The sequence below is a fragment of the Danio rerio genome, chromosome 23 (assembly GCF_052040795.2).
Source record: "Danio rerio strain M-AB ecotype USA chromosome 23, GRCz13ab, whole genome shotgun sequence".
NCBI lineage: Eukaryota > Metazoa > Chordata > Actinopteri > Cypriniformes > Danionidae > Danio > Danio rerio.
In genome coordinates this window covers 3,537,684-3,606,700 of record NC_141043.1, presented here as the reverse complement: position 1 = coordinate 3,606,700, position 69,017 = coordinate 3,537,684, and the positions used below count along the sequence as shown (strand labels likewise).

Genomic DNA, 69,017 nt, shown 5'->3' with positions numbered 1-69,017 from the left:
TTCATCTAGAATTTAGGACCAAACATTTTCATGATTAGTTTTTAAAGTGCTATGAGGAGAATGCTTTAGACGTGAGAGCCGTATAAATAAATTGTGACTTGTGTGGTGGGATGAAATTGTAATGCTCACATAGATCTGACTGTATGTACGTCCAAAGAATTTGAAAGGCTGCTGCAAGGAAATGGCATCTGAGCTTCCATCGTTGGCAGTGGAGTTCACTGCTTGGCCATCGTCTGAAGGCAGGAAATTGCTTGGCACTGCAAAAAAGATTAGTGAGAATTTTGTTGTTGTTGTTGTGATGTAGAAACACAAGGTCACAAAGGTTAAGACTGAGCTACCGATTGCTCTGGCTTACCTTTTGTTGAGCCATCCACTGGGAAAGTGGAGCGACCATTCACATTGGTATTGCTGCTGGATGAGAGTTCTGAGGCGTTGCTTACTTTAATCGTGAAAGAATTGGCCGAGTCCACCGTGTCGTAACCAGCCTGTAGAAGTAAATGAATCATATTTAGCTCCCCAACTTTTTCTTGATAAAGCTATCTTTTGTTAGAATGGAAGTCATGAGTTGAGGCAAAAGGCAGTTCCTGGGCATTTCTCTCATTCCGAATAAGTGTATGAGAAGCGGTTTCCACTCACCAGCCAGGTTTGTCCCAACTTTGAGATGTTTCCATAATTCAGCAGGATGAAAGAGCGCTGGACACTGGAGGCTAAAACCACTTGGAAAGTAGCCACCTTCAAATTACCAACACATGGCATTAAAATCTTTCCATTCTTCACAGGACAGCAATAATTCACTTGATAAATAACGATCAGATCTTACCCCTCTACCATCATAGTATGGCACGTTGTCCCAGGTAGCTACAAAAGCTGATGAAGCAGTAAAATTTGCGTTAGGGGAGTTTTGTTTAATAGCTGCGTTGACTTGTGCCAGCACATCACTGCTTGTGTCCTCTCTACAGGAGATTGTTCCGCCCTGTCTGTTGTCAAAGTGTGTCCACAGGGGGGCAATGAGGTCTCTTCCAGAGTTCAGAAAGGGGATGCAGTCGGACGGCGGCTTAGCAAACGTTAGAAGGCCATTGTTGTTCACCTAAAGTTCAGGACAAAATATTTATGAAGAAGTCAGTGTCTGAACGACGTAAAGCTACCAGTTTCGCTCATTTAAGGAGACTTGTCAACTGAGATGAACTTGGATTAAAAATGCCTCTTGATATGGAAAGTGACAAATGCAGTTCTTACAAAGGTCTGATTCAGAGTGCGTCCAAAATATTTGAAAGGCTGCTGCAGTATGATGGCTTCAGAGCTGCCGTTGTCCAAACGGGGTGTTACCATTTCTCCATTTCCAAATGGTATGAAATTGTCTGGCACTGGGGAACAGGTAAACGAGAGGGATTCCATGACAAGCTGCAGTGGCACAAGAGCTTATTGAACCCAGCCCCCCAAAGCCCACCCCAAGAGTGGCTTGCTGCAAAGAGTTTAAAAAATAACATGGGGTCTTACATTTTGGTGACCCATCCACCTGGAAAGCCCAGCAACCTGTCACCTTGATATTACTGCTTGATGAGAGCTCTGAGACACTGCGTGCTGGAACTAGGAAAGAGCTAGCAGAGTCCACGGTGCTATAGCCAGCCTGCGGAAGTGAATAAAAGATTGAATTTTGTTTTCTACTCAGAAATAGGAGAGAGTTGGATAGAAAGCGTTTCTTTTCCGTGCACAGGCATTTGCTTCTAAATTCTATCCTAAGACTCACTTTGCAATTGCCACAACGTACAAGAAACAGGTCTTCACTAACCTGCCATGGCTGTCCGGTCTCTGCAATATCTCCATAATAGATGAAGACAAAAGAGCGATGAACATTGTAGGCTAAAACCACTTGGAAATTGACCACCTTCAAAACAGCAACAGAGAGCAGTCAAAACCTTTTGAAACGAGCACGATCAACTGCTGATTGAAAATCAAAGATTCCAGCAGGTCTTACCCCTCCGCTATTATTGTAAGGCACACTTTTCCAGGTAGCGACAAACGCTGAAGCAGCTGCAAAAGGTATGTTGGGGAAGTATTGCTTGACCGCTGCAGTGACCTGTGCCAGAACATTACTGCTTGGCTTATTGATGTAAGAGATGCTTCCACCACGTCTACTGTCAAGTTGAGTCCAAAGAGGAGCAATGATATCTCTTTTAGGGTTCAGGGAGGAGTTGGAGGCAGGCAGCGGCTTAGTAAATGTTAGGTATCCATTGCTGTTCATCTAGAATTTAGGACCAAACATTTTCATGATTAGTTTTTAAAGTGCTATGAGGAGAATGCTTTAGACGTGAGAGCCGTATAAATAAATTGTGACTTGTGTGGTGGGATGAAATTGTAATGCTCACATAGATCTGACTGTATGTACGTCCAAAGAATTTGAAAGGCTGCTGCAAGGAAATGGCATCTGAGCTTCCATCGTTGGCAGTGGAGTTCACTGCTTGGCCATCGTCTGAAGGCAGGAAATTGCTTGGCACTGCAAAAAAGATTAGTGAGAATTTTGTTGTTGTTGTTGTGATGTAGAAACACAAGGTCACAAAGGTTAAGACTGAGCTACCGACTGCTCTGGCTTACCTTTTGTTGAGCCATCCACTGGGAAAGTGGAGCGACCATTGACATTGGTATTGCTGCTGGATGAGAGTTCTGAGGCGTTGCTTACTTTAATCGTGAAAGAATTGGCCGAGTCCACCGTGTCGTAACCAGCCTGTAGAAGTAAATGAATCATATTTAGCTCCCCAACTTTTTCTTGATATAGCTATCTTTTGTTAGAATGGAAGGCATGAGTTGAGGCAAAAGGCAGTTCCTGGGCATTTCTCTCATTCCGAATAAGTGTATGAGAAGCGGTTTCCACTCACCAGCCAGGTTTGTCCCAACTTTGAGATGTTTCCATAATTCAGCAGGATGAAAGAGCGCTGAACACTGGAGGCTAAAACCACTTGGAAAGTAGCCACCTTCAAAGTACCAACACATGGCATTAAAATCTTTCCATACTTCACAGGACAGCAATAACTCACTTGATAAATAACGATCAGATCTTACCCCTCTACCATCATAGTATGGCACGTTGTCCCAGGTAGCTACAAAAGCTGATGAAGCAGTAAAACTTGCGTTAGGGGAGTTTTGTTTAATAGCTGCGTTGACTTGTGCCAGCACATCACTGCTTGTGTCCTCTCTACAGGAGATTGTTCCGCCCTGTCTGTTGTCAAAGTGAGTCCACAGGGGGGCAATGAGGTCTCTTCCAGAGTTCAGAAAGGGGATGCAGTCGGACGGCGGCTTAGCAAACGTTAGAAGGCCATTGTTGTTCACCTAAAGTTCAGGACAAAACATTTATGAAGAAGTCAGTGTCTGAACGACGTAAAGCTACCAGTTTCGCTCATTTAAGGAGACTTGTCAACTGAGATGAACTTGGATTAAAAATGCCTCTTGATATGGAAAGTGACAAATGCAGTTCTTACAAAGGTCTGATTCAGAGTGCGTCCAAAATATTTGAAAGGCTGCTGCAGTATGATGGCTTCAGAGCTGCCGTTGTCCAAACGGGGTGTTACCATTTCTCCATTTCCAAATGGTATGAAATTGTCTGGCACTGGGGAACAGGTAAACGAGAGGGATTCCATGACAAGCTGCAGTGGCACAAGAGCTTATTGAACCCAGCCCCCCAAAGCCCACCCCAAGAGTGGCTTGCTGCAAAGAGTTTAAAAAATAACATGGGGTCTTACATTTTGGTGACCCATCCACCTGGAAAGCCCAGCAACCTGTCACCTTGATATTACTGCTTGATGAGAGCTCTGAGACACTGCGTGCTGGAACTAGGAAAGAGCTAGCAGAGTCCACGGTGCTATAGCCAGCCTGCGGAAGTGAATAAAAGATTGAATTTTGTTTTCTACTCAGAAATAGAAGAGTTGGATAGAAAGCGTTTCTTTTCCGTGCACAGGCATTTGCTTCTAAATTCTATCCTAGGACTCACTTTGCACAACGTACAAGAAACAGGTCTTCACTAACCTGCCATGGCTGTCCGGTCTCTGCAATATCTCCATAATAGATGAAGACAAAAGAGCGATGAACATTGTAGGCTAAAACCACTTGGAAATTGACCACCTTCAAAACAGCAACAGAGAGCAGTCAAAACCTTTTGAAACGAGCACGATCAACTGCTGATTGAAAATCAAAGATTCCAGCAGGTCTTACCCCTCCGCTATTATTGTAGGGCACACTTTTCCAGGTAGCGACAAATGCTGAAGCAGCTGCAAAAGGTATGTTGGGGAAGTATTGCTTGACCGCTGCAGTGACTTGTGCCAGAACATTACTGCTTGGCTTATTGATGTAAGAGATGCTTCCACCACGTCTACTGTCAAGTTGAGTCCAAAGAGGAGCAATGATATCTCTTTTAGGGTTCAGGGAGGAGTTGAAGGCAGGCAGCGGCTTAGTAAATGTTAGGTATCCATTGCTGTTCATCTAGAATTTAGGACCAAACATTTTCATGATTAGTTTTTAAAGTGCTATGAGGAGAATGCTTTAGACGTGAGAGCCGTATAAATTAATTGTGACTTGTGTGGTGGGATGAAATTGTAATGCTCACATAGATCTGACTGTATGTACGTCCAAAGAATTTGAAAGGCTGCTGCAAGGAAATGGCATCTGAGCTTCCATCGTTGGCAGTGGAGTTCACTGCTTGGCCATCGTCTGAAGGCAGGAAATTGCTTGGCACTGCAAAAAAGATTAGTGAGAATTTTGTTGTTGTTGTTGTGATGTAGAAACACAAGGTCACAAAGGTTAAGACTGAGCTACCGACTGCTCTGGCTTACCTTTTGTTGAGCCATCCACTGGGAAAGTGGAGCGACCATTGACATTGGTATTGCTGCTGGATGAGAGTTCTGAGGCGTTGCTTACTTTAATCGTGAAAGAATTGGCCGAGTCCACCGTGTCGTAACCAGCCTGTAGAAGTAAATGAATCATATTTAGCTCCCCAACTTTTTCTTGATATAGCTATCTTTTGTTAGAATGGAAGGCATGAGTTGAGGCAAAAGGCAGTTCCTGGGCATTTCTCTCATTCCGAATAAGTGTATGAGAAGCGGTTTCCACTCACCAGCCAGGTTTGTCCCAACTTTGAGATGTTTCCATAATTCAGCAGGATGAAAGAGCGCTGAACACTGGAGGCTAAAACCACTTGGAAAGTAGCCACCTTCAAAGTACCAACACATGGCATTAAAATCTTTCCATACTTCACAGGACAGCAATAACTCACTTGATAAATAACGATCAGATCTTACCCCTCTACCATCATAGTATGGCACGTTGTCCCAGGTAGCTACAAAAGCTGATGAAGCAGTAAAACTTGCGTTAGGGGAGTTTTGTTTAATAGCTGCGTTGACTTGTGCCAGCACATCACTGCTTGTGTCCTCTCTACAGGAGATTGTTCCGCCCTGTCTGTTGTCAAAGTGAGTCCACAGGGGGGCAATGAGGTCTCTTCCAGAGTTCAGAAAGGGGATGCAGTCGGACGGCGGCTTAGCAAACGTTAGAAGGCCATTGTTGTTCACCTAAAGTTCAGGACAAAACATTTATGAAGAAGTCAGTGTCTGAACGACGTAAAGCTACCAGTTTCGCTCATTTAAGGAGACTTGTCAACTGAGATGAACTTGGATTAAAAATGCCTCTTGATATGGAAAGTGACAAATGCAGTTCTTACAAAGGTCTGATTCAGAGTGCGTCCAAAATATTTGAAAGGCTGCTGCAGTATGATGGCTTCAGAGCTGCCGTTGTCCAAACGGGGTGTTACCATTTCTCCATTTCCAAATGGTATGAAATTGTCTGGCACTGGGGAACAGGTAAACGAGAGGGATTCCATGACAAGCTGCAGTGGCACAAGAGCTTATTGAACCCAGCCCCCCAAAGCCCACCCCAAGAGTGGCTTGCTGCAAAGAGTTTAAAAAATAACATGGGGTCTTACATTTTGGTGACCCATCCACCTGGAAAGCCCAGCAACCTGTCACCTTGATATTACTGCTTGATGAGAGCTCTGAGACACTGCGTGCTGGAACTAGGAAAGAGCTAGCAGAGTCCACGGTGCTATAGCCAGCCTGCGGAAGTGAATAAAAGATTGAATTTTGTTTTCTACTCAGAAATAGAAGAGAGTTGGATAGAAAGCGTTTCTTTTCCGTGCACAGGCATTTGCTTCTAAATTCTATCCTAGGACTCACTTTGCACAACGTACAAGAAACAGGTCTTCACTAACCTGCCATGGCTGTCCGGTCTCTGCAATATCTCCATAATAGATGAAGACAAAAGAGCGATGAACATTGTAGGCTAAAACCACTTGGAAATTGACCACCTTCAAAACAGCAACAGAGAGCAGTCAAAACCTTTTGAAACGAGCACGATCAACTGCTGATTGAAAATCAAAGATTCCAGCAGGTCTTACCCCTCCGCTATTATTGTAGGGCACACTTTTCCAGGTAGCGACAAATGCTGAAGCAGCTGCAAAAGGTATGTTGGGGAAGTATTGCTTGACCGCTGCAGTGACTTGTGCCAGAACATTACTGCTTGGCTTATTGATGTAAGAGATGCTTCCACCACGTCTACTGTCAAGTTGAGTCCAAAGAGGAGCAATGATATCTCTTTTAGGGTTCAGGGAGGAGTTGAAGGCAGGCAGCGGCTTAGTAAATGTTAGGTATCCATTGCTGTTCATCTAGAATTTAGGACCAAACATTTTCATGATTAGTTTTTAAAGTGCTATGAGGAGAATGCTTTAGACGTGAGAGCCGTATAAATTAATTGTGACTTGTGTGGTGGGATGAAATTGTAATGCTCACATAGATCTGACTGTATGTACGTCCAAAGAATTTGAAAGGCTGCTGCAAGGAAATGGCATCTGAGCTTCCATCGTTGGCAGTGGAGTTCACTGCTTGGCCATCGTCTGAAGGCAGGAAATTGCTTGGCACTGCAAAAAAGATTAGTGAGAATTTTGTTGTTGTTGTTGTGATGTAGAAACACAAGGTCACAAAGGTTAAGACTGAGCTACCGACTGCTCTGGCTTACCTTTTGTTGAGCCATCCACTGGGAAAGTGGAGCGACCATTCACATTGGTATTGCTGCTGGATGAGAGTTCTGAGGCGTTGCTTACTTTAATCGTGAAAGAATTGGCCGAGTCCACCGTGTCGTAACCAGCCTGTAGAAGTAAATGAATCATATTTAGCTACCCAACTTTTTCTTGATATAGCTATCTTTTGTTAGAATGGAAGGCAGAGTTGAGGCAAAAGGCAGTTCCTGGGCATTTCTCTCATTCCGAATAAGTGTATGAGGAGCGGTTTCCACTCACCAGCCAGGTTTGTCCCAACTGTGAGATGTTTCCATAATTCAGCAGGATGAAAGAGCGCTGAACACTGGAGGCTAAAACCACTTGGAAAGTAGCCACCTTCAAAGTACCAACACATGGCATTAAAATCTTTCCATACTTCACAGGACAGCAATAATTCACTTGATAAATAACGATCAGATCTTACCCCTCTACCATCATAGTATGGCACGTTGTCCCAGGTAGCTACAAAAGCTGATGAAGCAGTAAAATTTGCGTTAGGGGAGTTTTGTTTGATAGCTGCGTTGACTTGTGCCAGCACATCACTGCTTGTGTCCTCTCTACAGGAGATTGTTCCGCCCTGTCTGTTGTCAAAGTGAGTCCACAGGGGGGCAATGAGGTCTCTTCCAGAGTTCAGAAAGGGGATGCAGTCGGACGGCGGCTTAGCAAACGTTAGAAGGCCATTGTTGTTCACCTAAAGTTCAGGACAAAACATTTATGAAGAAGTCAGTGTCTGAACGACGTAAAGCTACCAGTTTCGCTCATTTAAGGAGACTTGTCAACTGAGATGAACTTGGATTAAAAATGCCTCTTGATATGGAAAGTGACAAATGCAGTTCTTACAAAGGTCTGATTCAGAGTGCGTCCAAAATATTTGAAAGGCTGCTGCAGTATGATGGCTTCAGAGCTGCCGTTGTCCAAACGGGGTGTTACCATTTCTCCATTTCCAAATGGTATGAAATTGTCTGGCACTGGGGAACAGGTAAACGAGAGGGATTCCATGACAAGCTGCAGTGGCACAAGAGCTTATTGAACCCAGCCCCCCAAAACCCACCCCAAGAGTGGCTTGCTGCAAAGAGTTTAAAAAATAACATGGGGTCTTACATTTTGGTGACCCATCCACCTGGAAAGCCCAGCAACCTGTCACCTTGATATTACTGCTTGATGAGAGCTCTGAGACACTGCGTGCTGGAACTAGGAAAGAGCTAGCAGAGTCCACGGTGCTATAGCCAGCCTGCGGAAGTGAATAAAAGATTGAATTTTGTTTTCTACTCAGAAATAGGAGAGAGTTGGATAGAAAGCGTTTCTTTTCCGTGCACAGGCATTTGCTTCTAAATTCTATCCTAAGACTCACTTTGCAATTGCCACAACGTACAAGAAACAGGTCTTCACTAACCTGCCATGGCTGTCCGGTCTCTGCAATATCTCCATAATAGATGAAGACAAAAGAGCGATGAACATTGTAGGCTAAAACCACTTGGAAATTGACCACCTTCAAAACAGCAACAGAGAGCAGTCAAAACCTTTTGAAACGAGCACGATCAACTGCTGATTGAAAATCAAAGATTCCAGCAGGTCTTACCCCTCCGCTATTATTGTAAGGAACACTTTTCCAGGTAGCGACAAACGCTGAAGCAGCTGCAAAAGGTATGTTGGGGAAGTATTGCTTGACCGCTGCAGTGACTTGTGCCAGAACATTACTGCTTGGCTTATTGATGTAAGAGATGCTTCCACCACGTCTACTGTCAAGTTGAGTCCAAAGAGGAGCAATGATATCTCTTTTAGGGTTCAGGGAGGAGTTGGAGGCAGGCAGCGGCTTAGTAAATGTTAGGTATCCATTGCTGTTCATCTAGAATTTAGGACCAAACATTTTCATGATTAGTTTTTAAAGTGCTATGAGGAGAATGCTTTAGACGTGAGAGCCGTATAAATAAATTGTGACTTGTGTGGTGGGATGAAATTGTAATGCTCACATAGATCTGACTGTATGTACGTCCAAAGAATTTGAAAGGCTGCTGCAAGGAAATGGCATCTGAGCTTCCATCGTTGGCAGTGGAGTTCACTGCTTGGCCATCGTCTGAAGGCAGGAAATTGCTTGGCACTGCAAAAAAGATTAGTGAGAATTTTGTTGTTGTTGTTGTGATGTTGAAACACAAGGTCACAAAGGTTAAGACTGAGCTACCGACTGCTCTGGCTTACCTTTTGTTGAGCCATCCACTGGGAAAGTGGAGCGACCATTCACATTGGTATTGCTGCTGGATGAGAGTTCTGAGGCGTTGCTTACTTTAATCGTGAAAGAATTGGCCGAGTCCACCGTGTCGTAACCAGCCTGTAGAAGTAAATGAATCATATTTAGCTCCCCAACTTTTTCTTGATATAGCTATCTTTTGTTAGAATGGAAGGCATGAGTTGAGGCAAAAGGCAGTTCCTGGGCATTTCTCTCATTCCGAATAAGTGTATGAGAAGCGGTTTCCACTCACCAGCCAGGTTTGTCCCAACTTTGAGATGTTTCCATAATTCAGCAGGATGAAAGAGCGCTGAACACTGGAGGCTAAAACCACTTGGAAAGTAGCCACCTTCAAAGTACCAACACATGGCATTAAAATCTTTCCATACTTCACAGGACAGCAATAACTCACTTGATAAATAACGATCAGATCTTACCCCTCTACCATCATAGTATGGCACGTTGTCCCAGGTAGCTACAAAAGCTGATGAAGCAGTAAAACTTGCGTTAGGGGAGTTTTGTTTAATAGCTGCGTTGACTTGTGCCAGCACATCACTGCTTGTGTCCTCTCTACAGGAGATTGTTCCGCCCTGTCTGTTGTCAAAGTGAGTCCACAGGGGGGCAATGAGGTCTCTTCCAGAGTTCAGAAAGGGGATGCAGTCGGACGGCGGCTTAGCAAACGTTAGAAGGCCATTGTTGTTCACCTAAAGTTCAGGACAAAACATTTATGAAGAAGTCAGTGTCTGAACGACGTAAAGCTACCAGTTTCGCTCATTTTAGGAGACTTGTCAACTGAGATGAACTTGGATTAAAAATGCCTCTTGATATGGAAAGTGACAAATGCAGTTCTTACAAAGGTCTGATTCAGAGTGCGTCCAAAATATTTGAAAGGCTGCTGCAGTATAATGGCTTCAGAGCTGCCGTTGTCCAAACGGGGTGTTACCATTTCTCCATTTCCAAATGGTATGAAATTGTCTGGCACTGGGGAACAGGTAAACGAGAGGGATTCCATGACAAGCTGCAGTGGCACAAGAGCTTATTGAACCCAGCCCCCCAAAGCCCACCCCAAGAGTGGCTTGCTGCAAAGAGTTTAAAAAATAACATGGGGTCTTACATTTTGGTGACCCATCCACCTGGAAAGCCCAGCAACCTGTCACCTTGATATTACTGCTTGATGAGAGCTCTGAGACACTGCGTGCTGGAACTAGGAAAGAGCTAGCAGAGTCCACGGTGCTATAGCCAGCCTGCGGAAGTGAATAAAAGATTGAATTTTGTTTTCTACTCAGAAATAGGAGAGAGTTGGATAGAAAGCGTTTCTTTTCCGTGCACAGGCATTTGCTTCTAAATTCTATCCTAAGACTCACTTTGCACAACGTACAAGAAACAGGTCTTCACTAACCTGCCATGACTGTCCGGTCTCTGCAATATCTCCATAATAGATGAAGACAAAAGAGCGATGAACATTGTAGGCTAAAACCACTTGGAAATTGACCACCTTCAAAACAGCAACAGAGAGCAGTCAAAACCTTTTGAAACGAGCACGATCAACTGCTGATTGAAAATCAAAGATTCCAGCAGGTCTTACCCCTCCGCTATTATTGTAGGGCACACTTTTCCAGGTAGCGACAAACGCTGAAGCAGCTGCAAAAGGTATGTTGGGGAAGTATTGCTTGACCGCTGCAGTGACTTGTGCCAGAACATTACTGCTTGGCTTATTGATGTAAGAGATGCTTCCACCACGTCTACTGTCAAGTTGAGTCCAAAGAGGAGCAATGATATCTCTTTTAGGGTTCAGGGAGGAGTTGGAGGCAGGCAGCGGCTTAGTAAATGTTAGGTATCCATTGCTGTTCATCTAGAATTTAGGACCAAACATTTTCATGATTAGTTTTTAAAGTGCTATGGGGAGAATGCTTTAGACGTGAGAGCCGTATAAATAAATTGTGACTTGTGTGGTGGGATGAAATTGTAATGCTCACATAGATCTGACTGTATGTACGTCCAAAGAATTTGAAAGGCTGCTGCAAGGAAATGGCATCTGAGCTTCCATCGTTGGCAGTGGAGTTCACTGCTTGGCCATCGTCTGAAGGCAGGAAATTGCTTGGCACTGCAAAAAAGATTAGTGAGAATTTTGTTGTTGTTGTTGTGATGTAGAAACACAAGGTCACAAAGGTTAAGACTGAGCTACCGACTGCTCTGGCTTACCTTTTGTTGAGCCATCCACTGGGAAAGTGGAGCGACCATTGACATTGGTATTGCTGCTGGATGAGAGTTCTGAGGCGTTGCTTACTTTAATCGTGAAAGAATTGGCCGAGTCCACCGTGTCGTAACCAGCCTGTAGAAGTAAATGAATCATATTTAGCTCCCCAACTTTTTCTTGATATAGCTATCTTTTGTTAGAATGGAAGGCATGAGTTGAGGCAAAAGGCAGTTCCTGGGCATTTCTCTCATTCCGAATAAGTGTATGAGAAGCGGTTTCCACTCACCAGCCAGGTTTGTCCCAACTTTGAGATGTTTCCATAATTCAGCAGGATGAAAGAGCGCTGAACACTGGAGGCTAAAACCACTTGGAAAGTAGCCACCTTCAAAGTACCAACACATGGCATTAAAATCTTTCCATACTTCACAGGACAGCAATAACTCACTTGATAAATAACGATCAGATCTTACCCCTCTACCATCATAGTATGGCACGTTGTCCCAGGTAGCTACAAAAGCTGATGAAGCAGTAAAACTTGCGTTAGGGGAGTTTTGTTTAATAGCTGCGTTGACTTGTGCCAGCACATCACTGCTTGTGTCCTCTCTACAGGAGATTGTTCCGCCCTGTCTGTTGTCAAAGTGAGTCCACAGGGGGGCAATGAGGTCTCTTCCAGAGTTCAGAAAGGGGATGCAGTCGGACGGCGGCTTAGCAAACGTTAGAAGGCCATTGTTGTTCACCTAAAGTTCAGGACAAAACATTTATGAAGAAGTCAGTGTCTGAACGACGTAAAGCTACCAGTTTCGCTCATTTAAGGAGACTTGTCAACTGAGATGAACTTGGATTAAAAATGCCTCTTGATATGGAAAGTGACAAATGCAGTTCTTACAAAGGTCTGATTCAGAGTGCGTCCAAAATATTTGAAAGGCTGCTGCAGTATGATGGCTTCAGAGCTGCCGTTGTCCAAACGGGGTGTTACCATTTCTCCATTTCCAAATGGTATGAAATTGTCTGGCACTGGGGAACAGGTAAACGAGAGGGATTCCATGACAAGCTGCAGTGGCACAAGAGCTTATTGAACCCAGCCCCCCAAAGCCCACCCCAAGAGTGGCTTGCTGCAAAGAGTTTAAAAAATAACATGGGGTCTTACATTTTGGTGACCCATCCACCTGGAAAGCCCAGCAACCTGTCACCTTGATATTACTGCTTGATGAGAGCTCTGAGACACTGCGTGCTGGAACTAGGAAAGAGCTAGCAGAGTCCACGGTGCTATAGCCAGCCTGCGGAAGTGAATAAAAGATTGAATTTTGTTTTCTACTCAGAAATAGAAGAGAGTTGGATAGAAAGCGTTTCTTTTCCGTGCACAGGCATTTGCTTCTAAATTCTATCCTAGGACTCACTTTGCACAACGTACAAGAAACAGGTCTTCACTAACCTGCCATGGCTGTCCGGTCTCTGCAATATCTCCATAATAGATGAAGACAAAAGAGCGATGAACATTGTAGGCTAAAACCACTTGGAAATTGACCACCTTCAAAACAGCAACAGAGAGCAGTCAAAACCTTTTGAAACGAGCACGATCAACTGCTGATTGAAAATCAAAGATTCCAGCAGGTCTTACCCCTCCGCTATTATTGTAGGGCACACTTTTCCAGGTAGCGACAAATGCTGAAGCAGCTGCAAAAGGTATGTTGGGGAAGTATTGCTTGACCGCTGCAGTGACTTGTGCCAGAACATTACTGCTTGGCTTATTGATGTAAGAGATGCTTCCACCACGTCTACTGTCAAGTTGAGTCCAAAGAGGAGCAATGATATCTCTTTTAGGGTTCAGGGAGGAGTTGAAGGCAGGCAGCGGCTTAGTAAATGTTAGGTATCCATTGCTGTTCATCTAGAATTTAGGACCAAACATTTTCATGATTAGTTTTTAAAGTGCTATGAGGAGAATGCTTTAGACGTGAGAGCCGTATAAATTAATTGTGACTTGTGTGGTGGGATGAAATTGTAATGCTCACATAGATCTGACTGTATGTACGTCCAAAGAATTTGAAAGGCTGCTGCAAGGAAATGGCATCTGAGCTTCCATCGTTGGCAGTGGAGTTCACTGCTTGGCCATCGTCTGAAGGCAGGAAATTGCTTGGCACTGCAAAAAAGATTAGTGAGAATTTTGTTGTTGTTGTTGTGATGTAGAAACACAAGGTCACAAAGGTTAAGACTGAGCTACCGACTGCTCTGGCTTACCTTTTGTTGAGCCATCCACTGGGAAAGTGGAGCGACCATTCACATTGGTATTGCTGCTGGATGAGAGTTCTGAGGCGTTGCTTACTTTAATCGTGAAAGAATTGGCCGAGTCCACCGTGTCGTAACCAGCCTGTAGAAGTAAATGAATCATATTTAGCTACCCAACTTTTTCTTGATATAGCTATCTTTTGTTAGAATGGAAGGCAGAGTTGAGGCAAAAGGCAGTTCCTGGGCATTTCTCTCATTCCGAATAAGTGTATGAGGAGCGGTTTCCACTCACCAGCCAGGTTTGTCCCAACTGTGAGATGTTTCCATAATTCAGCAGGATGAAAGAGCGCTGAACACTGGAGGCTAAAACCACTTGGAAAGTAGCCACCTTCAAAGTACCAACACATGGCATTAAAATCTTTCCATACTTCACAGGACAGCAATAATTCACTTGATAAATAACGATCAGATCTTACCCCTCTACCATCATAGTATGGCACGTTGTCCCAGGTAGCTACAAAAGCTGATGAAGCAGTAAAATTTGCGTTAGGGGAGTTTTGTTTGATAGCTGCGTTGACTTGTGCCAGCACATCACTGCTTGTGTCCTCTCTACAGGAGATTGTTCCGCCCTGTCTGTTGTCAAAGTGAGTCCACAGGGGGGCAATGAGGTCTCTTCCAGAGTTCAGAAAGGGGATGCAGTCGGACGGCGGCTTAGCAAACGTTAGAAGGCCATTGTTGTTCACCTAAAGTTCAGGACAAAACATTTATGAAGAAGTCAGTGTCTGAACGACGTAAAGCTACCAGTTTCGCTCATTTAAGGAGACTTGTCAACTGAGATGAACTTGGATTAAAAATGCCTCTTGATATGGAAAGTGACAAATGCAGTTCTTACAAAGGTCTGATTCAGAGTGCGTCCAAAATATTTGAAAGGCTGCTGCAGTATGATGGCTTCAGAGCTGCCGTTGTCCAAACGGGGTGTTACCATTTCTCCATTTCCAAATGGTATGAAATTGTCTGGCACTGGGGAACAGGTAAACGAGAGGGATTCCATGACAAGCTGCAGTGGCACAAGAGCTTATTGAACCCAGCCCCCCAAAACCCACCCCAAGAGTGGCTTGCTGCAAAGAGTTTAAAAAATAACATGGGGTCTTACATTTTGGTGACCCATCCACCTGGAAAGCCCAGCAACCTGTCACCTTGATATTACTGCTTGATGAGAGCTCTGAGACACTGCGTGCTGGAACTAGGAAAGAGCTAGCAGAGTCCACGGTGCTATAGCCAGCCTGCGGAAGTGAATAAAAGATTGAATTTTGTTTTCTACTCAGAAATAGGAGAGAGTTGGATAGAAAGCGTTTCTTTTCCGTGCACAGGCATTTGCTTCTAAATTCTATCCTAAGACTCACTTTGCAATTGCCACAACGTACAAGAAACAGGTCTTCACTAACCTGCCATGGCTGTCCGGTCTCTGCAATATCTCCATAATAGATGAAGACAAAAGAGCGATGAACATTGTAGGCTAAAACCACTTGGAAATTGACCACCTTCAAAACAGCAACAGAGAGCAGTCAAAACCTTTTGAAACGAGCACGATCAACTGCTGATTGAAAATCAAAGATTCCAGCAGGTCTTACCCCTCCGCTATTATTGTAAGGAACACTTTTCCAGGTAGCGACAAACGCTGAAGCAGCTGCAAAAGGTATGTTGGGGAAGTATTGCTTGACCGCTGCAGTGACTTGTGCCAGAACATTACTGCTTGGCTTATTGATGTAAGAGATGCTTCCACCACGTCTACTGTCAAGTTGAGTCCAAAGAGGAGCAATGATATCTCTTTTAGGGTTCAGGGAGGAGTTGGAGGCAGGCAGCGGCTTAGTAAATGTTAGGTATCCATTGCTGTTCATCTAGAATTTAGGACCAAACATTTTCATGATTAGTTTTTAAAGTGCTATGAGGAGAATGCTTTAGACGTGAGAGCCGTATAAATAAATTGTGACTTGTGTGGTGGGATGAAATTGTAATGCTCACATAGATCTGACTGTATGTACGTCCAAAGAATTTGAAAGGCTGCTGCAAGGAAATGGCATCTGAGCTTCCATCGTTGGCAGTGGAGTTCACTGCTTGGCCATCGTCTGAAGGCAGGAAATTGCTTGGCACTGCAAAAAAGATTAGTGAGAATTTTGTTGTTGTTGTTGTGATGTTGAAACACAAGGTCACAAAGGTTAAGACTGAGCTACCGACTGCTCTGGCTTACCTTTTGTTGAGCCATCCACTGGGAAAGTGGAGCGACCATTCACATTGGTATTGCTGCTGGATGAGAGTTCTGAGGCGTTGCTTACTTTAATCGTGAAAGAATTGGCCGAGTCCACCGTGTCGTAACCAGCCTGTAGAAGTAAATGAATCATATTTAGCTCCCCAACTTTTTCTTGATATAGCTATCTTTTGTTAGAATGGAAGGCATGAGTTGAGGCAAAAGGCAGTTCCTGGGCATTTCTCTCATTCCGAATAAGTGTATGAGAAGCGGTTTCCACTCACCAGCCAGGTTTGTCCCAACTTTGAGATGTTTCCATAATTCAGCAGGATGAAAGAGCGCTGAACACTGGAGGCTAAAACCACTTGGAAAGTAGCCACCTTCAAAGTACCAACACATGGCATTAAAATCTTTCCATACTTCACAGGACAGCAATAACTCACTTGATAAATAACGATCAGATCTTACCCCTCTACCATCATAGTATGGCACGTTGTCCCAGGTAGCTACAAAAGCTGATGAAGCAGTAAAACTTGCGTTAGGGGAGTTTTGTTTAATAGCTGCGTTGACTTGTGCCAGCACATCACTGCTTGTGTCCTCTCTACAGGAGATTGTTCCGCCCTGTCTGTTGTCAAAGTGAGTCCACAGGGGGGCAATGAGGTCTCTTCCAGAGTTCAGAAAGGGGATGCAGTCGGACGGCGGCTTAGCAAACGTTAGAAGGCCATTGTTGTTCACCTAAAGTTCAGGACAAAACATTTATGAAGAAGTCAGTGTCTGAACGACGTAAAGCTACCAGTTTCGCTCATTTTAGGAGACTTGTCAACTGAGATGAACTTGGATTAAAAATGCCTCTTGATATGGAAAGTGACAAATGCAGTTCTTACAAAGGTCTGATTCAGAGTGCGTCCAAAATATTTGAAAGGCTGCTGCAGTATAATGGCTTCAGAGCTGCCGTTGTCCAAACGGGGTGTTACCATTTCTCCATTTCCAAATGGTATGAAATTGTCTGGCACTGGGGAACAGGTAAACGAGAGGGATTCCATGACAAGCTGCAGTGGCACAAGAGCTTATTGAACCCAGCCCCCCAAAGCCCACCCCAAGAGTGGCTTGCTGCAAAGAGTTTAAAAAATAACATGGGGTCTTACATTTTGGTGACCCATCCACCTGGAAAGCCCAGCAACCTGTCACCTTGATATTACTGCTTGATGAGAGCTCTGAGACACTGCGTGCTGGAACTAGGAAAGAGCTAGCAGAGTCCACGGTGCTATAGCCAGCCTGCGGAAGTGAATAAAAGATTGAATTTTGTTTTCTACTCAGAAATAGGAGAGAGTTGGATAGAAAGCGTTTCTTTTCCGTGCACAGGCATTTGCTTCTAAATTCTATCCTAAGACTCACTTTGCACAACGTACAAGAAACAGGTCTTCACTAACCTGCCATGACTGTCCGGTCTCTGCAATATCTCCATAATAGATGAAGACAAAAGAGCGATGAACATTGTAGGCTAAAACCACTTGGAAATTGACCACCTTCAAAACAGCAACAGAGAGCAGTCAAAACCTTTTGAAACGAGCACGATCAACTGCTGATTGAAAATCAAAGATTCCAGCAGGTCTTACCCCTCCGCTATTATTGTAGGGCACACTTTTCCAGGTAGCGACAAACGCTGAAGCAGCTGCAAAAGGTATGTTGGGGAAGTATTGCTTGACCGCTGCAGTGACTTGTGCCAGAACATTACTGCTTGGCTTATTGATGTAAGAGATGCTTCCACCACGTCTACTGTCAAGTTGAGTCCAAAGAGGAGCAATGATATCTCTTTTAGGGTTCAGGGAGGAGTTGGAGGCAGGCAGCGGCTTAGTAAATGTTAGGTATCCATTGCTGTTCATCTAGAATTTAGGACCAAACATTTTCATGATTAGTTTTTAAAGTGCTATGGGGAGAATGCTTTAGACGTGAGAGCCGTATAAATAAATTGTGACTTGTGTGGTGGGATGAAATTGTAATGCTCACATAGATCTGACTGTATGTACGTCCAAAGAATTTGAAAGGCTGCTGCAAGGAAATGGCATCTGAGCTTCCATCGTTGGCAGTGGAGTTCACTGCTTGGCCATCGTCTGAAGGCAGGAAATTGCTTGGCACTGCAAAAAAGATTAGTGAGAATTTTGTTGTTGTTGTTGTGATGTAGAAACACAAGGTCACAAAGGTTAAGACTGAGCTACCGACTGCTCTGGCTTACCTTTTGTTGAGCCATCCACTGGGAAAGTGGAGCGACCATTCACATTGGTATTGCTGCTGGATGAGAGTTCTGAGGCGTTGCTTACTTTAATCGTGAAAGAATTGGCCGAGTCCACCGTGTCGTAACCAGCCTGTAGAAGTAAATGAATCATATTTAGCTCCCCAACTTTTTCTTGATATAGCTATCTTTTGTTAGAATGGAAGGCATGAGTTGAGGCAAAAGGCAGTTCCTGGGCATTTCTCTCATTCCGAATAAGTGTATGAGAAGCGGTTTCCACTCACCAGCCAGGTTTGTCCCAACTTTGAGATGTTTCCATAATTCAGCAGGATGAAAGAGCGCTGAACACTGGAGGCTAAAACCACTTGGAAAGTAGCCACCTTCAAAGTACCAACACATGGCATTAAAATCTTTCCATACTTCACAGGACAGCAATAACTCACTTGATAAATAACGATCAGATCTTACCCCTCTACCATCATAGTATGGCACGTTGTCCCAGGTAGCTACAAAAGCTGATGAAGCAGTAAAACTTGCGTTAGGGGAGTTTTGTTTAATAGCTGCGTTGACTTGTGCCAGCACATCACTGCTTGTGTCCTCTCTACAGGAGATTGTTCCGCCCTGTCTGTTGTCAAAGTGAGTCCACAGGGGGGCAATGAGGTCTCTTCCAGAGTTCAGAAAGGGGATGCAGTCGGACGGCGGCTTAGCAAACGTTAGAAGGCCATTGTTGTTCACCTAAAGTTCAGGACAAAACATTTATGAAGAAGTCAGTGTCTGAACGACGTAAAGCTACCAGTTTCGCTCATTTTAGGAGACTTGTCAACTGAGACGAACTTGGATTAAAAATGCCTCTTGATATGGAAAGTGACAAATGCAGTTCTTACAAAGGTCTGATACAGAGTGCGTCCAAAATATTTGAAAGGCTGCTGCAGTATAATGGCTTCAGAGCTGCCGTTGTCCAAACGGGGTGTTACCATTTCTCCATTTCCAAATGGTATGAAATTGTCTGGCACTGGGGAACAGGTAAACGAGAGGGATTCCATGACAAGCTGCAGTGGCACAAGAGCTTATTGAACCCAGCCCCCCAAAGCCCACCCCAAGAGTGGCTTGCTGCAAAGAGTTTAAAAAATAACATGGGGTCTTACATTTTGGTGACCCATCCACCTGGAAAGCCCAGCAACCTGTCACCTTGATATTACTGCTTGATGAGAGCTCTGAGACACTGCGTGCTGGAACTAGGAAAGAGCTAGCAGAGTCCACGGTGCTATAGCCAGCCTGCGGAAGTGAATAAAAGATTGAATTTTGTTTTCTACTCAGAAATAGGAGAGAGTTGGATAGAAAGCGTTTCTTTTCCGTGCACAGGCATTTGCTTCTAAATTCTATCCTAAGACTCACTTTGCACAACGTACAAGAAACAGGTCTTCACTAACCTGCCATGGCTGTCCGGTCTCTGCAATATCTCCATAATAGATGAAGACAAAAGAGCGATGAACATTGTAGGCTAAAACCACTTGGAAATTGACCACCTTCAAAACAGCAACAGAGAGCAGTCAAAACCTTTTAAAACGAGCACGATCAACTGCTGATTGAAAATCAAAGATTCCAGCAGGTCTTACCCCTCCGCTATTATTGTAGGGCACACTTTTCCAGGTAGCGACAAACGCTGAAGCAGCTGCAAAAGGTATGTTGGGGAAGTATTGCTTGACCGCTGCAGTGACTTGTGCCAGAACATTACTGCTTGGCTTATTGATGTAAGAGATGCTTCCACCACGTCTACTGTCAAGTTGAGTCCAAAGAGGAGCAATGATATCTCTTTTAGGGTTCAGTGAGGAGTTGGAGGCAGGCAGCGGCTTAGTAAATGTTAGGTATCCATTGCTGTTCATCTAGAATTTAGGACCAAACATTTTCATGATTAGTTTTTAAAGTGCTATGAGGAGAATGCTTTAGACGTGAGAGCCGTATAAATAAATTGTGACTTGTGTGGTGGGATGAAATTGTAATGCTCACATAGATCTGACTGTATGTACGTCCAAAGAATTTGAAAGGCTGCTGCAAGGAAATGGCATCTGAGCTTCCATCGTTGGCAGTGGAGTTCACTGCTTGGCCATCGTCTGAAGGCAGGAAATTGCTTGGCACTGCAAAAAAGATTAGTGAGAATTTTGTTGTTGTTGTTGTGATGTAGAAACACAAGGTCACAAAGGTTAAGACTGAGCTACCGATTGCTCTGGCTTACCTTTTGTTGAGCCATCCACTGGGAAAGTGGAGCGACCATTGACATTGGTATTGCTGCTGGATGAGAGTTCTGAGGCGTTGCTTACTTTAATCGTGAAAGAATTGGCCGAGTCCACCGTGTCGTAACCAGCCTGTAGAAGTAAATGAATCATATTTAGCTCCCCAACTTTTTCTTGATATAGCTATCTTTTGTTAGAATGGAAGGCATGAGTTGAGGCAAAAGGCAGTTCCTGAGCATTTCTCTCATTCCGAATAAGTGTATGAGGAGCGGTTTCCACTCACCAGCCAGGTTTGTCCCAACTGTGAGATGTTTCCATAATTCAGCAGGATGAAAGAGCGCTGAACACTGGAGGCTAAAACCACTTGGAAAGTAGCCACCTTCAAAGTACCAACACATGGCATTAAAATCTTTCCATACTTCACAGGACAGCAATAATTCACTTGATAAATAACGATCAGATCTTACCCCTCTACCATCATAGTATGGCACGTTGTCCCAGGTAGCTACAAAAGCTGATGAAGCAGTAAAATTTGCGTTAGGGGAGTTTTGTTTAATAGCTGCGTTGACTTGTGCCAGCACATCACTGCTTGTGTCCTCTCTACAGGAGATTGTTCCGCCCTGTCTGTTGTCAAAGTGAGTCCACAGGGGGGCAATGAGGTCTCTTCCAGAGTTCAGAAAGGGGATGCAGTCGGACGGCGGCTTAGCAAACGTTAGAAGGCCATTGTTGTTCACCTAAAGTTCAGGACAAAACATTTATGAAGAAGTCAGTGTCTGAACGACGTAAAGCTACCAGTTTCGCTCATTTTAGGAGACTTGTCAACTGAGACGAACTTGGATTAAAAATGCCTCTTGATATGGAAAGTGACAAATGCAGTTCTTACAAAGGTCTGATTCAGAGTGCGTCCAAAATATTTGAAAGGCTGCTGCAGTATAATGGCTTCAGAGCTGCCGTTGTCCAAACGGGGTGTTACCATTTCTCCATTTCCAAATGGTATGAAATTGTCTGGCACTGGGGAACAGGTAAACGAGAGGGATTCCATGACAAGCTGCAGTGGCACAAGAGCTTATTGAACCCAGCCCCCCAAAGCCCACCCCAAGAGTGGCTTGCTGCAAAGAGTTTAAAAAATAACATGGGGTCTTACATTTTGGTGACCCATCCACCTGGAAAGCCCAGCAACCTGTCACCTTGATATTACTGCTTGATGAGAGCTCTGAGACACTGCGTGCTGGAACTAGGAAAGAGCTAGCAGAGTCCAGGGTGCTATAGCCAGCCTGCGGAAGTGAATAAAAGATTGAATTTTGTTTTCTACTCAGAAATAGGAGAGAGTTGGATAGAAAGCGTTTCTTTTCCGTGCACAGGCATTTGCTTCTAAATTCTATCCTAAGACTCTGCACAACGTACAAGAAACAGGTCTTCACTAACCTGCCATGGCTGTCCGGTCTCTGCAATATCTCCATAATAGATGAAGACAAAAGAGCGATGAACATTGTAGGCTAAAACCACTTGGAAATTGACCACCTTCAAAACAGCAACAGAGAGCAGTCAAAACCTTTTGAAACGAGTACGATCAACTGCTGATTGAAAATCAAAGATTCCAGCAGGTCTTACCCCTCCGCTATTATTGTAGGGCACACTTTTCCAGGTAGCGACAAACGCTGAAGCAGCTGCAAAAGGTATGTTGGGGAAGTATTGCTTGACCGCTGCAGTGACCTGTGCCAGAACATTACTGCTTGGCTTATTGATGTAAGAGATGCTTCCACCACGTCTACTGTCAAGTTGAGTCCAAAGAGGAGCAATGATATCTCTTTTAGGGTTCAGGGAGGAGTTGGAGGCAGGCAGCGGCTTAGTAAATGTTAGGTATCCATTGCTGTTCATCTAGAATTTAGGATCAAGCATTTTCATGATTAGTTTTTAAAGTGCTATGAGGAGAATGCTTTAGACGTGAGAGCCGTATAAATAAATTGTGACTTGTGTGGTGGGATGAAATTGTAATGCTCACATAGATCTGACTGTATGTACGTCCAAAGAATTTGAAAGGCTGCTGCAAGGAAATGGCATCCGAGCTTCCATCGTTGGCAGTGGAGTTCACTGCTTGGCCATCGTCTGAAGGCAGGAAATTGCTTGGCACTGCAAAAAAGATTAGTGAGAATTTTGTTGTTGTTGTTGTGATGTAGAAACACAAGGTCACAAAGGTTAAGACTGAGCTACCGATTGCTCTGGCTTACCTTTTGTTGAGCCATCCACTGGGAAAGTGGAGCGACCATTCACATTGGTATTGCTGCTAGATGAGAGTTCTGAGGCGTTGCTTACTTTAATCGTGAAGGAATTGGCCGAGTCCACCGTGTCGTAACCAGCCTGTAGAAGTAAATGAATCATATTTAGCTCCCCAACTTTTTCTTGATATAGCTATCTTTTGTTAGAATGGAAGGCATGAGTTGAGGCAAAAGGCAGTTCCTGGGCATTTCTCTCATTCCGAATAAGTGTATGAGGAGCGGTTTCCACTCACCAGCCAGGTTTGTCCCAACTGTGAGATGTTTCCATAATTCAGCAGGATGAAAGAGCGCTGAACACTGGAGGCTAAAACCACTTGGAAAGTAGCCACCTTCAAAGTACCAACACATGGCATTAAAATCTTTCCATACTTCACAGGACAGCAATAATTCACTTGATAAATAACGATCAGATCTTACCCCTCTACCATCATAGTATGGCACGTTGTCCCAGGTAGCTACAAAAGCTGATGAAGCAGTAAAATTTGCGTTAGGGGAGTTTTGTTTAATAGCTGCGTTGACTTGTGCCAGCACATCACTGCTTGTGTCCTCTCTACAGGAGATTGTTCCGCCCTGTCTGTTGTCAAAGTGAGTCCACAGGGGGGCAATGAGGTCTCTTCCAGAGTTCAGAAAGGGGATGCAGTCGGACGGCGGCTTAGCAAACGTTAGAAGGCCATTGTTGTTCACCTAAAGTTCAGGACAAAACATTTATGAAGAAGTCAGTGTCTGAACGACGTAAAGCTACCAGTTTCGCTCATTTAAGGAGACTTGTCAACTGAGATGAACTTGGATTAAAAATGCCTCTTGATATGGAAAGTGACAAATGCAGTTCTTACAAAGGTCTGATTCAGTGTGCGTCCAAAATATTTGAAAGGCTGCTGCAGTATAATGGCTTCAGAGCTGCCGTTGTCCAAACGGGGTGTAACCATTTCTCCATTTCCAAATGGTATGAAATTGTCTGGCACTGGGGAACAGGTAAACGAGAGGGATTCCATGACAAGCTGCAGTGGCACAAGAGCTTATTGAACCCAGCCCCCCAAAACCCACCCCAAGAGTGGCTTGCTGTAAAGAGTTAAAAAAAAAACATGGGGTCTTACATTTTGGTGACCCATCCACCTGGAAAGCCCAGCAACCTGTCGCATTGATATTACTGTTTGAAGAGAGTTCTGAGACACTGCGTGCTGGAGCTATGAAGAAACTGACATAGTCCATGGTGCTATAGCCAGCCTGTAAGAGTAAATGAAATAATTACTTTCCTTCCTTCTAAGAAAATAAGAAAAGAAAAACTTTCTTTTTCATTCACAAGCAAGTCTTTAACTCTTTACTTACCTGCCATGGTTGTCCTTTTCGTGCAACATTTCCATAATAGATCAGGACAAAAGAGCGATGAACATTGTAGACTAAAACCACTTGGAAACTGACCACCTTCAAATCACCAATTGAAAGCAGTCAAACTTTAGTTAAGCAAGATGGACAATTGATAAAAAATCAGCGATTCTAGTTGATCTTACCCCTCCACCATTATAGTAGGGCACACTGTCCCAGGTGGCAACAAATGCTGATGTAGCTGCAAAAGGTATGTTAGGGAAATTTTGCCTGACCACTGTGTTGACTTGTGCCAGTACTTTACTGCTTGCAGTATTGATATAGGAGATGGTTCCTCCATGTCTACTGTCAAGTTGAGTCCAAAGAGGAGCAATAATGTCTCTTCCAGAAACCAGAGATGAGTTGTAGGCAGAAAGCGGCCCAGTAAATGTTAGAAACCCATTGCTGTTCAGCTAGAATTGAGGATCATACATTTTATGATTAGTTAATAAATTACCTCAAAAGTATGTTTTAGACATGAAGGTTGTGTAAATGACCTGTGGCTGAAATGGTGGTGTGAAAATGTAATGCTTACAAAGATCTGATTATATGTACGTCCAAAGTATTTAAAAGGTTGCTGTAAGAAAATGGCACCCGAGCTTCCATCATCAGAAGTGGGGTTCACAACTTCACCATTTCCTGAAGGTAGGAAATTGCTTGGCACTAAGACAAAAAAATGGCAAGATTGAATTCTTTAGTTGCGCTGAAGAAGCACAAGTTCACAAAGGTAGAGGTTAAGACTGAGCTTTGCTTTCACAGGCTTACAGTTTGGTGTGCCATCAACTTGGAAAGAGGAGCGACCATTCACATTAGTATTGCTGCTGTATGAGAGTGCTGAGGCATTTGATACTTCAATTGTGAAAGGATTGACAGAATCCACCGAGCCATAACCAGCCTATAGACATAAATTAATCATTTTAGCTTCTCAGTTTTTACAAATGTAATTGACTCTTTTTACAATGAAAAGTATAAAGTGAAGCAAAGGCAAATTCTTTTCACTTTTTTCTCCAATTTAACAGATGTATGAGGATCTGAGTCGACTTACCACCCAGGATTGCTTGGGCTCTGAGATATTTCCATAGTTCAGTAGGATAAAAGAGCGCTGAACACTGGAGACTAAAACCACTTGGAAAGTAGCCACCTTCAAAGTACCAACAAATGCCATTAAAATCTTTACACCCTTCATCGGACAACATTAATTCACTGAAAAACAATGTTTTGATCTTACCCCTGCACCATTATAGTATGGCACGCTGTCCCAAGTAACAACAAAAGCTGACAAAGCTGTAAAAGCTATGTTAGGGAAATATTGTTTAACAGCTGCAGTGACTTGTGCCAGTACAGCACTGCTTGTATCCTCCCTATAAGAAATGGTTCCGCCCTGTCTGTTGTCAAAGTGAGTCCAAAGTGGAGCGATGACGTCTCTTCCAGAATTCAGAAGGGGAATGCAGTCGGTCGGTGGTTTGGTAAATGTTAGGAGGCCATTGTTATTCACCTAAAATACAGGAGAAAACATTTATGAAAAGTCAAACTCTGAAGAAAGTAAAGCTCCCATTTTAGCTCATTTAAGAATACTTGTAGACTTTGATGAAAGCCAATTCAAATGTCTATTGCTGTGAAAAGTGACAAAAACAGTTCTTACATAGGTCTGATTCAGTGTGCTTCCAAAATATTTGAAAGGCTGCTGCAATACAATGGCATCAGAGCTGGCATTATCCGAACGGGGGGTTACAATTTCTCCATTCCCAAATGGTAGGAAATTAGCTGGCACTGAGGAACAGGTAAATGAGAATTGTTCCTTTAGTTCAGAAAAGTAAAACAAAAGCTAACAAGTATAAAAATTAGTTAAACATTTTTATAGGGGAATTTACTAAAGATGAAATGTGCTCACTTGCAGAGATGCTTCTTTATTTTTTGTTATGCGTGCCCTATATTCGGTCAGTACACAATTCACTGCAAAAATTAGGTAAATACAGTAGTGGAACTATCCTATTATGGACACCAATTTCAGCTGAATAGAATTAGGCCAGGGAACTTGCACAACTTGCAGGCTACATCTGGATGCAAGGTTGTGGACAACAAAGCAGACTACTACAATCAGGAAAAGTTTTCGAGGATTGTGAATTTTGACTCGCCAACTGCAATCTAGAACCTGAATTGTCTATTTAAAAACAATTAAGGGTGCCTTCTGCTGCACTGTGAGAAAGAAAGCTCAACTTTAAATGCTGTTCAGGTTTTGTGTGCAAACATGGCAGTAGTACAAATCTTTAGTAAATTTCCCCCATCCGCTCTAAAAGCAGTTATAAAACTTATGGGCTTACAGTTTGGTGAGCCATCAACTTGCAAAGCCCAGAAACCTGTTACATTGACATTACTGCTTGATGACAGTTCTGAGACGCTGTTTGTTGGAGTTGTGAAGGAACTGACAGAGTCCACGGTGCTATAGCCAGCCTGTAAGAGTAAATAAAATAATTAATTTCCTTTTCTGCCAAGAAAAAAAGAGAAGAAACAAATCACAGAAAACATTCTTCGGCATTGACAAGCCTTTCCTTTTAAACTCAATATTAGGACTCACTTTTGTCATTTCCACAATGTACAGGAATTAACACTTCACTAACCTGCCATGGTTGTCCTTTTTGTGCAACATTTCCATAATAGATCAGGACAAAAGAGCGATGAACATTGTAGGCTAAAACCACTTGGAAACTGACCACCTTCAAAACACAGCAATTGAAAGCACTCAAACTTTAGATTAAGCAAGATGGACAATTAATTAAAAATCAGCGATTCTAGTTGATCTTACCCCTCCACCATTATAGTAGGGCACACTGTCCCAGGTGGCAACAAATGCTGATGTAGCTGCAAAAGGTATGTTAGGGAAATTTTGCTTGACCACTGCGTTGACTTGTGCCAGTACTTTACTGCTTGCAATATTGATATAGGAGATGGTTCCTCCATGTCTACTGTCAAGTTGAGTCCAAAGAGGAGCAATGAGGTCTCTTCCAGAAACCAGAGAGGAGTTGTAGGCAGACAGCGGCGCAGTAAATGTTAGAAACCCATTGCTGTTCAGCTAGAATTGAGGATCATACATTTTATGATTAGTTAATAAAATACTTTAAAAGAAAGTTTTAGACATGAGGGGTGTGTAAATGACCTGTGTGTGAAACGGGGGTGTGAAAATGTAATGCTTACAAAGATCTGATTATATGTACGTCCAAAGTATTTGAAAGGCTGCTGTAAGAAAATGGCACTTGAGCTTCCATCATCAGAAGTGGGGTTCACAACTTCACCATTTCCTGAAGGTAGGAAATTGCTTGGCACTAAGACAAAAAAATAGCATGTATGAATTCTTTAGTTGCGCTGAAGAAGCACAAGTTCACAAAGGTAAAGGTTAAGACTGAGCTTTGCTTTCACAGGCTTACAGTTTGGTGTGCCATCAACTTGGAAAGAGGAGCGACCATTCACATTGGTATTGCTGCTGTATGAGAGTGCTGAGGCATTTGATACTTCAATTGTGAAAGAATTGACAGAGTCCACCGTGCCATAACCAGCCTATAGACATAAATTAATAATTTTAGCTCCTCAGTTTTTACAAATGTAATTGACTTTTGGTACAATGTAAAGTATAAAGTGAAGCAAAGGCAAATTCTTGTTTTTTTATTTTTATTTTAACAGATGAATGAGGATCTGAATCCACTTACCACCCAGGTTTGTTTGGGCTCTGAGATATTTCCATAGTTCAGCAGGATAAAAGAGCGCTGAACACTGGAGACTAAAACCACTTGGAAAGTAGCCACCTTCGAGTACCAACACATGACATTAAAATCTTTACACCCTTCATCGGACAACATTAATTCACTGAAAAACAATGTTTTGATCTTACCCCTGCACCATTATAGTATGGCACGCTGTCCCAAGTAACAACAAAAGCTGACAAAGCTGTAAAAGCTGCGTTAAGGAAATATTGTTTAACAGCTGCAGTGACTTGTGCCAGTACAGCACTGCTTGTATCCTCCCTATAAGAAATGGTTCCGCCCTGTCTGTTGTCAAAGTGAGTCCAAAGCGGAGCGATGACGTCTCTTCCAGAATTCAGAAGGGGAATGCAGTCGGTCGGTGGTTTGGTAAACGTTAGGAGGCCATTGTTATTCACCTAAAATACAGGAGAAAACATTTATGAAAAGTCAAACTCTGAAGAAAGTAAAGCTCCCATTTTAGCTCATTTAAGAATACTTGTGGACTTTGATGAAAGCCGATTCAAATGTCTATTGCTGTAAAAATTGACAAAAACAGTTCTTACATAGGTCTGATTCAGTGTGCGTCCAAAATATTTGAAAGGCTGCTGCAATACAATGGCTTCAGAGCTGGCATTATCCAAACGGGGAGTTACTATTTCTCCATTCCCAAATGGTAGGAAATTAGCTGGCACTGAGGAACAGGTAAATGAAAATTGTTCCTTTAGTTCAGAAAAGTAAAACAAAAGCTAACAAGTCCAAAAGTTGGTTATACATTTTTATAGGGGAATTTACTAAAGATGAAGTGTGCTCACTTGATGAGATGCTTCTTTATATTTTGTTATGCGTGCCCTACATTTGGTCAATACCCAATTCACTGCAAAAATTATGTAACTACAGTAGTGGAACTATCCTTTTATGGACACCAATTTACAGCTGAATGAAATTTGGCAAGGGAACTTGCCCAACTTGCAGGCTACATCTGGATGCAAGGTTGTGGAGAACAAAGCAGACTACTACAATCAAGCAAAGTTTTTCGAGGATTGTGTATTTTGACTCGCCAACTGCAATCTAGAACCTGAATTGGCTATTTAAAAACAATTAAGGGTGCCTTCTGCTGCACTGTGAGAGAGAAAGCTCAACTTTAAATGCTGTTCAGGTTTTGTGTGCTAACATGGCAGTAGTACAAATCTTTAGTAAATTTCCCCCATCTGCTCTAAAAGCAGTTATAAAACTTATGGGCTTACAGTTTGGTGAGCCATCAACTTGCAAAGCCCAGAAACCTGTTACGTTGACATTACTGCTTGATGACAGTTCTGAGACGCTGTTTGTTGGAGTTGTGAAGGAACTGACAGAGTCCACGGTGCTATAGCCAGCCTGTAAGAGTAAATAAAATAATTTTTTTTTTTTTTTTTAAAGTGAGACCAAGAAAGAAACAAAGCAAACTTTCTTCAGCATTGACAAGCCTTTCCTTTTAAACTCTATATTAGGACTCACTTTTGTCATTTCCACAATGCACAGGAATTAACACTTCACTAACCTGCCATGGTTGTCCTTTTTGTGCAACATTTCCATAATAGATCAGGACAAAAGAGCGATGAACATTGTAGGCTAAAACCACTTGGAAACTGACCACCTTCAAAACACCAATAGAAAGCAGTCAAACTTTAGATTAAGCAAGATGGACAATTAATTAAAAATCAGCGATTCTAGTTGATCTTACCCCTCCACCATTATAGTAGGGCACACTGTCCCAGGTGGCAACAAATGCTGATGTAGCTGCAAAAGGTATGTTAGGGAAATTTTGCTTGACCACTGTGTTGACTTGTGCCAGTACTTTACTGCTTGCAGTATTGATATAGGAGATGGTTCCTCCATGTCTACTGTCAAGTTGAGTCCAAAGAGGAGCAATAATGTCTCTTCCAGAAACCAGAGAGGAGTTGTAGGCAGACAGCGGCCCAGTAAATGTTAGAAACCCATTGCTGTTCAGCTAGAATTGAGGATCATACATTTTATGATTAGTTAATAAAATACTTCAAAAGAATGTTTTAGACATGAGGGGTGTGTAAATGACCTGTAGCTGAAATGGTGGTGTGAAAATGTAATACTTACAAAGATCTGATTATATGGACGTCCAAAGTATTTGAAAGGCTGCTGTAAGAAAATGGCACTTGAGCTTCCATCATCAGAAGTGGGGTTCAAAACTTCACCATCCCCTGAAGGTAGGAAATTGCTTGGCACTAAGACAAAAAAATAGCAAGAATAAATTCTTTAGTTGTGCTGAAGAAGCACAAGTTCACAAAGGTAGAGGTTAAGACTGAGCTTTGCTTTCACTGGCTTACAGTTTGGTGTGCCATCAACTTGGAAAGAGGAGCGACCATTCACATTGGTATTGCTGCTGTATGAGAGTGCTGAGGCATTTGATACTTCAATTGTGAAAGAATTGATAGAATCCACCGAGCCATAACCAGCCTATAGACATAAATTAATCATTTTAGCTCCTCAGTTTTTACAAATGTAATTGACTTTTGCTACAATGTAAAGTATAAAGTAAAGCAAAGGCAAATTCTTTACACTTTTTTTCCCAATTTAACAGATGTATGAGGATCTGAGTCGACTTACCACCCAGGTTTGTTTGGGCTCTGAGATATTTCCATAGTTCAGCAGGATAAAAGAGCGCTGAACACTGGAGACTAAAACCACTTGGAAAGTAGCCACCTTCAAGTACCAACAAATGCCATTAAAATCTTTACACCCTTCATCGGACAACATTAATTCACTGAAAAACAATGTTTTGATCTTACCCCTGCACCATTATAGTATGGTACGCTGTCCCAAGTAACAACAAAAGCTGACAAAGCTGTAAAAGCTATGTTAGGGAAATATTGTTTAACAGCTGCAGTGACTTGTGCCAGTACAGCACTGCTTGTATCCTCCCTATAAGAAATGGTTCCACCCTGTCTGTTGTCAAAGTGAGTCCAAAGCGGAGCGATGACGTCTCTTCCAGAATTCAGAAGGGGAATGCAGTCGGTCGGTGGTTTGGTAAACGTTAGGAGGCCATTGTTATTCACCTAAAATACAGGAGAAAACATTTATGAAAAGTCAAACTCTGAAGAAAGTAAAGCTCCCATTTTAGCTCATTTAAGAATACTTGTAGACTTTGATAAAAGCCGATTCAAATGGCTATTGCTGTGAAAAGTGAAAAAAACAGTTCTTACATAGGTCTGATTCAGTGTGCGTCCAAAATATTTGAAAGGCTGCTGCAATACAATGGCTTCAGAGCTGGCATTATCCGAACGGGGGGTTACAACTTCTCCATTCCCAAATGGTAGGAAATTAGCTGGCACTGAGGAACAGGTAAATGAGAAATGTTCCTTTAGTTCAGAAAAGTAAAACAAAAGCTAACAAGTCCAAAAATTGGTTAAAATTTTTTATAGGGGAATTTACTAAAGATGAAGTGTGCTCACTTGATGAGATGCTTCTTTATTTTTTGTTATGCGTGCCCTACATTTTGTCAGTACCCAATTTACTGCAACAATTATGTAAATACAGTAGTGGAACTATCCTGTTTTGGACACCAATTTACAGCTGAATGAAATTTGGCCTGGGAACTTGCCCAACTTGCAGGCTACATCTGGATGCAAGGTTGTGGAGAACAAAGCAGACTACTACAATCAGGAAAAGTTTTCGAGGATTGTGTATTTTGACTTGCCAACTGCAATCTAGAACCTGAATTGGCTATTCAAAAAACAATTAAGGGTGCCTTCTGCTGCACTGTGAGAGAGAAAGCTCAACTTTAAAAGCTGTTCAGGTTTTGTGTGCAAACACGGCAGTAGTACAAATCTTTAGTAAATTTCCCCCATCTGCTCTAAAAGCAGTTATAAAACTTATGGGCTTACAGTTTGGTGAGCCATCAACTTGCAAAGCCCAGAAACCTGTTACGTTGACATTACTGCTTGATGACAGTTCTGAGACGCTGTTTGTTGGAGTTGTGAAGGAACTGACAGAGTCCACGGTGCTATAGCCAGCCTGTAAGAGTAAATAAAATATTTTTTTTTTTTTTTTTTTTTAAGTGAGACCAAGAAAGAAACAAAGCAAACTTTCTTCAGCATTGACAAGCCTTTCCTTTTAAACTCTATATTAGGACTCACTTTTGTCATTTCCACAATGCACAGGAATTAACACTTCACTAACCTGCCATGGTTGTCCTTTTTGTGCAACATTTCCATAATAGATCAGGACAAAAGAGCGATGAACATTGTAGGCTAAAACCACTTGGAAACTGACCACCTTCAAAACACCAATAGAAAGCAGTCAAACTTTAGATTAAGCAAGATGGACAATTAATTAAAAATCAGCGATTCTAGTTGATCTTACCCCTCCACCATTATAGTAGGGCACACTGTCCCAGGTGGCAACAAATGCTGATGTAGCTGCAAAAGGTATGTTAGGGAAATTTTGCTTGACCACTGTGTTGACTTGTGCCAGTACTTTACTGCTTGCAGTATTGATATAGGAGATGGTTCCTCCATGTCTACTGTCAAGTTGAGTCCAAAGAGGAGCAATAATGTCTCTTCCAGAAACCAGAGAGGAGTTGTAGGCAGACAGCGGCCCAGTAAATGTTAGAAACCCATTGCTGTTCAGCTAGAATTGAGGATCATACATTTTATGATTAGTTAATAAAATACTTCAAAAGAATGTTTTAGACATGAGGGGTGTGTAAATGACCTGTAGCTGAAATGGTGGTGTGAAAATGTAATACTTACAAAGATCTGATTATATGGACGTCCAAAGTATTTGAAAGGCTGCTGTAAGAAAATGGCACTTGAGCTTCCATCATCAGAAGTGGGGTTCAAAACTTCACCATCCCCTGAAGGTAGGAAATTGCTTGGCACTAAGACAAAAAAATAGCAAGAATAAATTCTTTAGTTGTGCTGAAGAAGCACAAGTTCACAAAGGTAGAGGTTAAGACTGAGCTTTGCTTTCACTGGCTTACAGTTTGGTGTGCCATCAACTTGGAAAGAGGAGCGACCATTCACATTGGTATTGCTGCTGTATGAGAGTGCTGAGGCATTTGATACTTCAATTGTGAAAGAATTGATAGAATCCACCGAGCCATAACCAGCCTATAGACATAAATTAATCATTTTAGCTCCTCAGTTTTTACAAATGTAATTGACTTTTGCTACAATGTAAAGTATAAAGTAAAGCAAAGGCAAATTCTTTACACTTTTTTTCCCAATTTAACAGATGTATGAGGATCTGAGTCGACTTACCACCCAGGTTTGTTTGGGCTCTGAGATATTTCCATAGTTCAGCAGGATAAAAGAGCGCTGAACACTGGAGACTAAAACCACTTGGAAAGTAGCCACCTTCAAGTACCAACAAATGCCATTAAAATCTTTACACCCTTCATCGGACAACATTAATTCACTGAAAAACAATGTTTTGATCTTACCCCTGCACCATTATAGTATGGTACGCTGTCCCAAGTAACAACAAAAGCTGACAAAGCTGTAAAAGCTATGTTAGGGAAATATTGTTTAACAGCTGCAGTGACTTGTGCCAGTACAGCACTGCTTGTATCCTCCCTATAAGAAATGGTTCCGCCCTGTCTGTTGTCAAAGTGAGTCCAAAGCGGAGCGATGACGTCTCTTCCAGAATTCAGAAGGGGAATGCAGTCGGTCGGTGGTTTGGTAAACGTTAGGAGGCCATTGTTATTCACCTAAAATACAGGAGAAAACATTTATGAAAAGTCAAACTCTGAAGAAAGTAAAGCTCCCATTTTAGCTCATTTAAGAATACTTGTAGACTTTGATAAAAGCCGATTCAAATGGCTATTGCTGTGAAAAGTGAAAAAAACAGTTCTTACATAGGTCTGATTCAGTGTGCGTCCAAAATATTTGAAAGGCTGCTGCAATACAATGGCTTCAGAGCTGGCATTATCCGAACGGGGGGTTACAACTTCTCCATTCCCAAATGGTAGGAAATTAGCTGGCACTGAGGAACAGGTAAATGAGAAATGTTCCTTTAGTTCAGAAAAGTAAAACAAAAGCTAACAAGTCCAAAAATTGGTTAAAATTTTTTATAGGGGAATTTACTAAAGATGAAGTGTGCTCACTTGATGAGATGCTTCTTTATTTTTTGTTATGCGTGCCCTACATTTTGTCAGTACCCAATTTACTGCAACAATTATGTAAATACAGTAGTGGAACTATCCTGTTTTGGACACCAATTTACAGCTGAATGAAATTTGGCCTGGGAACTTGCCCAACTTGCAGGCTACATCTGGATGCAAGGTTGTGGAGAACAAAGCAGACTACTACAATCAGGAAAAGTTTTCGAGGATTGTGTATTTTGACTTGCCAACTGCAATCTAGAACCTGAATTGGCTATTCAAAAAACAATTAAGGGTGCCTTCTGCTGCACTGTGAGAGAGAAAGCTCAACTTTAAAAGCTGTTCAGGTTTTGTGTGCAAACACGGCAGTAGTACAAATCTTTAGTAAATTTCCCCCATCTGCTCTAAAAGCAGTTATAAAACTTATGGGCTTACAGTTTGGTGAGCCATCAACTTGCAAAGCCCAGAAACCTGTTACGTTGACATTACTGCTTGATGACAGTTCTGAGACGCTGTTTGTTGGAGTTGTGAAGGAACTGACAGAGTCCACGGTGCTATAGCCAGCCTGTAAGAGTAAATAAAATAATTAATTTCTTTTTGTCTTATTAAGTGAGACAAAAAAAACCTCTCTTCGTCATTGACAAGCCTTTCCTTCTAAACTCTGTATTAGGACTCACTTTTGTCATTTCCACATTGTACAGGAATTAACACTTCACTAACCTGCCATGGTTGTCCTTTTTGTGCAACATTTCCATAATAGATCAGGACAAAAGAGCGATGAACATTGTAGGCTAAAACCACTTGGAAACTGACCACCTTCAAATTACCAATAGAAAGCAGTCAAACTTCAGTTAAGCAAGATGGACAATTAATTAAAAATCAGTGATTCTAGTTGATCTTACCCCTCCACCATTATAGTAGGGCACACTGTCCCAGGTGGCAACAAATGCTGATGTAGCTGCAAAAGGTATGTTAGGGAAATTTTGCTTGACCACTGTGTTGACTTGTGCCAGTACTTTACTGCTTGCAGTATTGATATAGGAGATGGTTCCTCCATGTCTACTGTCAAGTTGAGTCCAAAGAGGAGCAATAATGTCTCTTCCAGAAACCAGAGAGGAGTTGTAGGCAGACAGCGGCCCAGTAAATGTTAGAAACCCATTGCTGTTCAGCTACAATTGAGGACCATACATTTTATGATTAGTTAATAAAATACTTTAAAAGAAAGTTTTATACATGAGGGGTGTGTAGATGACCTGTAGCTGAAATGGTGGTGTGAAAATGTAAAGCTTACAAAGATCTGATTATGTGTACGTCCAAAGTATTTGAAAGGCTGCTGTAAGAAAATGGCACCCGAGCTTCCATCATCAGAAGTGGGGTTCACAACTTCTCCATCCCCTGAAGGTAGGAAATTGCTTGGCACTAAGACAAAAAAATAGCAAGAATGAATTCTTTAGTTGTGCTGAAGAAGCACAAGTTCACAAAGGTAGAGGTTAAGACTGAGCTTTGCTTTCACAGGCTTACAGTTTGGTGTGCCATCAACTTGGAAAGAGGAGCGACCATTCACATTGGTATTGCTGCTGTATGAGAGTGCTGAGGCATTTGATACTTCAATTGTGAAAGAATTGACAGAGTCCACCGTGCCATAACCAGCCTATAGGCATAAATTAATCATTTTTAGCTTCTCAGTTTTTACAAATGTAATTGACTTTTACTACAATGAAAAGTATAAAGTGAAGCAAAGGCAAATTCTTGTGTTTTTCATTTTATTTTAACAGATGAATGAGGATCTGAATCCACTTACCACCCAGGTTTGTTTGGGCTCTGAGATATTTCCATAGTTCAGCAGGATAAAAGAGCGCTGAACACTGGAGACTAAAACCACTTGGAAAGTAGCCACCTTCAAGTACCAACACACGACATTAAAATCTTTACACCCTTCATCGGACAACATTACTTCACTGAAAAACAATGTTTTGATCTTACCCCTGCACCATTATAGTATGGCACGCTGTCCCAAGTAACAACAAAAGCTGACAAAGCTGTAAAAGCTGCGTTAGGGAAATATTGTTTAACAGCTGCAGTGACTTGTGCCAGTACAGCACTGCTTGTATCCTCCCTATAAGAAATGGTTCCGCCCTGTCTGTTGTCAAAGTGAGTCCAAAGTGGAGCGATGACGTCTCTTCCAGAATTCAGAAGGGGAATGCAGTCGGTCGGTGGTTTGGTAAACGTTAGGAGGCCATTGTTATTCACCTAAAATACAGGAGAAAACATTTATGAAAAGTCAAACTCTGAAGAAAGTAAAGCTCCCATTTTAGCTCATTTAAGAATACTTGTGGACTTTGATGAAAGCCGATTCAAATGGCTATTGCTGTGAAAAGTGACAAAAACAGTTCTTACATAGGTCTGATTCAGTGTGCGTCCAAAATATTTGAAAGGCTGCTGCAATACAATGGCATCAGAGCTGGCATTATCCAAACGGGGAGTTACTATTTCTCCATTCCCAAATGGTAGGAAATTACCTGGCACTGAGGAAAAGGTAAATGAGAATTGTTCATTTAGTTCAGAAAAGTAAAACAAAAGCTAATAAGTATAAAAATTGGTTAAACATTTTTTATAGGGGAATTTACTAAAGATGAAATGTGCTCACTTGCCCAGATGCTTCTTTATATTTTGCTATGCGTGCCCTACATTCGGTCAGTACCCAATTCACTGCAAAAAATTATGTAAATACAGTAGTGGAACTATCCTATTATGGACACCAATTTACGGCTGAATGAAATTTGGCCAGGGAACTTTCCCAACTTGCAGGCTACATCTGGATGCAAGGTTGTGGAGAACAAAGCAGACTACTACAACCAGGAAAAGTTTTTCGAGGATTGTGTATTTTGACTCGCCAACTGCAATCTAGAACCTGAATTGGCTATTTAAAAACAATTAAGGGTGCCTTCTGCTGCACTGTGAGAAAGAAAGCTCAACTTTAAATGCTGTTCAGGATTTGTATGCAAACACGGCAGTAGTACAAATCTTTAGTAAATTTCCCCCATCCGCCCTAAAAGCAGTTACAAAACTTATGGGCTTACAGTTTGGTGAGCCATCAATTTGCAAAGCCCAGAAACCTGTTACGTTAATATTACTGCTTGATGACAGTTCTGAGAGGCTGTTTGTTGGAGTTGTGAAGGAACTGACAGAGTCCACGGTGCTATAGCCAGCCTGTAAGAGTAAATAAAATTGTTAATTTCTTTTTGTCTTAAAAAGTGAGACAAAGAAAGAAACAAAGCAAACTTTCTTCGGCATTGACAAGCCTTTGCTTTTAAACTCTATATTAGGACTTTTGTCATTTCCACAATGTACAAGAATTAACACTTCACTAACCTGCCATGGTTGTCCTTTTTGTGCAACATTTCCATAATAGATCAGGACAAATGTGCGATGAACATTGTAGACTAAAACCACTTGGAAACTGACCACCTTCAAATCACCAATTTAAAGCAGTCAAAACTTTAGATTAAGCAAGATGGACAATTGATAAAAAATCAGTGATTCTAGTTGATCTTACCCCTCCACCATTATAGTAGGGCACACTGTCCCAGGTGGCAACAAATGCTGATGTAGCTGCAAAAGGTATGTTAGGGAAATTTTGCTTGACCACTGTGTTGACTTGTGCCAGTACTTTACTGCTTGCAGTATTGATATAGGAGATGGTTCCTCCATGTCTACTGTCAAGTTGAGTCCAAAGAGGAGCAATAATGTCTCTTCCAGAAACCAGAGAGGAGTTGTAGGCAGACAGCGGCCCAGTAAATGTTAGAAACCCATTGCTGTTCAGCTAGAATTGAGGATTATACATTTTATGATTAGTTAATAAAATACTTTAAAAGAAAGTTTTAGACATGAGGGATGTGCAGATGACCTGTAGCTGAAACGGGGGTGTGAAAATGTAAAGCTTACAAAGATCTGATTATATGGACGTCCAAAGTATTTGAAAGGCTGCTGTAAGAAAATGGCACCCGAGCTTCCGTCATCAGAAGTGGGGTTCAAAACTTCACCATCCCCTGAAGGTAGGAAATTGCTTGGCACTAAGACAAAAAAATAGCAAGAATGAATTCTTTAGTTGTGCTGAAGAAGCACAAGTTCACAAAGGTAGAGGTTAAGACTGAGCTTTGCTTTCACTGGCTTACAGTTTGGTGTGCCATCAACTTGGAAAGAGGAGCGACCATTCACATTGGTATTGCTGCTGTATGAGAGTGCTGAGGCATTTGATACTTCAATTGTGAAAGAATTGACAGAGTCCACCGTGCCATAACCAGCCTATAGACATAAATTAATCATTTTAGCTCATCAGTTTTTTTACAAATGTAATTGACTCTTTTTACAATGAAAAGTATAAAGTGAAGCAAAGGCAAATTAGTGTTTTTTTTTATTTTAACAGATGTATGAGGATCTGAGTCGACTTACCACCCAGGTTTGTTTGGGCTCTGAGATATTTCCATAGTTCAGCAGGATAAAAGAGCGCTGAACACTGGAGACTAAAACCACTTGGAAAGTAGCCACCTTCAAGTACCAACACATGACATTAAAATCTTTACACCCTTCATCGGACAACATTAATTCACTGAAAAACAATGTTTTGATCTTACCCCTGCACCATTATAGTATGGCACGCTGTCCCAAGTAACAACAAAAGCTGACAAAGCTGTAAAAGCTGCGTTAGGGAAATATTGTTTAACAGCTGCAGTGACTTGTGCCAGTACAGCACTGCTTGTATCCTCCCTATAAGAAATGGTTCCGCCCTGTCTGTTGTCAAAGTGAGTCCAAAGCGGAGCGATGACGTCTCTTCCAGAATTCAAAAGGGGAATGCAGTCGGTCGGTGGTTTGGTAAACGTTAGGAGGCCATTGTTATTCACCTAAAATACAGAAGAAAACATTTATGAAAAGTCAAACTCTGAAGAAAGTAAAGCTCCCATTTTAGCATTTAAGAATACTTGTGGACTTTGATGAAAGCCGATTCAAATGGCTATTGCTGTGAAAAGTGAAAAAAACAGTTCTTACATAGGTCTGATTCAGTGTGCGTCCAAAATATTTGAAAGGCTGCTGCAATACAATGGCTTCAGAGCTGGCATTATCCGAACGGGGAGTTACAATTTCTCCATTCCCAAATGGTAGGAAATTAGCTGGCACTGAGGAACAGGTAAATGAGAATTGTTCCTTTAGTTCAGAAAAGTAAAACAAAAGCTAACAAGTATAAAAATTGGTTAAACATTTTTATAGGGGAATTTACTAAAGATGAAGTGTGCTCACTTGATGAGATGCTTCTTTATTTTTTGTTATGCGTGCCCTACATTTGGTCAGTACCCAATTCACTGCAAAAATTAGGTAAATACAGTAGTAGAACTATCCTGTTATGGACACCAATTTACCGCTAAGTGAAATTTTGCCAGGGAACTTGCCCAACCTGCAGGCTACATCTGGATGCAAGGTTGTGGAGAACAAAGCAGACTACTACAATCAGGAAAAGTTTTCGAGGATTGTGTATTTTGACTCGCCTACTGCAATCTAGAACCTGAATTGGCTATTTAAAAACAATTAAGGGTGCCTTCTGCTGCACTGTGAGAGAGAAAGCTCAACTTTAAAAGCTGTTCAGGTTTTGTGTGCTAACATGGCAGTAGTACAAATGTTTAGTAAATTTCCCCCATCTGCTCTAAAAGCAGTTATAAAATTTATGGGCTTACAGTTTGGTGAGCCATCAACTTGCAAAGCCCAGAAACCTGTTACATTGACATTACTGCTTGATGACAGTTCTGAGACGCTGTTTGTTGGAGTTGTGAAGGAACTGACAGAGTCCACGGTGCTATAGCCAGCCTGTAAGAGTAAATAAAATAATTAATTTCTTTTTGTCTTATTAAGTGAGACAAAAAAAAAAAAACTCTCTTCGGCATTGACAAGCCTTTCCTTTTAAACTCAATATTAGGACTCACTTTTGTCATTTCCGCAATGTATGAGAATTAACACTTCACTAACCTGCCATGGTTGTCCTTTTTGTGCAACTTTTCCATAATAGATCAGGACAAAAGAGCGATGAACATTGTAGGCTAAAACCACTTGGAAACTGACCACCTTCAAATCACCAATAGAAAGCAGTCAAACTTTAGATTAAGCAAGATGGACAATTGATTAAAAATCAGTGATTCTAGTTGATCTTACCCCTCCACCATTATAGTAGGGCACACTGTCCCAGGTGGCAACAAATGCTGATGTAGCTGCAAAAGGTATGTTAGGGAAATTTTGCTTGACCACTGTGTTGACTTGTGCCAGTACTTTACTGCTTGCAGTATTGATATAGGAGATGGTTCCTCCATGTCTACTGTCAAGTTGAGTCCAAAGAGGAGCAATAATGTCTCTTCCAGAAACCAGAGAGGAGTTGTAGGCAGACAGCGGCCCAGTAAATGTTAGAAACCCATTGCTGTTCAGCTAGAATTGAGGACCATACATTTTATGATTAGTTAATAAAATACTTCAAAAGAAAGTTTTAGACATGAGGGGTGTGTAAATGACCTGTAGCTGAAATGGTGGTGTGAAAATGTAAAGCTTACAAAGATCTGATTATATGGACGTCCAAAGTATTTGAAAGGCTGCTGTAAGAAAATGGCACTTGAGCTTCCATCATCAGAAGTGGGGTTCACAACTTCTCCATCACCTGAAGGTAGGAAATTGCTTGGCACTAAGACAAAAAAATAGCAAGAATGAATTCTTTAGTTGTGCTGAAGAAGCACAAGTTCACAAAGGTAAAGGTTAAGACTGAGCTTTGCTTTCACAGGCTTACAGTTTGGTGTGCCATCAACTTGGAAAGAGGAGCGACCATTCACATTGGTATTGCTGCTGTATGAGAGTGCTGAGGCATTTGATACTTCAATTGTGAAAGAATTGACAGAGTCCACCGTGCCATAACCAGCCTATAGACATAAATTAATCATTTTAGCTTCTCAGTTTTTACAAATGTAATTGACTTTTGCTACAATTAAAAGTATAAAGTGAAGCAAAGGCAAATTCTTGTGTTTTTTTATTTTTATTATAACAGATGAATGAGGATCTTAATCCACTTACCACCCAGGTTTGCTTAGGCTCTGAGATATTTCCATAGTTCAGCAGGATAAAAGAGCGCTGAACACTGGAGACTAAAACCACTTGGAATGTAGCCACCTTCGAGTACCAACACATGACATTAAAATCTTTACACCCTTCATCGGACAACATTAGTTCACTGAAAAACAATGTTTTGATCTTACCCCTGCACCATTATAGTATGGCACGCTGTCCCAAGTAACAACAAAAGCTGACAAAGCTGTAAAAGCTATGTTAGGGAAATATTGTTTAACAGCTGCAGTGACTTGTGCCAGTACAGCACTGCTTGTATCCTCCCTATAAGAAATGGTTCCGCCCTGTCTGTTGTCAAAGTGAGTCCAAAGCGGAGCGATGACGTCTCTTCCAGAATTCAGAAGGGGAATGCAGTCGGTCGGTGGTTTGGTAAACGTTAGGAGGCCATTATTATTCACCTAAAATACAGGAGAAAACATTTATGAAAAGTCAAACTCTGAAGAAAGTAAAGCTCCCATTTTAGCTCATTTAAAGGGTCACGAAACACCAAAACACATTTTTTGAGCTGTTGACAGTCGTATATGTGTCCCACACTGCTAAAAACACTATTAGGACACCTATATTTCACTAAAAAGTGTAAATTGGTTGTTTTTGCGTTATTTCAAGCAAATTCGTACTTCCGGTTTAAAACGAATTTTTGAAGCTGCGTCACGGTCATGACATAATAGCGTGTATTCCAGCGTGCAGACTGGGCGTCTGTACTAGAGTGTGTCTTATTACGTCCTACAGTGTGATGCATTAATGCATGAGTAAGGCTTGGTTCAAACCAATCAGCGCGCTCTATTGTGCAACTTCATTAATATTCATTACTATCACCGTGTTTTCAGGACAGAGACGCCACGTTGTGTTGGCAAAACAAGCGTGAAGTGTTGCTTTCATAGTTTGCTGCAGTTAAGTTTCGTTTTCATTTTCTCTCTGTGAGAGCTCAGAGTCACGTGTGGATTAACAGTGTACGCGACGCTCGACAACAATAACTTACGTGTCTAAGGAGGATTATTGTTTACCTGAGAGCTGTTCTCATCTGCAAACGCTGAGATCTGGATTTGTTTGTAGTCTCCTCTTAATAAAGACGCGGCTCTAGTTGCTGGTGATTGTCCTGTCTCTACAGATTTGGTAAGTGAGCGACCAGTGCTCTTTGTTTATTCAGTTTGTTCGTATCGAACAAACTATTGCACAGAGTGTCAACACGTTAGCACCACAACCAAACTTTAACCTCGTGTAGGGTTTTTACCGCATTTAGTGACCGGAATAACACGCGCGGCTTTCTGACACTACCTGTCGTGTGCATCTAAGTTTCTGGGAAATGCAGAGGGTTTTTTTCTCTCATTCGCCGTGCGGTATCAAACATTGCATGAAAAATACACGCTTAGAGCAGCTCCTCGAATCAAATATCTTGTGTGTCGCGAGGGGCATGAATGAATTCCCTGAATGAAAGAGGCAAACTGCAGTTAAAGTCCACCATTTAATAATTTGGCAAATAATTCGACTACAGATGTCCATGTAGGTTAAACACCATCACTTTCTCCTGTATGTGTGTGTGTGTGTGTGTATTTTGACTCTGAAACTCGCGCGTGCCCAAATAGACACTCCCACACCATCCCACTTTTCTTCCTCCGACACTCCCCCCTAAACAGAGCTGGACACGCCCACTTTTCTGACTTTTTCCAAAGTAGAGGTGTGAAAACACCCTGCTGAAACGAGGGGGTTTCATGGCCCTTTAAGAATACTTGTGGACTTTGATGAAAGCCGATTCAAATGGCTATTGCTGTGAAAAGTGACAAAAACAGTTCTTACATAGGTCTGATTCAGTGTGCGTCCAAAATATTTGAAAGGCTGCTGCAATTCAATGGCTTCAGAGCTGGCATTATCCAAACGGGGAGTTACTATTTCTCCATTCCCAAATGGTAGGAAATTAGCTGGCACTGAGGAACAGGTAAATGAGAATTGTTCCTTTAGTTCAGAAAAGTAAAACAAAAGCTAACAAGTATAAAAATTGGTTAAACATTTTTATAGGGGAATTTACTAAAGATGAAGTGTGCTCACTTGATGAGATGCTTCTTTATTTTTTGTTATGCGTGCCCTACATTTGGTCAGTACCCAATTCACTGCAAAAATTAGGTAAATACAGTAGTAGAACTATCCTGTTATGGACACCAATTTACCGCTAAGTGAAATTTTGCCAGGGAACTTGCCCAACCTGCAGGCTACATCTGGATGCAAGGTTGTGGAGAACAAAGCAGACTACTACAATCAAGAAAAGTTTTCGAGGATTGTGTATTTTGACTCGCCTACTGCAATCTAGAACCTGAATTGGCTATTTAAAAACAATTAAGGGTGCCTTCTGCTGCACTGTGAGAGAGAAAGCTCAACTTTAAAAGCTGTTCAGGTTTTGTGTGCTAACATGGCAGTAGTACAAATGTTTAGTAAATTTCCCCCATCTGCTCTAAAAGCAGTTATAAAATTTATGGGCTTACAGTTTGGTGAGCCATCAACTTGCAAAGCCCAGAAACCTGTTACATTGACATTACTGCTTGATGACAGTTCTGAGACGCTGTTTGTTGGAGTTGTGAAGGAACTGACAGAGTCCACGGTGCTATAGCCAGCCTGTAAGAGTAAATAAAATAATTAATTTCTTTTTGTCTTATTAAGTGAGACAAAAAAAACCTCTCTTCGTCATTGACAAGCCTTTCCTTCTAAAGTCTGTATTAGGACTCACTTTTGTCATTTCCACAATGTACAGGAATTAACACTTCACTAACCTGCCATGGTTGTCCTTTTTGTGCAACATTTCCATAATAGATCAGGACAAAAGAGCGATGAACATTGTAGGCTAAAACCACTTGGAAACTGACCACCTTCAAATTACCAATAGAAAGCAGTCAAACTTCAGTTAAGCAAGATGGACAATTAATTAAAAATCAGTGATTCTAGTTGATCTTACCCCTCCACCATTATAGTAGGGCACACTGTCCCAGGTGGCAACAAATGCTGATGTAGCTGCAAAAGGTATGTTAGGGAAATTTTGCTTGACCACTGTGTTGACTTGTGCCAGTACTTTACTGCTTGCAGTATTGATATAGGAGATGGTTCCTCCATGTCTACTGTCAAGTTGAGTCCAAAGAGGAGCAATAATGTCTCTTCCAGAAACCAGAGAGGAGTTGTAGGCTGACAGCGGCCCAGTAAATGTTAGAAACCCATTGCTGTTCAGCTAGAATTGAGGACCATACATTTTATGATTAGTTAATAAAATACTTCAAAAGAATGTTTTAGACATGAGGGGTGTGTAAATGACCTGTAGCTGAAATGGTGGTGTAAAAATGTAGTACTTACAAAGATCTGATTATATGTACGTCCAAAGTATTTGAAAGGCTGCTGTAAGAAAATGGCACTTGAGCTTCCATCATCAGAAGTGGGGTTCACAACTTCTCCATCCCCTGAAGGTAGGAAATTGCTTGGCACTAAGACAAAAAAATAGCAAGAATGAATTCTTTAGTTGTGCTGAAGAAGCACAAGTTCACAAAGGTAAAGGTTAAGACTGAGCTTTGCTTTCACAGGCTTACAGTTTGGTGTGCCATCAACTTGGAAAGAGGAGCGACCATTCACATTGGTATTGCTGCTGTATGAGAGTGCTGAGGCATTTGATACTTCAATTGTGAAAGAATTGACAGAGTCCACCGTGCCATAACCAGCCTATAGACATAAATTAATCATTTTAGCTTCTCAGTTTTTACAAATGTAATTGACTTTTACTACAATGAAAAGTATAAAGTGAAGCAAAGGCAAATTATTGTGTTTTTTTTTTTATTTTAACAGATGAATGAGGATCTGAATCCACTTACCACCCAGGATTGCTTGGGCTCTGAGATATTTCCATAGTTCAGCAGGATAAAAGAGCGCTGAACACTGGAGACTAAAACCACTTGGAAAGTAGCCACCTTCAAGTACCAACACACGACATTAAAATCTTTACACCCTTCATCGGACAACATTAATTCACTGAAAAACATTGTTTTGATCTTACCCCTGCACCATTATAGTATGGCACGCTGTCCCAAGTAACAACAAAAGCTGACAAAGCTGTAAAAGCTATGTTAGGGAAATATTGTTTTACAGCTGCAGTGACTTGTGCCAGTACAGCACTGCTTGTATCCTCCCTATAAGAAATGGTTCCGCCCTGTCTGTTGTCAAAGTGAGTCCAAAGCGGAGCGATGACGTCTCTTCCAGAATTCAGAAGGGGAATGCAGTCGGTCGGTGGTTTGGTAAACGTTAGGAGGCCATTGTTATTCACCTAACATACAGAAGAAAACATTTATGAAAAGTCAATCTCTGAAGAAAGTAAAGTTTTTATTTTTGCTCATTTAAGAATACTTGTGGACTTTGATGAAAGCCGATTCAAAAGGCTATTGCTGTGAAAAGTGACAAAAACAGTTCTTACATAGGTCTGATTCAGTGTGCGTCCAAAATATTTGAAAGGCTGCTGCAATACAATGGCATCAGAGCTGGCATTATCCAAACGGGGGGTTACAACTTCTCCATTCCCAAATGGTAGGAAATTAGCTGGCACTGAGGAACAGGTAAATGAGAATTGTTCCTTTAGTTCAGAAAAGTAAAACAAAAGCTAACAAGTATAAAAATTGGTTAAACATTTTTATAGGGGAATTTACTAAAGATGAAATGTGCTCACTTGCCCAGATGCTTCTTTATTTTTTGTTATGCGTGCCCTACATTCGGTCAGTACCCAATTCACTGCAAAAATTGGGTTAATACAGTAGTGGAACTATCCTGTTATGGACACCAATTTACGGCTGAATGAAATTTGGCCAAGGAACTTGCCCAACCTGCAGGCTACATCTGGATGCAAGGTTGTGGAGAACAAAGCAGACAACTACAATCAGGAAAAGTTTTTCGAAGATTGTGTATTTTGACTCGCCAACTGCAATCTAGAACCTGAATTGGCTATTTAAAAACAATTAAGGGTGCCTTCTGCTGCACTGTGTGAGAGAAAGCTCAACTTTAAATGCTGTTCAGGTTTTGTGTGCAAACATGGCAGTAGTACAAATCTTTAGTAAATTTCCCCCATCTGCTCTAAAAGCAGTTATAAAACTTATGGGCTTACAGTTTGGTGAGCCATCAACTTGCAAAGCCCAGAAACCTGTTACGTTGACATTACTGCTTGATGACAGTTCTGAGACGCTGTTTGTTGGAGTTGTGAAGGAACTGACAGAGTCCATGGTGCTATAGCCAGCCTGTAAGAGTAAATAAAATAATTAATTTCCGTTTCTGCCAAGAAAAAAAGAGAAGAAACAAATCACAGAAAACATTCTTCAGCATTGACAAGCCTTTCCTTTTAAACTCTTTATTAGGACTCACTTTTGTCATTTCCACAATGTACAGGAATTAACACTTCACTAACCTGCCATGGTTGTCCTTTTTGTGCAACATTTCCATAATAGATCAGGACAAAAGAGCGATGAACATTGTAGACTAAAACCACTTGGAAACTGACCACCTTCAAAACACCAATAGAAAGCAGTCAAACTTCAGTTAAGCAAGATGGACAATTGATAAAAAATCTGTGATTCTAGTTGATCTTACCCCTCCACCATTATAGTAGGGCACACTGTCCCAGGTGGCAACAAATGCTGATGTAGCTGCAAAAGGTATGTTAGGGAAATTTTGCTTGACCACTGTGTTGACTTGTGCCAGTACTTTACTGCTTGCAGTATTGATATAGGAGATGGTTCCTCCATGTCTACTGTCAAGTTGAGTCCAAAGAGGAGCAATAATGTCTCTTCCAGAAACCAGAGAGGAGTTGTAGGCAGACAGCGGCCCAGTAAATGTTAGAAACCCATTGCTGTTCAGCTAGAATTGAGGATCATACATTTTATGATTAGTTAATAAAATACTTTAAAAGAAAGTTTTAGATATGAGGGGTGTGTAGATGATCTGTGTCTAAAACGGGGGTGTGAAAATGTAAAGCTTACAAAGATCTGATTATATGTATGTCCAAAGTATTTGAAAGGCTGCTGTAAGAAAATGGCACCCGAGCTTCCATCATCAGAAGTGGGGTTCACAACTTCTCCATCCCCTGAAGGTAGGAAATTGCTTGGCACTGAGACAAAAAAATAGCATGTATGAATTCTTTAGTTGCGCTGAAGAAGCACAAGTTCACAAAGGTAGAGGTTAAGACTGAGCTTTGCTTTCACTGGCTTACAGTTTGGTGTGCCATCAACTTGGAAAGAGGAGCGACCATTCACATTGGTATTGCTGCTGTATGAGAGTGCTGAGGCATTTGATACTTCAATTGTGAAAGAATTGACAGAGTCCACCGAACCATAACCAGCCTATAGACATAAATGAATCATTTTAGCTCCTCAGTTTTTACAAATGTAATTGACTTTTGCTACAATGAAAAGTATAAAGTGAAGCAAAGGCAAATTCTTTTCACTTTTTTTCCCAATTTAACAGATGTATGAGGATCTGAGTCGACTTACCACCCAGGTTTGTTTGGGCTCTGAGATATTTCCATAGTTCAGCAGGATAAAAGAGCGCTGAACACTGGAGACTAAAACCACTTGGAAAGTAGCCACCTTCAAGTACCAACAAATGCCATTAAAATCTTTACACCCTTCATCTGACAACATTAATTCACTGAAAAACATTGTTTTGATCTTACCCCTGCACCATTATAGTATGGTACGCTGTCCCAAGTAACAACAAAAGCTGACAAAGCTGTAAAAGCTGCGTTAGGGAAATATTGTTTAACAGCTGCAGTGACTTGTGCCAGTACAGCACTGCTTGTATCCTCCCTATAAGAAATGGTTCCGCCCCGTCTGTTGTCAAAGTGAGTCCAAAGCGGAGCGATGACGTCTCTTCCAGAATTCAGAAGGGGAATGCAGTCGGTCGGTGGTTTGGTAAACGTTAGGAGACCATTGTTATTCACCTAAAATACAGGAGAAAACATTTATGAAAAGTCAAACTCTGAAGAAAGTAAAGCTCCCATTTTAGCTCATTTAAGAATACTTGTGGACTTTGATGAAAGCCGATTCAAATGGCTATTGCTGTGAAAAGTGACAAAAACAGTTCTTACATAGGTCTGATTCAGTGTGCGTCCAAAATATTTGAAAGGCTGCTGCAATTCAATGGCTTCAGAGCTGGCATTATCCAAACGGGGAGTTACTATTTCTCCATTCCCAAATGGTAGGAAATTAGCTGGCACTGAGGAACAGGTAAATGAGAATTGTTCCTTTAGTTCAGAAAAGTAAAACAAAAGCTAACAAGTATAAAAATTGGTTAAACATTTTTATAGGGGAATTTACTAAAGATGAAGTGTGCTCACTTGATGAGATGCTTCTTTATTTTTTGTTATGCGTGCCCTACATTTGGTCAGTACCCAATTCACTGCAAAAATTAGGTAAATACAGTAGTAGAACTATCCTGTTATGGACACCAATTTACCGCTAAGTGAAATTTTGCCAGGGAACTTGCCCAACCTGCAGGCTACATCTGGATGCAAGGTTGTGGAGAACAAAGCAGACTACTACAATCAAGAAAAGTTTTCGAGGATTGTGTATTTTGACTCGCCTACTGCAATCTAGAACCTGAATTGGCTATTTAAAAACAATTAAGGGTGCCTTCTGCTGCACTGTGAGAGAGAAAGCTCAACTTTAAAAGCTGTTCAGGTTTTGTGTGCAAACACGGCAGTAGTACAAATCTTTAGTAAATTTCCCCCATCTGCTCTAAAAGCAGTTATAAAACTTATGGGCTTACAGTTTGGTGAGCCATCAACTTGCAAAGCCCAGAAACCTGTTACATTGACATTACTGCTTGATGACAGTTCTGAGACGCTGTTTGTTGGAGTTGTGAAGGAACTGACAGAGTCCACGGTGCTATAGCCAGCCTGTAAGAGTAAATAAAATAATTAATTTCTTTTTGTCTTATTAAGTGAGACAAAAAAAACCTCTCTTCGTCATTGACAAGCCTTTCCTTCTAAACTCTGTATTAGGACTCACTTTTGTCATTTCCACAATGTACAGGAATTAACACTTCACTAACCTGCCATGGTTGTCCTTTTTGTGCAACATTTCCATAATAGATCAGGACAAAAGAGCGATGAACATTGTAGGCTAAAACCACTTGGAAACTGACCACCTTCAAATTACCAATAGAAAGCAGTCAAACTTCAGTTAAGCAAGATGGACAATTAATTAAAAATCAGTGATTCTAGTTGATCTTACCCCTCCACCATTATAGTAGGGCACACTGTCCCAGGTGGCAACAAATGCTGATGTAGCTGCAAAAGGTATGTTAGGGAAATTTTGCTTGACCACTGTGTTGACTTGTGCCAGTACTTTACTGCTTGCAGTATTGATATAGGAGATGGTTCCTCCATGTCTACTGTCAAGTTGAGTCCAAAGAGGAGCAATAATGTCTCTTCCAGAAACCAGAGAGGAGTTGTAGGCAGACAGCGGCCCAGTAAATGTTAGAAACCCATTGCTGTTCAGCTAGAATTGAGGACCATACATTTTATGATTAGTTAATAAAATACTTCAAAAGAATGTTTTAGACATGAGGGGTGTGTAAATGACCTGTAGCTGAAATGGTGGTGTGAAAATGTAAAGCTTACAAAGATCTGATTATATGTACGTCCAAAGTATTTGAAAGGCTGCTGTAAGAAAATGGCACTTGAGCTTCCATCATCAGAAGTGGGGTTCACTACTTCTCCATCACCTGAAGGTAGGAAATTGCTTGGCACTAAGACAAAAAAATAGCAAGAATGAATTCTTTAGTTGTGCTGAAGAAGCACAAGTTCACAAAGGTAAAGGTTAAGACTGAGCTTTGCTTTCACAGGCTTACAGTTTGGTGTGCCATCAACTTGGAAAGAGGAGCGACCATTCACATTGGTATTGCTGCTGTATGAGAGTGCTGAGGCATTTGATACTTCAATTGTGAAAGAATTGACAGAGTCCACCGTGCCATAACCAGCCTATAGACATAAATTAATCATTTTAGCTTCTCAGTTTTTACAAATGTAATTGACTTTTACTACAATGAAAAGTATAAAGTGAAGCAAAGGCAAATTATTGTGTTTTTTTTTTTATTTTAACAGATGAATGAGGATCTGAATCCACTTACCACCCAGGATTGCTTGGGCTCTGAGATATTTCCATAGTTCAGCAGGATAAAAGAGCGCTGAACACTGGAGACTAAAACCACTTGGAAAGTAGCCACCTTCAAGTACCAACACACGACATTAAAATCTTTACACCCTTCATCGGACAACATTAATTCACTGAAAAACAATGTTTTGATCTTACCCCTGCACCATTATAGTATGGCACGCTGTCCCAAGTAACAACAAAAGCTGACAAAGCTGTAAAAGCTGCGTTAGGGAAATATTGTTTTACAGCTGCAGTGACTTGTGCCAGTACAGCACTGCTTGTATCCTCCCTATAAGAAATGGTTCCGCCCTGTCTGTTGTCAAAGTGAGTCCAAAGCGGAGCGATGACGTCTCTTCCAGAATTCAGAAGGGGAATGCAGTCGGTCGGTGGTTTGGTAAACGTTAGGAGGCCATTGTTATTCACCTAACATACAGAAGAAAACATTTATGAAAAGTCAATCGCTGAAGAAAGTAAAGCTTTTATTTTTGCTCATTTAAGAATACTTGTGGACTTTGATGAAAGCCGATTCAAAAGGCTATTGCTGTGAAAAGTGACAAAAACAGTTCTTACATAGGTCTGATTCAGTGTGCGTCCAAAATATTTGAAAGGCTGCTGCAATACAATGGCATCAGAGCTGGCATTATCCAAACGGGGGGTTACAACTTCTCCATTCCCAAATGGTAGGAAATTAGCTGGCACTGAGGAACAGGTAAATGAGAATTGTTCCTTTAGTTCAGAAAATTAAAACAAAAGCTAACAAGTATAAAAATTGGTTAAACATTTTTATAGGGGAATTTACTAAAGATGAAATGTGCTCACTTGCCCAGATGCTTCTTTATTTTTTGTTATGCGTGCCCTACATTCGGTCAGTACCCAATTCACTGCAAAAATTGGGTTAATACAGTAGTGGAACTATCCTGTTATGGACACCAATTTACGGCTGAATGAAATTTGGCCAAGGAACTTGCCCAACCTGCAGGCTACATCTGGATGCAAGGTTGTGGAGAACAAAGCAGACAACTACAATCAGGAAAAGTTTTTCGAAGATTGTGTATTTTGACTCGCCAACTGCAATCTAGAACCTGAATTGGCTATTTAAAAACAATTAAGGGTGCCTTCTGCTGCACTGTGTGAGAGAAAGCTCAACTTTAAATGCTGTTCGGGATTTGTATGCAAACACGGCAGTAGTACAAATCTTTAGTAAATTTCCCCCATCTGCTCTAAAAGCAGTTATAAAACTTATGGGCTTACAGTTTGGTGAGCCATCAACTTGCAAAGCCCAGAAACCTGTTACATTGACATTACTGCTTGATGACAGTTCTGAGACGCTGTTTGTTGGAGTTGTGAAGGAACTGACAGAGTCCACGGTGCTATAGCCAGCCTGTAAGAGTAAATAAAATAATTAATTTCTTTTTGTCTTAAAAAGTGAGACAAAGAAAGAAACAAAGCAAACTTTCTTCGGCATTGACAAGCCTTTGCTTTTAAACTCTTTATTAGGACTCACTTTTGTCATTTCCACAATGTACAGGAATTAACACTTCACTAACCTGCCATGGTTGTCCTTTTTGTGCAACATTTCCATAATAGATCAGGATAAAAGAGCGATGAACATTGTAGACTAAAACCACTTGGAAACTGACCACCTTCAAATCACCAATAGAAAGCAGTCAAACTTTAGATTAAGCAAGATGGACAATTGATAAAAAAATCAGTGATTCTAGTTGATCTTACCCCTCCACCATTATAGTAGGGCACACTGTCCCAGGTGGCAACAAATGCTGATGTAGCTGCAAAAGGTATGTTAGGGAAATTTTGCTTGACCACTGTGTTGACTTGTGCCAGTACTTTACTGCTTGCAGTATTGATATAGGAGATGGTTCCTCCATGTCTACTGTCAAGTTGAGTCCAAAGAGGAGCAATAATGTCTCTTCCAGAAACCAGAGAGGAGTTGTAGGCAGACAGCGGCCCAGTAAATGTTAGAAACCCATTGCTGTTCAGCTAGAATTGAGGACCATACATTTTATGGTTGGTTAATAAAATACTTCAAAAGAATGTTTTAGACATGAGGGGTGTGTAAATGACCTGTAGCTGAAATGGTGGTGTGAAAAAGTAATGCTTACAAAGATCTGATTATATGTACGTCCAAAGTATTTGAAAGGCTGCTGTAAGAAAATGGCACCCGAGCTTCCATCATCAGAAGTGGGGTTCACTACTTCACCATCCCCTGAAGGTAGGAAATTGCTTGGCACTAAGACAAAAAAATAGCAAGAATGAATTCTTTAGTTGTGCTGAAGAAGCACAAGTTCACAAAGGTAGAGGTTAAGACAGAGCTTTGCTTTCACAGGCTTACAGTTTGGTGTGCCATCAACTTGGAAAGAGGAGCGACCATTCACATTGGTATTGCTGCTGTATGAGAGTGCTGAGGCATTTGATACTTCAATTGTGAAAGAATTGACAGAGTCCACCGTGCCATAACCAGCCTATAGACATAAATTAATCATTTTAGCTCCTCAGTTTTTACAAATGTAATTGACTTTTGCTACAATGAAAAGTGAAGCAAAGGCAAATTCTTTCAACTTTTGTTTAATTTAACAGATGTATGAGGATCTGAGTCCACTTACCACCCAGGTTTGTTTGGGCTCTGAGATATTTCCATAGTTCAGTAGGATAAAAGAGCGCTGAACACTGGAGACTAAAACCACTTGGAAAGTAGCCACCTTCAAGTACCAACAAATGCCATTAAAATCTTTACACCCTTTATCGGACAACATTAATTCACTAAAAAAACAATGTTTTGATCTTACCCCTGCACCATTATAGTATGGCACGCTGTCCCAAGTAACAACAAAAGCCGATGAAGCAGCAAAAGCTATGTTAGGGAAATATTGTTTAACAGCTGCAGTGACTTGTGCCAGTACAGCACTGCTTGTATCCTCCCTATAAGAAATGGTTCCGCCCCGTCTGTTGTCAAAGTGAGTCCAAAGCGGAGCGATGACGTCTCTTCCAGAATTCAGAAGGGGAATGCAGTCGGTCGGTGGTTTGGTAAACGTTAGGAGGCCATTATTATTCACCTAAAATACAGGAGAAAACATTTATGAATAGTCAAACTCTGAAGAAAGTAAAGCTTTTATTTTTGCTCATTTAAGAATACTTGTGGACTTTGATGAAAGCCGATTCAAAAGGCTATTGCTGTGAAAAGTGACAAAAACAGTTCTTACATAGGTCTGATTCAGTGTGCGTCCAAAATATTTAAAAGGCTGCTGCAATACAATGGCTTCAGAGCTGGCATTATCCGAACGGGGAGTTACAATTTCTCCATTCCCAAATGGTAGGAAATTAGCTGGCACTGAGGAACAGGTAAATAAAAAGCCTTATTTAGTTCATATGAAAGCAAAACATCACAAGAACTGCACTGGTTAAACATTTTTTTATTTATGTATCATTTACACTAAAAACTACGTGGTTATGCATTTTATAGTGGAATTCACTAAAGATGCTCTCGCTTACCATGTTGCTTATTGTTTTTTTTTTTTTTTTTGCTGCTTCTGACTTGGTACACAACTAATTTAAATAAGGATGTTAGAATAATGGATGTTGAGTGTTACACAAATTAAATTACTACTTCTTTTTTTTTTTATGCTCAAGCATATCTGCCAACATTCCCGTTTTTACCTGGATTCCTCCGTATTTCAGACCCATCTCCCGTATTGTACTTTCTCATGGAAAACTCCAGGAATTCCAGCCTACCCCACCCCCCCACCAGCTTTTTGGTTCGGTCCGGCCACCTTTTTGGTACAGTCCCCATGCGCATCAAACCCAAAACTCCTGCTCTAGTTCGCATGCAGCACAACAGACCCCCTTCAGACCTTCCCCCACTCTTCACTTCGCGCACCCACTATCCCCACCTGCTCTTCGTTTTGCGCCCACCCATTCAAGCCTCGCCCCAGTCATCCAAATTTTAAACACTAAATGTTCGAAGGTTTGTGCTCAAGCCAAACTTTATAATGACATTCAGGTTTTTCTGCTTGAACACGGCGTGGTGTCCACAAATGTTAGTAACTCCCTTCATCCCTGCCCCAAGAGCACCTTGCTGTCAACATTTATAATACTTGTGGGCTTACAGTTCGGAGATCCATCGACTTGATAAGCCCAGCAACCAGTCACATTGATATTGCTCCTTGATGCGAGTTCTGAGACAGTGTTTTTTGGAGATATGAACGAGCTGACAGAGTCCACCGTGCTATAGCCAGCCTGTAGGAGTAAAGAAGATTCCATTAACTTAGAAACAGGGAGGGTAATAAACAAAGAAAACCTTTTTGGTAACACTTTAAAACGGCAAACTATGAATCATTATTAAGCATTAGCAAATAGTTATTCAATCATTTGTAAAGCATTAACCCTACATTAATAAGACATTAGTAAGCAGTTTATAACTACAGTAACACTTTATTTTGATAGTCCATTCGAGTATTAGTAGACTGTCTGATTAATATATGTTAACACAGACATCCAACAGACATTTAACTGTCTATAAGAATTGTTGTAAGTACATGTCAACTTACACCAACCCTAACCCCAACCTAACAGTCTACTTATAATTTATGCATGTAGATGCATTGTAACTTCAACAAACGGACCATCAAAATAAAGTGTGACTATAACTACAGCTACAAAGGCTATATTCCTGACTTATTAGCACATGTATAATATGCTTAATGGCTGTATTTTCATATTTAGTTAATTATCTTTTTTATTACTAAATTATTATCACTTTATTTACAAAGCAGTTATTCAAGAGTAGATGGTGCTTTTTAAGATCATTCATAATGAGAAAGTAAATGATTAATAAACTATTAGAGTTACAATTTTTGTATCTTATTATTCATTAATATAATAATAGTTACCCTGGATGTTAATAAATGCTTCAAATAACCCAACTGCATGCAATTTCGTGACCTAATCGAAAATGAGGACATTTTATGCTTTATAAATCCCTTCTAAATAACATTTAAAGGCTCAGCTATATTCTAAACAGAAAACTAATGACAGAATGCTTGATAACAAGCCAAATGATTAGCCCTCCGGTGCAGTTTTTATTCTTGTAAAAATACATATCAAGTGTTATTTACTATTACTATATGTCAGAATATGTTCGCTCGAATAGTTTATTAATCATTTACTTACTCATTCTAAATGACCTTACAAATCCACAAACTACTCTTACATAACTGGTTTGAAAAATGCTACACTTACAGGTTAAGTCAGAATTATTAGCCCCTTCATTTTTTTAGTTTTTTATATTTTCCAAATGATGTTTAACAGAGCAAAGAAATTTTCACAGTATGTCTGATAATATTTTTTTTTTCATCTGGAGAAAGTCTTATTTGATTTATTTCGGCTAGAATAAAAGCAGTTTTTAATTTTTTAAACACCATTTTGAGGACAAAATTATGAGCCCCTGTAAGCTATATATTTTTTCGATAGTCTACAGAACAAACCATTGTAATACAATAACTTGCCTAATTACCCTAATCTGCCTAGTTAACCTAATTAATCTAGTTAAGCCTTTAAATGTCACTTTAAGCTGAATAGAAGTGTCTAAGTGATAAATATCTAGTGAAATTATTTACTGTCACCATGACAAAGATAAAATAAATCAGTTATTAGAAATGAGTTATTAAAACTATTATGTTTAGAAATGTGTTGAAAAAATAGTCTCTCTGTTAAACAGAAATTGGGGAAAAAATAAACAAGCAGTCTAATAATTCAGGGGGGCTTATAATTCTGACTTCAACTATAATTTTGTAGTGAAAAAGTAAACTTAATTTAGTATACAATGTTTGAAAATACAACCATTAAGCACATAATACATGTGCCTTTAAGTCAAGAATACAGCATTTGTAGCTGTATTTCTAAACTGCTTACAAATGTCTATCATTGTAGAGTTAATGCTTTAATGATGAATTAACTAGTTGCTGTTGCTTAATAAATGATTCAGTGTGCAGTTACTACAAAGTGGACTACAATATTAGGACTTATTATTGTTATTTTGACAATGTGCAAGGACTAGCTCTTCACTTACCTGCCATTGCTGTCCTGTTTGTGCAACATCCCCGTAATAGGTCAGGACAAAAGAGCGATGAACATTGTAGGCTAAAACCACTTGGAAACTGACCAACTTCAAAACACCAATAGAAAACAGTTAAAACGATTGAAAAGGCAAGATGAACAGTTGATTAAAAATGAAGGTTCACTGTAAATCTTACCCCTGCTCCACTGTAGTATGGCACACCAACCCAGGTGGCAACAAATACTGACGTAGCTGCAAAAGGTATGTTGGGGAAGTATTGCTTGACCGCTGCTGTGATTTGTGCCAGCACATTACTGCTTGCACTCTTGCTATAAGAGATGCTTCCACCATAAGTATTGTCAAGATGAGTCCAAAGAGGAGCAATGATGTCTTTTCCGGAATTCAAAGTAAGAGTGTTGCCAGACAGTGGGTCAGTAAATGAGAGATATCCATTGTTGCTTACCTAAAAGTTTTTAGAAAGTAGTTTTAAGACATTTGCAACCTGTAACATACAGTACTTGTCACTTTATAATAGGAATACTATAGGAATGTAATGCTTACAAATATTTGACTGTATGTCCGTCCAAAGTATTTGAAAGGCTGCTGCAGAATAATAGCTCCAGATGATCCATTGTCAGCAGCTGGGTTCAATATTTTTCCATCGGGTTCAAGAAAGTTGGCTGGCACTGGGAAATGCATTTATGACATGAAATTGTGTGGTTCTGCTATCAAAACATAAGCTCAGAAATATAAAGTTTGAAACATTGACTTACAGGTTTGAGCGCCGTCAACATGGAAAGACCATTGACCATTAATATTGATGTTGCTGCTTGATGCGAGTTCTGAGACAGCGTTTACTGGAATTGTGAAAGATCTGTGAAGGATCATTGAGTGAAAACCAGCCTGAAGAAGTAAACATAGTAATACAAAAAATTAATGAACATATTTCCTCATATAGCTCTGTAATTTGCAAATATTCAAAGCCCTGTTTAGACTGTACAATTTTTATTGTAGGTTGCAACATTCACTTTGTCAGGTTATGCGATTTTGTCTGGATACAATTCTGACTTGTCGTGGATACCAAATATGCAACACTACATGTTGCTTTGGGATCAATCATTGCATGATTTCTAAAGTAGTGGCCAAAAGTTTTGAGAAATACATACATATTGTAAATTGGAAAAGTTACTGCTCAAGATTTTACAATAGCAATTTGCATATACACTCAGAAATAAAGGTATGTGAGTTGTCACTGGGGTGCTACCTTTTCAAAAGGTACACGTTTGCACTTAAAGGTTCCATATTGGTACCTTAAAAATACATATTAGTACCTAAAAGTTTAAGGGGAACACTTTTGTACTTTTTAGGTACTAATATGTACCCTTGAGGTATTAATATGGACCTTAAGGTACAAGTTTGTACCTTTTGAAAAGGAACCACCCCAGTGACAACTTGCATACCTTTATTTCTGAGAGTGTACTCTAGAATGTTATGAAGAGTGATCAGATGAGTTGCATAGTCACTCTTTGCCATAAAAATTTACTTAATCCTGAAAAAACTTTCCTCTGCATTTCATTGCTGTCATGCTGAGATCATTTTAGTAATCATCTTGTTAACTGAGAGAGAATGTTGACGAGCACAAGCCCAGAGATCATTATGTCAGGCTGATTGGGTTAGAATGGCAGACTTAACATGCTAAGATGAGGGCGATGCTTGATGTTATTTGCTGCGTCCCAATTCGCATACTTACAGTATACTGCGCCCTAAAAGTATGTGCTTTTTTTGTGAAGAAAAAGTTTGTACTTTCCAGTGTGCAACAGAAGATTATACAAGCTTTGGGACATACTACTTCCTCTTCAACAGATTATTGTGTTGCTAAGTTATGCTCCCTGTCAATCATCCACACACCAGCCACATTTCTGCCATATTTAACTTGCTACCTTATTGAAGAAGCAGCTGCAGGATAATCTCCCATTCACGAGTCTTTCATGCAGAGAAATCTCAGATCTTTGGGTAATTATGCATTCAGACGATCAGACGTCCAAACGCATCTTTATATATGTTCAGTATTGTTGTTGCAGATGAAATATAACACAGGTAATGCGATTTTAAATATTTCCAGTGGGCTAGATGTTGACTAACAGTCATTCATACATCTTTACCGAAGCCTCTCTGCTTGACAATTGGTCTAGGACGTCCAGCATGTTTGTAGTTTATTTACACTTTTCACACACGTTTGTAGTTCTAATCTAATTCATATCCAAGGCGCAATGTATTGTGGGCAATATCAGTGGTTAGATTATGGACGGTTTACAATAATTTTTTTTACTGGAAATTGCAAACCATCTGGGAACCTCTGGCATACTCTTTTCAACATACTATGCATTGGGACATACTAATTCTATTTTCAAATACTATTTAGGATGGATAGTATGTGGATTGGGACGCAGCTATTGTTCTTCCATTGTTAACCATGCAAAGAAATGCATGCAGCCATCATTGTGTTGCATAAAAATGGCTACACAGGCAAGAATATTAAGGCTACTAAGATTGCATCTAAATCAACAGTTTATGGGAGCATCAAGAACTTTAAGGAAAGAGGTTCAATTCTTGTTAAGAAGGCTTCAGGACTTCCAAGAAAGTCCAGCAAGCTCCAGGATTGTCTCCTAAAGAGGATTCAGCTGCAGGATCAGAGTGCCACCAGTGCAGAGCTTGCTCAGGAATGGAAACAGGCAGGTGTGAGCGCATCTGCACGCTCAGGGAGGTGAAGACTTTTGGAAGGTGGCATGGTGTCAAGAAGGGCAGCAAAGAAAGCCACTTCTCTTCAATAAAAACACCAGGGAAAGATTGATCGCCTGCAAAAAGTATGGTGAATGGACTGCTGATGTGCTCACGTGGGTATCCCCGGGGTTCCCCGGTTTCCTCCCACCGTCCAAAAACACGCAACTTAAGTGAATCGACTAATCCAAATCAGCACTGTAGACATGCTTCTAGTAAGTAGTTATCTCTTAAGAGCAATCACTATCTGTTAATTAGCTACTACACCTGAGCTCAAACTCTCCTTTCGCCTTGCAAGCGGGACAGAGCCCTAGGCTCAAGCATCTTATGAGCTCATGGCTCTCTCTCTCAGGACAGCATGCCAAATAAGCTTTATAATCAATCATCAGCTAAGTGTGAACTCTTGAAATACAATATTTTAGCTCCTGGTTAACTATAATTCAGACTCGGCATTGCATAACTTGAGCATCTAGGGCAGGGGTCACCAATCTTGTTCCTGGAGGTCAGGTGCCCTGCAACTCCAACTGGCCTCAACACACCTGTCTGGGTGTTTCAAGTATACAGTAAGACCTTGATTAGTTTGTTCAAGGGTGTTTGATTAGGGTTGGGGCTAAAATCTGCAGAACACTGGCCCTCTAGGAACAAGTTTGGTGATCCCTGATCTAGAGCATCTTGAGATCTACTTTGCAGATAGCTTATGACCTACTAGCTATGTTCTGCCTTAAGAACATGTGGTGCAACTGAAGTAAAAACAAATTTTGTTACAAGCTAGCTAGTTACTAAAACTCTACATTCCAGTACAATCAAGAACTTATAAACAATTGGTGCAACCCTACCTGGGAACTGAGTTTGACACACCTGCCCCTATGTCAAGCAAATCATCAAGTCATCTGAACTGGGCTTAAATCTTCACTCACCATCCAATTTCCTGTTGTTGCAGGAGTACTCGCATAGTTAAATAGGATGAAAGTGCGTTGAAGGTTGTAGACTAAAGCCACTTGAACAGTGACCACCTTAAAAAACACCAAAAGATGGCATTTTAATCTTTCCAAACAAGCAAAATGGACCATTCATTAAAAAACCAAAAGAATACTATAGCTCTTACCCCTTCATCATCAAAGTATGGCACATTCACCCAGGTAGCGACAAACAATGAGGTAGCCACAAAAGGTATGCTAGGGAAGTTTTGATTAACAGCTGCAGTGGCTTGTGCAAGTACATCGCTGCTTGTAAACACTCTATAGGAGATGTTTCCACCTTGTGTATTGTCAAGGTCTGTCCACAGGGGAGCAATAATGTCACGTTCTGATTTGACCATGGGGTTGTACTCATACAATGGTGCAGTAAATGTTAGCTGGCCATTGTTGTTGACCTAAAATGGCAGAACAAGTATTCAGATCATCGTATTTCACAATGCAACATTTTTATTTGTACTTTATCAAATCTGCAACCACAAATCAGTTCTTACAAAGACTATATTGTATGTGTTTCCAAAGTAGGTGATAGGCTGCGTCAAGGTAATGGCCGGAGAGCTTCCATCATCTGACACAGGGTTTAGTGTGTCTCCATTCCCAAAAGGGAGAAAATCAGTTGGGGCTAAAGTGTGAACAATAAAACATCATTATCAATCTTATAAGAATCATTCATATTAATTCTACAGCATTTGTGTCAAATGTGAACGATACATGCTTCTTCAAAGTAGCAGTAAATAATAACTTTTCATTGAAAACTTTGTGTAAGATTGCAAGTAATCAGCTTCAAGAAAACTGTCCTTTTAAAAAGGAACTTTCAGAAATATGGCACAGATGTGGTCACCTTTATTTCTAAAGTGATATAAATAGCTGTTTCCGTCCAAAGATGAAATTAAATTTAAGAGCAAAATTGGAATGTCGCATAAAAGACGTGGAAATTAATCAGCATTTTCATCCAAACATCAAAAGAAAAAAAAATCGTCACTTTCTGATTAATTGGTGGCAAATATCAACAGCAAAAACTAAATTTGCTGCAGTCAGAGAAGCTGCGTCAATCTTTTCTTTATATAGCTTAAAAGGGGTAATAATTTTGACCTTAAAATGTTTTTTTTATTATTATTAAAAACTGCTTTTATTCTAGCCAAAATAAAACAAATAAGACTTTTCCCAGAAGAAAAAATATTATCAGACATACTGTGAAAATTCCCTTGCTCTGTTAAACATCATTTAAAAAATAAATAAAAAAGAAAAAAAAAATCAAAGAGGGGCTAATAATTCTGACTTCAACTATATATATGTGTGTATATTTAATATGATTTTATATTTTATTTTTGAAAGTTTTTACCTGTTGCATCTGTTTCACCTAATGGAGAAAGAACAGAAGAGTTATGTTCTGTTTTACATCATAAAAACAGCTTATCACTTAATATCTAAATATTAATAATGGACAAGTGAGTTATGATTATTGTAATATTTAATATTGAAATTTTGGCTTACTGGCAAGAAAAGACAGCAGTCCTATAACATACAACAGGACAGGTTTCCCCATCCTCTCTTGAGTCTTCACCAGTGTGCTCTCTAAAATACAACACGTACATACAGAAATATATGTAATTTGCATAACATGTACGAGATAAGGAAAAAAGAAAACAATAAAAATATATCATATGAAAATGTTTTGTGTGAGAGCACATGTGTGTGTGATAATGCATCTTACCAAAATATCCAAGTGTTTGTTTCTGATGAACAAATACAACAAACTTAATTCTCGTCTGCAGTGTTGTGAACAGAAGCTTTGAGTGTTGTTGTGTCTGCATTTATACCTAAATATTTTGGGTGGAGTTGTTTGTTTGCTGTGCTTTTGACCTTTTGCTTTGAACTACTGCTTTGATCTACCTAAAGACCTCATAAATTATGGTCAAGAGTTCATGGAAATGTGTGCATTTTGTTTTGTAAAGACATGTCACTTCTCTTCTGATCTTAAAAACACATGACGAAATGATTGTTTATGATGCTAGCTTCGCAATTTTCTTGTAAAACAAACCAAAAATATGAGTGAAAAACTTTTTTTTTTGACATGCAGGTTGGTAAAGTTAGTACATGTGGAGACAGCAGAGGTCTCTCTTGAACATCTGTCACCAGATTTAATTAGTTCATACGTTCATTTTCTTTTTGGTTAGTTCCTTTATTAATCTATGGTCACCACAGCAGAATGAACCACCAGCTTATCCAGCACATGTTTTATGCAGCCGATGCCCTTCTAGCTGCAACCCATCTCTGGGAACATCTATACACATTCACCCACACTCATACACTATGGACAATTTAGCCTACCCAATTCACCTGTTCTACATGTCTTTGGATTGAGGGGGAAACCAGAGCACCCGGAGGAAACCCATGCCAACGCGGGGAGAACATGCAAACTATACACAAAAACGTCAACTGACCCAGGCGAGGCTCCAACCAACGACCTTCTTGCTGTGAGGTGACAGCACTACCGACTGCGCCACCGCGTCACTCTTAATACTTAATTCACAAATTAATTTTTTATTGCTGCAACGTACTGCACAAAAGTTTAAGTAAAGGCAAAATACGACACTTAACAATTTACAAACAGTCCACAACATGCAAACATACTAGAAAACTGATTGTTTTATGTTTTGGTATAAAAGAAGCATAAGCTACCCAGGGGTTCACCTCTTTCCCTGGACTTGCAGTATAGGCCCCAAGGTGCCCCCTGGCCCTCCACCTAGTTGCCTCTGACCCCAGCAAGCTACCCAGGGGTCCACCTCTCACCCTGGACTTGCAGGAATGGCCCCAGGGTGCCCCCTGGCCTACCACCTAGGCGCCTCTGACCACAGCAAGATACCCATGGGTCCATCTCTCTCCCTGGACTTGCAGTATAGGCCCCAAGGTGCCCCCTGGCCCTCCACCTAGTTGCCTCTGACCCCAGCAAGCTACCCAGGGGTCCACCTCTCTCCCTGGACTTGCAGGAATGGCCCCAGGGTGCCCCCTGGCCTACCACCTAGGGGCCTCTGACCACAGCAAGATACCCAGATGTCCATCTCTCTCCCTGGACTTGCAGTATAGGCCCCAAGGTGCCCCCTGGCCCTCCACCTAGTTGCCTCTGACCCCAGCAAGCTACCCAGGGGTCCAGCTCTCTCCCTGGACTTGCAGGAATGGCCCCAGGGTGCCCCCTGGCCTACCACCTAGGGGCCTCTGACCACAGCAAGATACCCAGATGTCCATCTCTCTCCCTGGACTTGCAGTATAGGCCCCAAGGTGCCCCCTGGCCCTCCACCTAGTTGCCTCTGACCCCAGCAAGCTACCCAGGGGTCCACCTCTCTCCCTGGACTTGCAGGAAAGGCCCCAGGGTGCCCTCTGGCCCTCCACCTAGGGGCCTCTGACCCCAGCAAGCTACCCAGGGGTCCACCTCTCTCCCTGGACTTGCAGTTTAAGCCCCAGGGTGCCCCCTGGTCCTCCACCTAGGGGCCTCTGACCCCAGCAAGCAGAACAAAGAATTTAGGTAAAGATTCAAGTAGTCCAGAAACATCTCTGTCTGTAAAGGACAAGACAGGAAACATTAGTTGAATGCGCACAACATTGGAGTCCCCAGATTGCACTGCATAAAGGCGCTGGTATACTTCGAAATAATATTGAAGAACAAATTAAATGACACTATTTTGAATAAAAAAAAAGGCAAGGCAAGGCAAGTTTATTTATGTAGCACGTTGCATAGACAGTGGCAATTCAAAATGCTTTACATAAACAGGAATAAAAGAGACAAGTGTAAGAAAATAAAACAAATAGTAAAAGTAATTAAAAACTGATTAAAATGTGGTAAAAGCAGGTTATAAAAGAATAAAAAAGAAAATACATACTAGTGTGATTTATTATTATAGTAACTCATTCAGTAAAGGCACAGCTAAACAGATGTGTTTTCAGTCTTGATTTGAATGTGCCTAATGTTGGAGCACATCTGATCATTTCTGGAAGCTGATTCCAGCAGCGAGTGGTGTAGTAGCTGAAAGCCGATTCACCCTGCTTTGACTGAACTCTTGGAATTTCTAGTTTATATGATCCTAATGATCTGAGTGATCTGTTAGGTTTATATTCAGGGAGCATATCTGTAACGCCCCATTCACACGGGGCGTCAGCTCCAACGCTTAACAATCACTTTGAATGGGTGATGTCAGACGTTGGCGAAGTGCATTGTGGATCTGTCGGCGCCGCTTCAGAGGTGTTGCTAGCTGCAGAAGCAGGGTCTTGCTCAACTTTTCAAGCACCGATGGAAGCGTCAGCCAATCAGATCGCTGTATGCACATTAATCAGCTGAGACAGTGGCCTTCTGCTGACTAATTTCATTGGCTGACGCTGCTTTGATGATCGCGTCAGCCCCAACTTTAGACACACCCTCTGTCAAGCGGTGATGCTGAAGCCCCGTGTGAATGGGGCGTAATGTATTGAGGTCCTAGGTGATTTAGTGATTTATAGACAAGGAGTAATACTTTAAAATCTATTCTGAATGTAACTGGGAGCCTGTGTAGAGACCTGAGGAAAGTTCAAAGCAGTTCAAAACATCTCATCAAAGCGAACTTTTGGGAAAGATTGTTTTTTGGCTCCTAAATAGCTTTGAGCTACCACTGTTCCATACTGATTACGCAGTCGGTGGGTGTGTTATGAAACTGCCCTCTTTGACGTGCGATTTCTTCATGCAATTTCTTTTTCACTCAGGCTGTCAGACAGGAGAACATCTGACACAACAACACTAGCCGCATAAATACTCTGGAGAGCAGAATGACAGAGCCGGTGCAGATGTATCCGCACCTGTACTGTTGCTCATGGAGAGATTTTAAAGTCACACATCGGGGAAGACGCACATCTCACTGATCCACATCTTTTCTATGAGTTTGCGCACACCTGTGACACTCTGTGGTGTCAGTCCACAGCAAATCGATACCAGTGTAAAGATGTGGAGCTTCTCATGGAGAAGTCTGTTTTGCCAGATGTTTATGAAAATGTTCTGCTCTCTCACCAGCCATCATTGAGTTTAGTCAACCCAGGCTCATTCTGAAAATGTAGCTCTATATACATTTCTGGAGATTTCCTAGGAGGTACGTTTTTTGCAGTTTTTGCGAAGGGCAGCACGGTGGCGCAGTGGGTAGTACTATCACCTCACAGCAAGAAGGTCGCTGGTTTGAGCCCCAGCTGGGTCAGTTGGCATTTCTGTGTGGAGTTTGCATGTTCACTCTGTGTTTGCGTGGGTTTCCTTCGGGTGCTCTGGTTTCCCCCCCGAGATGTCAAAAAATAAACAAAAAAAAAAACATGGTATAGGTGAATTGGGTAAGCTGAGTTGTCCATGGTGTATGTGTGTGAATGAGTGTGTATGGGTGCTTGAAATTAAAGTTAAATCATGTGTGTACAGAATATACTGTACAGTATGTTTTATTGTGCACAGCAAACATGCCTGTATATTTATAACAGACCTAGAGTTTCCATGTTCTGGGCTTGAGCGGTTGAGAGGATGTGCTCTATCTCTCCCTGTCATCTTATGCAAGTGAACTGGTTTGGAGAATTGATGAGTGTCTGAACATGAGTATTACCTAACATGAAATAAATGGGTTCTAATGTTAAATATTGTTAAAAGCAAAACTGTAAAGTTAAATGATTGTTCGTCAACAAGAGATCCTGTCCTTTTTTTTTCTTAACATGTTTAGAATATGCTTCAGCCCAAACTTTAAGCTTAAGCTAAAGTGTAAGACGTTTGTCCTGATTGGTTTTAACATCTCTCTTAGGTTTAGATTTAACTTTCTAAATGTTATAATCTTTTAAAGCAATTATTATTTTCCAGTTATACTGGAAAAGTTGGTTCATGAGTGACAACTCTTTGAATCCGTTAAACAAACAAAAGAATTTCAAATTTGCATGCATTAACCTACATTCCAAACATAACTTTGCTGACTAAATCGTTTAAGTCGTCTGCTTTAGACAGAACATGTGAAAGTATTGTGCTTAAGGGGTGATATGTGAACTTGAAATTATCCATAGAAAAAAAATCAGTTATTGATCTCTAAAAACTGATTTATATTACATTCATTCTTCAGTACGTAACATTTTATAGATCTTGGTTATTATATGTAAAACAATTATTTGCTGTACAACCTTTTGTTTTATAATAAATATGCTGTCAAATGTCTGACTGCAATAGCACTGGTCTGGAACAAAATTCATAGTCTGAGTTTTTTTGGGAGCTTGGAAGAAACAAATTTCATTTAATATGGGATATAACATTAATGTAAGACAGTGTTTTTTTGGGGAACATTCTTGGGATGTCAAAGTGTTAGCAATGTCAGGTGACCTCACAATAATCAGTCAATAATGGCATAAATGAGCAGCAGCATCACTTCCTCAGATTCTTTTTGCAGTTGAATGACAGTAATCCCAATTCAGATGGCATGATATTTAAAATTGTCAATTTTTTTCAAATATTGCACAATTTTACACTCCATTTTTTTTCAACTACTTAAAATGATCTAAAACCACACAACTCTTTAGATTTTGGGAGACAACTTAACTACTAATGATTAGGTAGATTGAACATAAAACAATTAATTTGTCCCAAAAAAATCTAAAGAATTGTGTTGTTTCAGCTCATTTTAAACAAGTAATTAGTACAAACAGCAAAAATATATATTTTTTGCTGTACACCCTTCATGATTTACATGTTTTTTTTTCAGACTCACAAACTACATTTTACAATCAAATGAACATGAGAACTGCTAAGCAAATAATGTGAGATCAAACAAGAGCTGAGTTCTCGCAAAAGACCAATTGTGGTACATGTCAGACTACACTGTAAAACCTAAAAAGTGAAGGTAACTTAAACCATTTGAGGAAACCGATTGCATGAAACCATTTACTTTTAAAAACTAATCCTAATGAGTACTGTCAACTTAATCCATTTGAGTAAAAGAAGCAATTTGAGCACAGTAAAATCCAAAAAAGGAAGAGAACTCAAACCAACTGAGTACTGTAAAGCTCAATAAGTTAAGGCAACTCAAACTGTTTGAGGAAGCCGATTGCAACAAACCATTTGAGTTAAAAAAATTAATCTATATGAGTACTGTGAACTTAATTTAAGTTGAAGTAATGAGGTATTTAATTAACTCATCACCTTTAACACTGAGTTCAAAACTCTTTTTTAAATGAGTAGAATTAACTTTCAGTCAATTTTGAGTTAAATACACTCATTTCATTTGATAAAGTTGTCTGTTGGGTTTTACAGTGTAAACATCACAAAGTCATGGGGGATCCTGCTAGTTTTCCCTAACCTTTCTGCATTTCTTGAGTTCAGAAAGACTGAGTATGAGCCTTTCACAGAACTGAAGACCTAGATTATGGTCTATAATTCCCCCCTGATCTTTCTGCTGCATTCTGTCCTGCTCTCTCATTGGTCATCGGCGATCACAGTCAGAACTCTATTCACAGCAGGATTTTGAATCGTCGACAGGTCCAGATATTTAGCATGCCAGATATTTTACAGACGTCAGAAACACACTGATGATTCTTTCTGATCTTGTCTTTGATCATACACAATGCATTACTGTCACTTCTGTTAAAGAGCACCGATTGGCCTCTGATCTTAGGTATTAGTCATCAATTTCACAAAGCCTATTGGCAAGTGAAAATAGGAACAATTTTAGCTCGACCCAAAAGAAGTATTCACAGCACTTCACTTTTTTCCACAGTTATCTTAACGATTCTTTCCAAAATGGACTTAATACATTTTCATTAAAATTCTACAAACATTTTATTGACAAGAAAGTCTTTGCAATTTGTTATATAAACACAGATTCTTCACTGCCGTAGTTATTGAATATGAGTATGTAAACAACCAGGATATCACCCTTATCAACCAGGGTGTGAATAACGGTGGGGTTTGACCCCCCTAATTAAGGTTTGATCCCCCCTGAAGGATGTCAAAACAAGGTGTATGGGGGGGGTCTCTTTAAATCTGAGAAAAAGTTCACTCTGATCTGTAATTTAAATAATAATGTTAATAAATAAAATTATGGATATCAATTTGTGGCGACGTGTGGCACAATGGGTAGTGCTGTCGCCTTACAACAGAAGGTTGCTGGTTCGAGCCTTGGCTGAGTCAGTTGGTGTTTCTGTGCATGTTCTCCCTGTGTTTGCATGGGTTTCTTCCGGGTGCTCCGGTTTCCCCCACAAGTCCAAAGACATGCGCTATAGGGGAATTGGGTAAGCTAAAATTGTCCAAAGTGTATGTGTGTGAATGAATGTGTATGGATGATAGGTTGCAGCTTGAAGGGCATCCTCTGTGTAAAACATATGCTGGATAAGTCAGTGGTTCATTTCGCTGTGGTGACCCCTGATTAATATAGGGACTAAGCCGAAGAGAAAATTAATGATTGACATCAATTTGACCAACCCATAATGGTTCATACCATTGTGAATGCATAATCGCGCCAGAAAAATCATTCAACAGTCTGAAACCTGCTGATTTAGAGCATCATACGAGTGATGATTTCTCATAAAATAGGTGTTTGTTTTTACATTAAGCCTAAAAAAAAAGTCAGATTAGATGCATAGTTTGTATGGTTTGACCTAAAATAAGCCGAAAAATAACTAATCGGGTCAGAATAGCCTACACTAAATGGCCTATCCCACAAAACACTGAGGACCTAAATATATTTTACTGATAAATTAGATGTATTTTAAATACACACATAAATTTGACTCACTGAAGCATATACTGTATTACACAAACTAACATTACCAAAAAGCTGACCCCCTGATCGTCAATGTATAATTCGCACACTGTCCTTAACTCAACCCAAATCCCAATTTTGTTGTGAGAAACATATGCTGTATAAGTTGGCGGTTCTTTCCGCGGTGGCAATCCCTGACAAATAAAGGGGTTAAGTCAAAGGAAAATGA

At 40.8% G+C, this 69,017-nt stretch overlaps 6 protein-coding genes across 6 annotated transcripts; all 6 read right to left on the bottom strand.

Annotated features, from left to right (window-relative positions):
- Nucleotides 1-20,327: 20,327 nt before the first annotated feature.
- LOC137489165 (uncharacterized) lies at nt 20,328-23,740 on the bottom strand. The gene is made up of 12 exons (XM_087306499.1): nt 23,550-23,740; nt 23,134-23,400; nt 22,950-23,045; nt 22,669-22,798; nt 22,443-22,570; nt 22,052-22,318; nt 21,866-21,961; nt 21,585-21,714; nt 21,324-21,445; nt 20,908-21,174; nt 20,724-20,819; nt 20,328-20,572 (listed from the first exon to the last, which is right to left on the bottom strand). The coding sequence occupies exons 1-12, from the start codon at nt 23,706-23,708 to the stop codon at nt 20,411-20,413; spliced, it is 1,920 nt and encodes a 639-aa protein (XP_087162625.1). The 5' UTR covers nt 23,709-23,740; the 3' UTR covers nt 20,328-20,410.
- Nucleotides 23,741-23,961: 221 nt separating this feature from the next.
- Nucleotides 23,962-27,902, bottom strand: LOC137489072 (uncharacterized). Its single transcript, XM_087307959.1, has 14 exons — nt 27,780-27,902; nt 27,501-27,630; nt 27,271-27,398; nt 26,882-27,148; nt 26,697-26,792; nt 26,400-26,529; nt 25,721-25,848; nt 25,307-25,573; nt 25,124-25,219; nt 24,844-24,973; nt 24,614-24,741; nt 24,225-24,491; nt 24,043-24,138; nt 23,962-23,976 (listed from the first exon to the last, which is right to left on the bottom strand). Exons 1-14 carry the CDS (start codon nt 27,891-27,893, stop codon nt 23,962-23,964), a joined length of 1,992 nt encoding a protein of 663 aa, XP_087164085.1. The 5' UTR covers nt 27,894-27,902.
- Nucleotides 27,902-30,607, bottom strand: LOC137489071 (nidogen-2). Its single transcript, XM_087306482.1, has 8 exons — nt 30,432-30,607; nt 30,152-30,281; nt 29,922-30,049; nt 29,533-29,799; nt 29,350-29,445; nt 29,057-29,186; nt 28,376-28,503; nt 27,902-28,228 (listed from the first exon to the last, which is right to left on the bottom strand). Exons 1-8 carry the CDS (start codon nt 30,579-30,581, stop codon nt 27,929-27,931), a joined length of 1,329 nt encoding a protein of 442 aa, XP_087162608.1. The 5' UTR covers nt 30,582-30,607; the 3' UTR covers nt 27,902-27,928.
- Nucleotides 30,608-31,838: 1,231 nt separating this feature from the next.
- Nucleotides 31,839-35,878, bottom strand: LOC141380624 (uncharacterized). Its single transcript, XM_087307958.1, has 13 exons — nt 35,729-35,878; nt 35,449-35,578; nt 35,219-35,346; nt 34,830-35,096; nt 34,648-34,743; nt 34,363-34,492; nt 33,682-33,809; nt 33,268-33,534; nt 33,086-33,181; nt 32,806-32,935; nt 32,576-32,703; nt 32,187-32,453; nt 31,839-32,099 (listed from the first exon to the last, which is right to left on the bottom strand). The coding sequence occupies exons 1-13, from the start codon at nt 35,876-35,878 to the stop codon at nt 31,950-31,952; spliced, it is 2,067 nt and encodes a 688-aa protein (XP_087164084.1). The 3' UTR covers nt 31,839-31,949.
- A 1,075-nt stretch (nt 35,879-36,953) lies between these two features.
- On the bottom strand, nt 36,954-38,493 carry LOC141380603 (sushi, nidogen and EGF-like domain-containing protein 1). Its single transcript, XM_087307957.1, has 7 exons — nt 38,380-38,493; nt 38,103-38,232; nt 37,873-38,000; nt 37,484-37,750; nt 37,300-37,395; nt 37,062-37,137; nt 36,954-36,976 (listed from the first exon to the last, which is right to left on the bottom strand). The coding sequence occupies exons 1-7, from the start codon at nt 38,491-38,493 to the stop codon at nt 36,954-36,956; spliced, it is 834 nt and encodes a 277-aa protein (XP_087164083.1).
- A 5,288-nt stretch (nt 38,494-43,781) lies between these two features.
- Nucleotides 43,782-61,844, bottom strand: LOC137489164 (uncharacterized). Its single transcript, XM_087307956.1, has 42 exons — nt 61,774-61,844; nt 61,554-61,634; nt 61,402-61,419; nt 60,554-60,681; nt 60,191-60,457; nt 60,003-60,098; nt 57,081-57,210; nt 56,869-56,993; nt 56,504-56,770; nt 56,320-56,415; nt 54,359-54,488; nt 53,456-53,583; nt 53,042-53,308; nt 52,859-52,954; nt 52,546-52,717; nt 52,358-52,485; nt 51,969-52,235; nt 51,785-51,880; nt 51,489-51,618; nt 50,808-50,935; nt 50,394-50,660; nt 50,212-50,307; nt 49,933-50,062; nt 49,703-49,830; nt 49,314-49,580; nt 49,132-49,227; nt 48,847-48,976; nt 48,167-48,294; nt 47,753-48,019; nt 47,571-47,666; nt 47,291-47,420; nt 47,061-47,188; nt 46,672-46,938; nt 46,490-46,585; nt 46,193-46,322; nt 45,512-45,633; nt 45,098-45,364; nt 44,916-45,011; nt 44,637-44,766; nt 44,407-44,534; nt 44,018-44,284; nt 43,782-43,931 (listed from the first exon to the last, which is right to left on the bottom strand). The coding sequence occupies exons 2-42, from the start codon at nt 61,603-61,605 to the stop codon at nt 43,782-43,784; spliced, it is 6,237 nt and encodes a 2,078-aa protein (XP_087164082.1). The 5' UTR covers nt 61,606-61,634; nt 61,774-61,844.
- Between the last annotated feature and the right edge of the window lie 7,173 nt (nt 61,845-69,017).

Excerpts from the sequence above, each read along its gene's own strand:
- LOC137489165 (XM_087306499.1), bottom strand. The coding sequence starts at position 23,708 with ATGGAATCCCTCTCGTTTACCTGTTCCCCAGTGCCAGACAATTTCATA. Across the intron at positions 22,319-22,442 it reads GTACATACAGTCAGATCTAT|ATGAACAGCAATGGATACCT; the intron begins GTGAGCATTACA and ends CCTAAATTCTAG. Across the intron at positions 20,573-20,723 it reads AGTTGGGACAAACCTGGCTG|GCTGGTTACGACACGGTGGA; the intron begins GTGAGTGGAAAC and ends TTACTTCTACAG.
- LOC137489072 (XM_087307959.1), bottom strand. The coding sequence starts at position 27,893 with ATGTGTTGGTACTCGAAGGTGGCTACTTTCCAAGTGGTTTTAGTCTCC. Across the intron at positions 26,793-26,881 it reads CCTACTATAATGGTGGAGGG|GTGGTCAGTTTCCAAGTGGT; the intron begins GTAAGATCAACT and ends TGTGTTTTGAAG. Across the intron at positions 25,574-25,720 it reads GCACACTGAATCAGACCTAT|GTGAATAACAATGGCCTCCT; the intron begins GTAAGAACTGTT and ends CCTGTATTTTAG.
- LOC137489071 (XM_087306482.1), bottom strand. The coding sequence starts at position 30,581 with ATGTTGTCCGATGAAGGGTGTAAAGATTTTAATGGCATTTGTTGGTAC. Across the intron at positions 29,446-29,532 it reads CCTACTATAATGGTGGAGGG|GTGGTCAGTTTCCAAGTGGT; the intron begins GTAAGATCAACT and ends GGTGTTTTGAAG. Across the intron at positions 28,229-28,375 it reads GCACACTGAATCAGACCTAT|GTGAATAACAATGGCCTCCT; the intron begins GTAAGAACTGTT and ends CCTGTATTTTAG.
- LOC141380624 (XM_087307958.1), bottom strand. The coding sequence starts at position 35,878 with ATGTTGTCCGATGAAGGGTGTAAAGATTTTAATGTCGTGTGTTGGTAC. Across the intron at positions 34,744-34,829 it reads CCTACTATAATGGTGGAGGG|GTGGTCAGTTTCCAAGTGGT; the intron begins GTAAGATCAACT and ends GGTAATTTGAAG. Across the intron at positions 32,454-32,575 it reads GTCCATATAATCAGATCTTT|CTGAACAGCAATGGGTTTCT; the intron begins GTAAGTATTACA and ends CCTCAATTCTAG.
- LOC141380603 (XM_087307957.1), bottom strand. The coding sequence starts at position 38,493 with ATGTGTTGGTACTTGAAGGTGGCTACTTTCCAAGTGGTTTTAGTCTCC. Across the intron at positions 38,001-38,102 it reads AGTTGATGGCACACCAAACT|TGCCAAGCAATTTCCTACCT; the intron begins GTAAGCCAGTGA and ends TTTTTGTCTTAG. Across the intron at positions 36,977-37,061 it reads CTCAGAACTGTCATCAAGCA|GGCGGATGGGGGAAATTTAC; the intron begins GTAATATTAACG and ends AACTGCTTTTAG.
- LOC137489164 (XM_087307956.1), bottom strand. The coding sequence starts at position 61,605 with ATGGGGAAACCTGTCCTGTTGTATGTTATAGGACTGCTGTCTTTTCTT. Across the intron at positions 49,228-49,313 it reads CCTACTATAATGGTGGAGGG|GTGGTCAGTTTCCAAGTGGT; the intron begins GTAAGATCAACT and ends GGTAATTTGAAG. Across the intron at positions 47,421-47,570 it reads AGCCCAAACAAACCTGGGTG|GCTGGTTATGGTTCGGTGGA; the intron begins GTAAGTCGACTC and ends TTATGTCTATAG.